Source organism: Hypomesus nipponensis, chromosome 8, assembly GCF_054491055.1.
Source record: "Hypomesus nipponensis isolate SF chromosome 8, ASM5449105v1, whole genome shotgun sequence".
Taxonomy (NCBI): domain Eukaryota; kingdom Metazoa; phylum Chordata; class Actinopteri; order Osmeriformes; family Osmeridae; genus Hypomesus; species Hypomesus nipponensis.
Genome location: NC_140368.1, coordinates 10,905,992 through 10,975,274, shown reverse-complemented (window position 1 = coordinate 10,975,274; position 69,283 = coordinate 10,905,992). Strand labels below are relative to the sequence as shown.

At 47.9% G+C, this 69,283-nt stretch overlaps 5 protein-coding genes across 11 annotated transcripts in view; 4 read left to right on the top strand and 1 right to left on the bottom strand.

Moving 5' to 3' along the window:
• The window catches only part of smpx (small muscle protein X-linked), an 8,417-nt gene extending 159 nt beyond the window's left edge, over positions 1-8,258 (bottom strand). The window contains exons 1-6 of one of the 3 annotated variants that reach the window (XM_084703188.1): positions 8,131-8,258; positions 7,609-7,734; positions 3,293-3,352; positions 2,016-2,102; positions 1,675-1,828; positions 1-396 (exon numbers count right to left, since the gene is read on the bottom strand). The exon at positions 1-396 is cut by the window's left edge and continues 159 nt beyond it. In XM_084703188.1, coding sequence (XP_084559314.1) covers positions 1,682-1,828; positions 2,016-2,102; positions 3,293-3,328 — 270 coding nt within the window. In that variant the 5' untranslated portion in view covers positions 3,329-3,352; positions 7,609-7,734; positions 8,131-8,258 and the 3' untranslated portion in view covers positions 1-396; positions 1,675-1,681. Of the gene's footprint in view, positions 529-1,674; positions 1,829-2,015; positions 2,103-3,292; positions 3,353-6,576; positions 6,706-7,608; positions 7,845-8,130 lie in introns of those variants that run through there. The other 2 variants (XM_084703185.1, XM_084703187.1) reach the window with 2 other exon arrangements.
• Positions 8,259-8,968: 710 nt separating this feature from the next.
• Positions 8,969-13,397, top strand: mbtps2 (membrane-bound transcription factor peptidase, site 2). 2 transcript variants are annotated; one of them, XM_084703883.1, is made up of 11 exons: positions 8,969-9,223; positions 9,590-9,738; positions 10,022-10,160; positions 10,276-10,379; positions 10,662-10,789; positions 11,033-11,151; positions 11,305-11,485; positions 11,632-11,732; positions 12,024-12,222; positions 12,362-12,437; positions 12,682-13,397. In XM_084703883.1, the coding sequence occupies exons 1-11, from the start codon at positions 9,149-9,151 to the stop codon at positions 12,902-12,904; spliced, it is 1,494 nt and encodes a 497-aa protein (XP_084560009.1). In that variant the 5' UTR covers positions 8,969-9,148; the 3' UTR covers positions 12,905-13,397. The 2 variants fall into 2 exon arrangements, with proteins under 2 accessions (XP_084560009.1, XP_084560010.1); XM_084703884.1 differs by lacking the exon at positions 9,590-9,738.
• Positions 13,398-16,328: 2,931 nt separating this feature from the next.
• phex (phosphate regulating endopeptidase homolog, X-linked) lies at positions 16,329-24,991 on the top strand. Of its 4 annotated transcripts, none has more exons than XM_084703485.1 (22): positions 16,329-16,612; positions 18,274-18,333; positions 18,720-18,881; positions 18,963-19,046; positions 19,430-19,656; positions 19,740-19,808; positions 19,928-20,044; positions 20,186-20,269; positions 20,653-20,789; positions 20,971-21,064; positions 21,222-21,350; positions 21,555-21,656; positions 22,192-22,269; positions 22,389-22,492; positions 22,580-22,638; positions 22,767-22,821; positions 22,981-23,048; positions 23,209-23,339; positions 23,488-23,553; positions 23,948-24,052; positions 24,144-24,220; positions 24,309-24,991. In XM_084703485.1, exons 1-22 carry the CDS (start codon positions 16,489-16,491, stop codon positions 24,409-24,411), a joined length of 2,235 nt encoding a protein of 744 aa, XP_084559611.1. In that variant the 5' UTR covers positions 16,329-16,488; the 3' UTR covers positions 24,412-24,991. The 4 variants fall into 4 exon arrangements, with proteins under 4 accessions (XP_084559611.1, XP_084559609.1, XP_084559612.1 ...); XM_084703486.1 differs by lacking the exon at positions 16,329-16,612 and adding an exon at positions 17,180-18,045; XM_084703483.1 differs by having other exon boundaries at positions 16,531-16,612; positions 18,274-18,881.
• A 4,360-nt stretch (positions 24,992-29,351) lies between these two features.
• Positions 29,352-36,847, top strand: ptchd1 (patched domain containing 1). The gene is made up of 4 exons (XM_084703169.1): positions 29,352-30,433; positions 31,821-32,520; positions 34,420-35,111; positions 35,431-36,847. Exons 1-4 carry the CDS (start codon positions 30,023-30,025, stop codon positions 36,529-36,531), a joined length of 2,904 nt encoding a protein of 967 aa, XP_084559295.1. The 5' UTR covers positions 29,352-30,022; the 3' UTR covers positions 36,532-36,847.
• Positions 36,848-39,499: 2,652 nt separating this feature from the next.
• On the top strand, positions 39,500-55,641 carry adgrg2a (adhesion G protein-coupled receptor G2a). Its single transcript, XM_084703168.1, has 34 exons — positions 39,500-39,687; positions 41,531-41,625; positions 41,984-42,309; positions 42,478-42,739; positions 43,082-43,123; positions 43,391-45,124; positions 45,288-45,335; positions 45,414-45,487; positions 45,714-45,830; positions 45,962-45,999; positions 46,128-46,252; positions 46,677-46,788; positions 46,918-46,982; positions 47,182-47,232; positions 47,408-47,475; positions 47,606-47,649; positions 47,771-47,807; positions 47,922-47,956; positions 48,135-48,265; positions 48,388-48,502; positions 48,911-50,573; positions 51,493-51,629; positions 51,758-51,914; positions 52,102-52,251; positions 52,422-52,541; positions 52,769-52,814; positions 52,902-53,005; positions 53,138-53,274; positions 53,516-53,784; positions 53,895-53,994; positions 54,159-54,442; positions 54,548-54,649; positions 54,755-54,877; positions 55,014-55,641. The coding sequence occupies exons 1-34, from the start codon at positions 39,500-39,502 to the stop codon at positions 55,136-55,138; spliced, it is 7,224 nt and encodes a 2,407-aa protein (XP_084559294.1). The 3' UTR covers positions 55,139-55,641.
• Positions 55,642-69,283: the final 13,642 nt, after the last annotated feature.

Below are 69,283 nucleotides of genomic sequence, written 5' to 3'. Positions count from 1 at the left end.
AAGAACATGAAGCGATTTCAAAAAAATAACTTTAGCTGCAAGTCAGCACTATGCCTTGGGTGATCACAATGGGACAACAGCCGGTTGTTGAGATTGACAGCCTGTTTTTTGAACTGCCTGTCTGGTCATCTCTTGTGGTGGATGACTGGGGTAGTTTGATTGTCAGATGGTTGGTGGTTGGTGGTGAGCTGAAGCACACAGCTTCGTCGGGGGGGGTTGCTTGTGTGTGGTTGTGGTAGCTTCCTCAGGTTACGTTCCTGGTGCTGTCAGTGGGATTCTGTAGGCGGTCGGCAGTTGTTGTTTCAGTTCAACGGTTGTTGGTCATCCGTTGGTTTGGTGTGTGGTCTTCAGTAGCATCTTCAGCGCTGGCTGTCTGGGTCCTGGCCCGCCCCCTCCCTGCAAGCCCCGCCCCCCCAGGGAAAGACAGGAACACAGGGCTTTTTCACACGGCAGGGTTGGACTGTGCAGACAGGATTAGCATCCTTCCTCACATGTGGTCGAGGGGAGGAGGTGAGGGGGGGGGGACCGCTGGGAGAACAAGGAGGGGGCAAGGTTATCTGTCTACTGGATCAGCAGCATACACACTGACGGCTGTCTCCCTCTTTCTCTCTCTCTCCTTCTACGCTGTCTCTTCCTAGCTGCATTCTCTCTTTGGTTCTCTCACTCTCTTCTCTCTCTCTCTTAGAGAACCTCTCTCTCCGTCTACCCACACCTCCCACTCATGCATATATCCAGATGGTTAGGGCAGGGCACAGCTCTGTGTGTTTGTTTTGTGGTTAAGTGTCCCGCTGAAAAAGTCACAGTACAGACTGCCCCTCAGCTGCATACACACACACACGCGCGCGCACACGCATATAGTATAATTAGATCCTGACTCACCCCCCCCCCCCCCTCACACACAGAGGCATGAAAATGCACTCTTTTCTGACCGCAAACAAGAGGCCTGGACAGTCAACACTGCCCCTTGTGGTGTGGCTCAGGAACTGCATGACCATAATAATACAGTATATTTTGTCTATATATATATATATCTATATATCTATATATATGTATATATATATATATATATATATATGTATATATTAGGGCTGTCAAGCGACTAAAATATGTAATCGCAATTAATAGCATTATTTAATATGATTAATCGCAATTTATTGCAAAATCTATTTAATCTGTTAAAATTTCACCCCAATAAAATGTTTGTGGAAATAACCTTACGAGTGTGTACTTAAAAACTTAACGCTGCTAACGCAACTGCTACTACTAGCTGTGTGTTCGCTTGCATGCAGTGATAGTTTAGGCTGGAAGTACTCCAGTGATAACTAAACTCAGCCTGACAATCAGTACACACAGCCTTAGTTTTGTCAACCGAGCCGTCTCGCAACTTTTTGAAATGGAACTTTCCATCTAAAAGCCCTCTCTCCATCATTCAGCTACCGTCGGCAGTCAAAGTCAAGTAATGACAGGTGATTCCCAGGGTCAAAAAGAAACCTGCGTTAACGGTACAATTTTTTTTTTGTCGCGTTAAAGTGAGATTGCGTTAACGCGTTATTAACACGTTATCTTTGACAGCCCTAATATATACACATATATACATGTAAATGAGGGTGCCTAGGGCCCCCCAGGCCACCATGTAGCAATGCTACTGGTGTGCATGTGTGTATTCCAGAGCACCTGAGTGTTAATCCTTGGTGACGTATCGTAGTTCACTCTTCACATTCTGCAGCTCTGATAGGTTGACAGTCGGGCCAGGAAGTTTCACTCCGCCCGGCAGCACTTTCTTCTCCTCTGGCGTTGAGGGCGTGGCCTCGACCGGCTCTGGGGGGGGCTGATCAATCACTCATTCAATTAATCAATCAATTAATCAACCAATCAATTGACTGGTTTAGCAATTATCCAGGCAAAAAAGGGAGCATGTGGGTGTGTGTGTGTGTGTCTCTGGTTATGTATGTATCTCTGCGTGCGTGTGTCTGTTTGTGTGTGTGTGCATGTGTGTGTCATTTATTCTGTCTTACCTCCACTGTGTCTACTGTATCCTCTCTCCTCTTGACAGGATGTCCCGCCCCCGGACGCAGAGCTCCCATTGGGATATTCAAATTAGCCTGACGGACAAGGGGAACAGTCAAACAGAAACTCAAGATGCTCCCTTTTCATTCCAGTGTGTGGCTGTTTGTGTTTGTTTGTGTGTGTGTGTGTGTCTGTGTGTGTGCGTGTGTGTCTGTGGCATTTGTCCAGGGTCTTTCCACAAAAGACTTATCAAGACCATTACTTCCCGGGTGTGCTCCTGTTCAATAAAGAGCCTTTTGTTTGTATGGAAATGAACACACACACATACACACACAAGCACACACATACACAGATGCTTGCACAGCACTTGCCCGCATGCATGCACCAAAGCAGGAAGTGCTGAAAGCCTGTCAGGTTTATTTAATGTGTATATTCTTTATGTACTGAACTGTCATGAACTGTAATATTGTATATTTCTACAGAGGGTGTTGTTTGTGTAATCAAAGAGAGCTGCAAGCAGTCTATACTGCAGTTTCACCTAATCAAGGTGATCGTCATAGAGCTATCCAGGAAATATGGCTAATTGTTGTTGAATAGATGTGAATTCCACTCTACTTTACTCTACCAATCACCCTGATCCTTACTATATGTATAGCCTTCCCTGTTAGGCAGTGACATCACAACCTGCTCGCTTTCAACAGCATATTTCCTCATATGCTTGTTTGTGAAGGTTTGGTGTTGGTTCTCAAGACTTTGGAGGCCAGCTGAAGAGGCTGCGTATTACTGGTTCCTGCTGTTTACTTCATGGTTAGATGAGTCAATGAGCACAAAGTGAGGAGAGAGAGAGAGACAGAGAACGCCCCCTACCCACCGTCTCACACACACGCATACACCAAGCAGCACACACACTGTCACACACACACACAATGACACACACCCACCATCACACACACACACACACACACACACACACACCGTCTTACACAAACACACTCATCCAGTGTGCATACAGAATCCCATCCTATCCCCTAGTCCACAGGAAATCCTATACTGCTAATGCACCATGTACATGGTCATTTCAGTTCATTCAAACACACTGCCTTTATCAATAAATACATACATGTTAACAAACTGAAGGTGTTCACGTATTCAATATGAGAATGAGAGAGAGAGAAGCATGTGTATATTAACCTTTCCAAAAAGTTACAAAACACGTGTGCTCGTTACAAAAACCCATGTGCGCACACAAACACATGCAGGTGCGCACACACAAACTCAAACACACCTGCAGGGCTTTGACGTTTGTCGACGGCTTGGACATGGTTTCCTGGAGAAGTCCACTGTCCTGCAGAGGGACAACACAGATCACAAGCATGTAGCACACGTGTCAAAGTCGAGGCCCGCGGGCCAAATGTGGCCCGCCACATCATTTTATGTGGGAGCTTAAATGATGTATTGAAATAAGTCTACGCTCCATTACAGCGTGCGTTGACCATAAACGACATCTCTCACAATGCATTTTCGATTATGTTGCGGCAAAATAATAATAAAAATAATAATGACACATTTTATTTGGAGGCGCCTTTCAAGTCACCCAAGGTCACCTTACAATAAAAGGACACAGGATAAAAGATAAAAGCATGAAAGATAGGAACAACATTAAAACAGAACATCAACATAAAAACAAGTGGAGTGCACAGGGTCCCAGTTATAGAGAGTATGCCAGTTTGAACAGGTGAGTTTTGAGTTGAGACTTGAATGATGTGATGGAGTCTGATTGTCTTATGTGTGGGGGGAGGGAGTTCCAGAGCCTGGGTGCTGAGCAGCTGAAGGCTCGGGCGCCCATGGTACTGAGGCCTGACGTGGGAATGGTTAGCAGTTCAGAAAAAGATGAGCGGAGGGTGTGGGGGTGAGTATATTCGTGAAGGAGACGAAAATGACGACATCCCGCCTCTAGAAAGCAGTGTATATACACATCAGTGTTTAACGCAAAGTTCGAAGTTCACCTGTGAGTGAAGGAGAGCATGGTTTGAATGACAGCACTCCGATGCAGCCGATTCTGCAAACGTACCCCAATGCGCATTTTCATCCAACATTTTGGTTGGACCCGTCAAATGTCACTCCAAGGTTTTTTGAAAAGTTGGCAGCCCTGTGATGTGGCCTTCGGTGAAAATGAGTTTGACACAGGGGCGGTTCTGCACGGGGGCCTACAGGGGCTAGTGCCTCTGTAAAAATGTCCCTGGCCCCCCCTGTGGCCCCGCTGAGCTGACTGAATCTTTTTTTCTTTTTTTTGTACGTTTTTCTTCTTCTAGTAGTCATCATGAAACAAGGAAGGGACATTGCAGCCTTTTTTGCCGCAGTAAATAAAAAAGTTTGAAAAACATATCAAGGTATTGAGAGAGCTGAGGAGGTGGAAGAGGGAGGGCCAGAGTCGTTTGAATGATTTTAATGTAAAACAAAATTAAAGTATTTAATGTTTAAATATCATTTGTTTCCGTTTTTTTATAGTGCCCCTCTGATTAAACACTGGCACCCCCTTGGCCCCCCCAGTAAAATTAGTCTAGAACCGCCACTAGTTTGACACCCCTGATGTAGCAGATGCTGTGTGTGTGTTTGTGTTGGGGGCATGTTGCTCTGTGGTTTTCAAGGCTTTGGATAGTATTTCAGTTGCTTAGCGACTTCTATAGAGAGCATCAGGTACAGGAACTATCACCTGAATCATTTATTACAGTGCCAGATGAAGAGGAAGAGAGATAGAAGACCGAGAGAATGGGAGAGACAGAGTGAAAGAGAGAGAGAGAGATATACAGACTGAAGTTGGAGTTGGAGAAAGGGAGAGAGAAAGCAGTAAAAAAGTGTCCTAGGCCGTAGCCATGGAGTCAACATTGGGGGGGGGGGGGGGACAAATTAAATGTTTTATGATCATTTCGGACAGCATGCCTGTCGTAGCATAGCACATTTATATTTTTATATCAATATATTGGGGGGGACATTTGGACCAGATTTGAATATTGGAGGGATGTCCCCCCCCAATATGTATTATGATTACTGCCTTGTCTTATACCACTAGATTGTTATAAGTTCTTGTCATGTAATTGAACAGTGATAGTCAGATGTCTTCCACCTATGCCTCCTGTTAATAACCCTTCGCAAAGACACAAAATAACCCCCAACAGCCCAGACCCTTTGCCGAGCCTTGTTTCAGATTCCTGGAGCCAGGGTTTGGCCTCTGGTTTCCGCAAGTGCAGTATGGAAAGCAGCTGACGTACATGAAAGCAAATAAAGTCATAAAGGCTGACTAGCCCAGCGAGCTGATGTCTGGGCTTTCCTTTTCTGTTCTACCTTTCAACTTCAACCCTTTTCTTTCTCTTTTCAGCCTCCGTTCTCTCCTCCCTCCTTCCCTAGAGAAAAGGTAGAAGCTCTGAAAGCAGTTAGAAGTGAATCATATTTAGATGTCTAGCTGGTGTATTGGCAGGTTGACTTCAGGTTGAGATTCAGACCAGAATAGTGGAGTGTGGATGTGTTAGTCTCTCTGGGTGCAACCTAGCTTCCTGGCCAGGCTTAGTTACCGTATCCAGGAGGTTGTTTGTGTGTCAATATACAGTCAGGGCTTTGCTGTTCTCGAGCACTGACCATAAACACAGACACCCCAATATTTATAAACACACACACACACAACACACACACACCACAAACCACAGGGGAGATATGCAGTACCGGTATTTGTTTGCCAAAAGAGAGATCCCTGAATGGCCAGGGCAGGACAGCTGTCCCTAACACCTCCTCTGATCCTTATCTCTCTTTCTCTCTTTCTCTCTCTCTTTCTTTCTCTCTCTCTCTCTCTCTCTCTCTCTCTCTCTCTCTCTCTCTCTCCCCCTCCCTCCCTCCCTCCCTCCCTCCCTCCCTCCCTCCCTCCCTCCCTCCCTCCCTCCCTCCCTCCCTCCCCCTCTCTCTCTCCTTCACCCTCTCTCCCTCCCTCTCTCTTTCTCCTTCTCTCTCTCTCTCTCTCTTTCTCCCTACCTCCCTCTCTCTCTTGATCTTCCTCTCTTTTCATTCCCTATTTCTCTTTTTCTCTTTCTCCCACCCTCTCTTTTTCCATCTAATTTTCCCCTCCCTATTTCTCTCCCTCCCTATTTCCCTCCCTCCCTCCATTTCTCTCTTTATTTCCCTCTCTCACAAAACCTATCAAACAGCACACTTCACACCACCTCAACTATTCAAATGAAGACAGTACATCCACATTATAAGAGGACGTAGATATCTAACAGTGAGGCCCTGTGTTTTTCATGTGTATGTGTGTGTGTGTTTTGATGTTTTTTTGTGTCATCATTAACTGATATACAGTGTGTTCTCCCTCTTATTTGGTGTGTGTTCTTAACCTTATTTGGATTCTTTGTCCAGTATGTAAGTAATGTGATGTGAATGTAACAGTTCCTAAAGTCTCTTAAGTTGGGGTCTGTTAAATAACATGTCACTTGAATCACCAAAACACACCCACAGACACACAGACAGACACACACACACACACACACAGACACACACGGTTCCTCCACAATGCATATTTCTTACCTGTTGATGGAATAGTATCCTTTGATGGTTGACTTTTGTCACACTAGTTTACCGCTCACCTCTAGCTCTCTCTCTCTCTCTCTCTCTCTCTCTCTCTCTCTCTCTGTCTCTCTCTCTCTCTCTCTCTCTCTCTGACTCTCTCTCCCGCTCTCTGACTGTCTCACTACTTCTCTCTCTCTCTGTCTCTCCCAGTCACCTCTCTCCTCCACTGCCTCTCTCTCCCGCTGTCTCTCTCTCCTCCTCTCTCCCTCCCCCATCCTCTCTCTACCTCCCCCATTCTCTCTCTCCCTCCCCCATTCTCTCCCTCCCCCTGTCTCTCTCTCCTCCTCTCTCCCTCCCTTGTCTCTAAGTGGTAGATAGATTCCTCTCATATCTGGGATTTGTTCTAACTATAAATAGCAGAGAGATACAGAGGGGACCTGCTTTCTGTCCACACCAGCCTCTCTCTCTCATCTCTCTCTCTCATACACACACACACCAACCTTCTCTCTTTATCTCTCTCACACACACACACATACACTACAATCCCCCTCCCCCATCCCATCACGCCACCCCATATACACACCCCCCCCCCCCACACACACACACACACAGGCAGGGGCCACACACCTCTCAACTCTCATTCGAACCCCTTATTCAGTCAACTTCTTAGTTATCCGGTTACAGTATACACACAGGATGTACAGTCTCTTAGAGAATAAAAGTCAGTTAAAGACTATGTCTCCGACATAAACAGAGCATGTTAAGACAGGATCCCCACTGGTTCAACCAGTAAAGAGTCTGTGACACAGTATAAACACAGCACCCTCTGCTCTAGAACTACAAGCACAGACGTTGGCAACCCCGACTCTCATCTACACGTCTCTCTTAAAACTGTGACTAAAATGGCACTGCCCTAGTTCTACTCTGACACACACAGGCAGACATATAGGCGAATGTACACACACACACACGCAGTAACACACAACCTGGGGACCTGTGATCTCAAGGGGTTAAAGGTGTGTGTCGGCGTGTGTGTGGTAGGTATCTTACCTCCTGGTTGTGTGTGGCCGCTCTGCCTTGCCTGGTCTCTCTCTGGTCGTCCTCGGCTACCTGACCTGATTCCGCTCCTCCCGATTGGCTCGGAGACAAGAAGCTCCACCCACGACGGAACTCGATCTGGGATCAGGGTATGGAGGAATGAGAGTTGATACGTCCTGTGTGGACTCCGTCCCACATAGACCTGCTGGCCGTGGTGCGATGCACTACTTCTGGCCAGAGCGCTGTGACGAAGCACAGCTGCTGTGTGGTTAAAAGTAGTGCCCTCTGGAGGACTGGACGTCATCGGGGGTTTGGTATCCCTTTCTAAACAGCTTCTCATTAAGAGACACTGGCATGGTGACACTTCTGACTGCCTGCACGTGTAGATTCACACACGTTCAGATACGGCACGGTTGGAAGTCCTTTCTCAGGTGTGTGTGTGTGTGTCCAAGTTCGACATGACTTTTCGAAGAGAAAAAGTGACACCGTGTGTCTGAACGAGGAGGTGAGGGTGGGACGGAGGATTTCACTCACCTTTTCAAACAGAACCAGGTTCCAACCGGAGGTGGGCTCTCTCTCTCTCTCCTCCTCACCTCTCCTTACCTTTGGGCTGGATCCGTTGGCTCTCTCGCCCCCAGCGGTGTCCCTCAGAGATACTGACACCTGCTTTGGGTCTGTGTGCAGGTCGACAACTGGGCTGCCTCTCTCATCTACTTGATACGCACAGCAAGGTATGCAAATACAGATCACATGCCAGCAGCATCCGCCCCCACACGCCGACCTGACAGGCTCTCTCTCCTCCTCTCAACCCCATACGACACATCGATGACAAGTGTCCTTTTCATGGCTGAAAACCTTGTATTGAATGGCAAATATCATGCTGCATTTCTTGATTGAGACGATGACTTTACTCGGAGGCTACTAGGTGTCTTCGTGTCATGGTGTTCTGGTGTGTGCAAGCTTGTGTGTGGGTGATGTGTTTGGGTGCTGCGTGCATGCAGGTGAGTGTCTCTGATCTTGGATAATTGCAGTCTATCAGCGATCAGATAGTCTTTGTGCCACTGTCTGTGTGTCTGTCGCCTGCAGCAGCTTTTGCCTGCTGACTCACTGTCAAACCACGGGAACCAGGAAGGTCACAGGCAGGTGTTTTACATAGGCCTACACAAGACCTGAACTTATTTTTATGAACTTCCTTATAGTCAGTCGTAATACGCAGATGTAGTTTCTGTCTCTATGTAGATGTGGTGTTTGGAAGGGACAACAGTGTATAAAAAAATGTACGACAGCAAAAATGTGATATTTCGCGTTTCTGAACGACAGTTACATGCTCGATCACTTTGCCTACTTGACTACTTTGGTCTAGCCCATCCCGGAAATTGCAGACTGTCGCGCTGTGCTGACGCCGCTCACTTTGTCAACAACGTCCCTCCAGTACAAGACGTTTGTTAAAGAACAATGATAGCTGTCGGTTTGACCTGTATCTTCATAAAGTGAACTTTCTTTCAGGGCAGTAATGGGGGACATTTTTATCCTGTGAACAACCCCAACAGCGATGATACCCGTCCCGTTGGTGGTGTGTGTTTTGGGGGGCTGGTGTGCTGTCTACCTTACTGACACACTGCTGAAGGTAAACCACTTCACACACGAGGACTCATTGTTAAGGCCAGTTCATAAGGAAACAGAAATGCAATTTTTGATAACGCCGGCTCAGGTAGAATGTAGTATAATATTATAGTGTGCCTGATGCTAGGATTTGCTACTAAGTCATTGAAGCTAGGAGGATATTGTACGACTCACGTCGAAAGGTAGTGTGCTAGAGCTAGCTATAATGTAGCTTCCTAGCAAGCTAGCATCATATGAACGAAGACAAGAATTAGATATACACAGGGTTAGGGTTGTATATCAGAGGAACAAAAGCAAGACGGGTGGTGAAAGGGCTGTGGTAAGTAAAGTCGATATGAAGATTTCGTGCGGTCTTAATCCTCCCACACAGTCCTCAGTGTCGCATCGTCATGGTTATGAAGCATGGTTGACAAGCAGAGGGCTGGCGTTGTCTCCTTTCCACCTGCGATGGCAAACGTCGCTCTTCAACCGCCTGTTTGCACGCTGTGCACGAATCAATCCCCATGTCCTGTACCTGTGGTAAGAATCTAACCCCAACATAACTCTTAACTAAACCTTTAACTTCTACGTAACCCCACCGTAATGTACATTTACCCCCCCCTCTCTCTCTACCCTCCCTCCCTACCTCTGTCTCTCTCTCCTCATCCCTTTGTGTTCTGAGTATGTCAGTTTACTCGTGGGCCAGTAAGGTGCTGTGTTGTCCCAGTCATTGGATCAAAGGTGTCTGATTGTTAAGCAGCAGTTCTGTTGTGTGGACTTTGTGTTGTGATGCTGTGTGGGCGTTGTGTAACGTTGTGTACAGGTTCAGCAGTGGTCTGGTGTTCGGGGTGGTGGCCATGGTGGGCTCGGTGGTGTTGCTAGGCAGAACTCTGCAGCAGACACTCGCTCAGATGACCTCGGACAACCCTCAGGGAGCCAATCAGCAAACACTACAGGTGGTGGTGAGTAAAAACCCGATGTCTGGTGTGTGCGGCGGTGGGGGGAGGCTGGGGGGTTGTTGGTGGTGGTGGTGGTATGTTCTCTCCTTGTGGTAGTGACTGTGTGTGGTAACTGTAGGTACCAGGAGTGAACCTGCCGGTCAGCCAGCTTGCTTACTTCTTCTCTGCTCTGCTGCTCAGTGGAATCATACATGAGCTCGGCCACGCCGTGGCTGCTCTGAGGTGAGACACAAACACACACACACACCACACCGACACCCTCGACACACACGCATGGACTCACCACACACACCCTTGCACACACACACACACACACACTCACAACCCTGACTCACAAAGACCTACACACACCCACAACCATGCACTTACTCACACACACACACACGCGCGCGCACACAGACACACTCTCACCATGCACATGCACACACACACTTTGAAAGGTGAACATATCAGAGTTGCAGTTTGCGGTGTGTGTACAGCGTATGTGTGTGTGTGTGTCTGCAGGGAGCAGGTGAGGGTGAACGGGTTCGGGATGTTTGTGTTTGTGGTGTACCCTGGAGCGTTCGTGGATCTCTTCACCACCCACCTCAACCTCATCTCTCCCGCCCAGCAGCTCCGCATCTTCTGTGCAGGTGAGGGCGCCTGTGCTGGACCTCAGGCTGGGCATGCGGTGCCAGGTTGACTTCAGGTCAATACCGTGTGGACCAGTCGTGTGTCTGAGTGGTGTGCTGCAGTGCTTTGTTATGTCCAGTAGAGAGCAGCAGAGCGCTACTGGGAAAGTAATGTATTAATGCAATCCCATTTCTATTTTTGTTTTGTTTCTCTCTCTCTCTCTCTCTCTCTCTCTCTCTCTCTCTCTCTCTCTCTCTCTCTAGGAGTATGGCATAACTTTGTTCTCTGCTTGGTGGCGTTGTTTTTCCTCTTCCTGTTGCCTCTGTTACTGTTTCCTGTCTACACCACTGGAATGGGAGCCCTGGTCACAGAGGTGGTTCAGGTTAGTGTGTGTTCATATTAAGTGTGTGTGTTTTCATTCTTGTTTAATGCTTGGGGTTAGGGTGTGTCTCCGTTATAGACCTTGGCGTGTACGTTCTGACCTATGGCTGTGCATTCTTTATTGTTTGATGTATTGTGTGTGTGTGTGTGTCAGGGCTCCTCAGCCGACGGCCCCAGAGGCCTGTGTGTGGGGGACCTGGTGACGGGGCTGGAGGACTGTCCTGTCAGAGGGGTGGAGGACTGGGCCTCCTGTCTGACACACCTCTCACACACCCCCCAGACCGGCTACTGTGTCCCCAGGGCCGGCCTGCAGCCCAGCTGGGCCCACGGACGAGGTACTCACTCACTCACTCACGCTCGTAGCTAAACACACACACACACGGTTCACATGTTCACGCGCACACACCCAGAAACCCTCCCAGGTCGGCACAAAGACGCGCCCCCACTCAGACAGGCGTGTGTGGCTCCTGTCTGCCCCCAGCCTTCAAGCGCCTGGACGGCTCCATGGAGTGCTGCAGCAACAACAGCCTGACAGACCTCTGCTTCTCCTTCAGCAACCAGCGAGACAAGGAGGTCAGAGAGGTGAGACGCGCCCACGCAGACACACGCACCTACCGTGGACACACGCATGCACTCGAGAGGGAAACCGATACACACACGCGCGCTCGTACAGAGACGCGCACATACATAGACACATACACGTCATGTCTACAGACACACAGGCGCACACAGAGACCTACACGCGACACACACAGGCAGACCCACACCCAAATACACACGGACGCCCGCATCAAGCCACACGCTCAGGTACACAGACACGGTCCCCTGAGTGTCGAGGTGCCAGGTCAGTCATGCTGTTGTGGCCCCGCCCAGTACTCGTGTCTGCCGGTGCGGAAGATGGTGACGGGCACCCGGGCGTGCCACAGCGACGCCGACTGCCTCGCTCACTCCTCGGAGGCCAGCGTGTGTGTCACCCCCGCTCTGGAGAACCAGACCCGCTTCATCCGCGTCACACACCCTCCCAATACACACATGCTGTTCGTGGGCTACCCTCCGCACCTCCAGTACGCAGGTAAGAGACTTCCTGGAGCCTGTGTGGGGTGTGTGTGTGTGTGTGTGTGTGTGTGTCTGGAGTACGTGGGTGTTTGGTTTGTGTGTGTGTGTATATGTGTATGCTGGTTTGTTGGACCTGTGTTTTCTCTCCTCCTCAGTGAGTCTGACCAACTTTGTTCCTCGGTTCACCTTCATGCACCTGGACCTGCCTGTGGTTCTGGAAACCTTCTGCAAGTATCCTTCTGTGTGTGTGTGTGTGTGTGTGTTGACCTGGGTGTGTGTGTTCATCTGCGTGTGTGAATCTGTCTGGGCAAAGTGTGTGTGTGTGTGTGTGTGGGTACTCTCCTTGACCCAGCCCCAGGTATGTGATCTCTGTTTAACTGTGTGTTTGTGTTACCGTGTGTGTGTGTGTGTGTGTTACAATGTGTGTGTGTGTGTGTTACCATGTGTATGTGTGTGGTCCTTGACCCAGCCTCAGGTATGTGATCTCTCTGTCCGGGGCATTAGCTGTGGTCAATTCCGTCCCCTGCTTTGCTCTGGACGGCCAATGGATGCTGTCCGCTCTCCTGGAGGCTACCCTGGTCACCGTAGTAACGGACCGCCAGCGGAGGGAGCTGATTGGCTTCTTCCTGCTGCTGGGGGGCAGCGCCCTGCTGGCAGCCAATGTGGCGCTGGGACTGTGGATGGTCACCGCCCGGTAGCCATGGCAACAAAAGCCATGGCAACAGATGTCACGGCTGTTTTGAGATGAGAGACTACGTCTCCCAGGGTACCTTGCTCCTTGTCCATGCCAAAGAGCATTGTGGGTTTTTCCTGTGTGGAACGCCAACCTCTGGACGAAGCTGTTTCCTCATTCGGGAGGAGACTCCAATAACCTCCTGATGTGTGTGGTGGTCCGGAAGATTGTGGGAAATGTATTTTGCAGCCCTGCAAAATCTTACTGGAACTGAAGACTGAGGGAAGAGCATGGTTCTTCCAGACAAACACACATCTTTTGCCAGTGCACACACACATGCACAACACCCACATTGACTAGCAACCCGTAGGACTCACATATTCCTCTTTAGCATCTTGTCAAGTCTGTTGAAGTCTCTGTCGTGTAAGGGGTATGTGTCGCGTCTTTCTTCCTTGTAATTCTCTGCTGCTGTTCACTACTCTCCGTCCATCATGTTGAATAAAATGGTTCAGTGTGTAGTCTCCTCCCTTTGTTTGTTAATAAGCTGATAAGAACAGTCACAGTTACTAGGTATGTGTCCTGGACATGAATGAAGAGATTCTTTCTGTACAGTCCAAGCATCCTCTCTTCCTATAACACAGAGGATTACACCCAAACCGTATTGACGTGAGAGATGGTGGCGCCACCTGATGGCTAGCGGCCGGCCGGCCGGCCCTGTCTGGTCCTGAGGAGCAGTGTGAGGCTGCTGATCTGACGTCACCTGGTGCTGTGATCCAGTCTGAGGTCCACAGAACAGGCTCGCACACACCAACAACAACACGCACACCGTGGGATTGTGACAACCCTGTGAAGAGCTGCTATTTTTAGAGTTTTCAGGGAGTACAATTGCGCTTCCTCCCTCGTGCGTGTGTGTGAGAGAGAGAGAGAGAGAGAGGTACACTATAATTTAGGAGGGTGTTTTCTGCAGACACATTGGAGCTGGGTCTACCTCAGTTCCATCACGGAGGTGTGTCATGTGACCACAGATTAGCAAAGACACTCGTCAGCAGCTCCTGTGTTTCTCATAATTATTGTGCGCGTGTGTGTATTTATTGTGTGTGTGTGTGTGAATGTATGCTCTTGTGTGTCTGTATGTGTGTGTGTATATGGGTTTGTGTGTATCACGTTTGAATATTTTTTATTTGACACTTTTTTATATGTTTTCTGACAACATCCACTGTTCCTCACTGTGTCCTAAGAATGCCATTGTTCAGATCAGACTGACCTTGTGTGTGGCACCAACCACTCTGAGAGAGGCCTAGAAGAGCGAGTGAATGCTATGGAATGTGTAGTGGGAGGGTATGCATTGACGCCTCGGTCGTTAACGAGGGAACTGAACTATTTGTGTGCGCGTGTGTGAAGATCCTGCCACACACTGTAATGAAGTGCGCGGGATGTAGCATGTACAGACGACGTGTGTTTGTCTTTGTGCGGTTGGCAGTGCATAGGAAGGCTGTGTGTGTATTTCCGTGCTTATCTCCTGGTAATGATAGCCTGCCGAAAACGTCCTGTAAACACACGGAGGAGGAGAGGAGGGATGGAGGGAGGGAAGAGGAGGAGGTGTAAGACGGCCCTCGTCTACAGATGATGTATTCTCTGAGAGAGTGGGTACTTCATCAGTACACCTCCTGAATCAGGGCCGTCTTTCTTATCGTGTATCTCAAAGGAATGGGAACCGGGCATGGCCGAGACAAAACTCTATTTTTTTTTACAGGGTTTCAGATTCATTTGAAAAGAATTGTGATGGACCCAACAGTGCAGCACGAGGAATCCTAGGTAGAATCCCTTTATTCCCTATGTCATCCCTTTGTTGTTTTTCAGAACAGACACATGCCTGAGCGTACAACCAAACTGAATACACCCCCCTCTGAGACATGGAGAATATACAAAAGGGTCAAACCAGTACAGACACGGGGGGAATTGAAATGTCCAAAGTTTAACCCCCCCCCCCCCATAACCCCCCCCCCCTGCTTTTCTTCGGGACCTGGTACATTCCCATCCACTCTTCCGGTGGGGATAAAACATAATGAACAGGAAGTAACATTTGGGAAAGGTCATAGAAGTGTGAGGGTCATCGATGTCCAAGCTGCTGTGCGGCATGTGGTGCGGCCGTCACAAGAAAACAGGAGGCGGATCTTCTGTTTTGTTTCTAAATGATTTACAGTGTGTGCAGCGAAGTGTTCATCTCTCACCAGACCAACAGACGTCTCACAAAACAAACAAAGTCCTCAAATAAACCATTGGCTAAATAAAACAGGTACAGCGCACAACAAGACATGTGTTCAAACCATCACTTTCGAAGACTGCAGGAGAAGGGTGAAGGGCATCTATTTTCTGAACAATAGAATCTGAATGTTATATGAGGACTTTAGGCTTCACAGGAAGCACAGTCTATATAAGGAAGACATGGCCGCCACCCAAACCGTAATGAGCACGTGCAGAATGGCCCCTGGCCACAGCTGGGAGATCACAACCTATCACAGAGTGTTGGTGCGACAGTCTTTACCTCCCCCTATCTCTCTTGCTTTGTTGCTTGCTGGCTTTGTTGCTCTCTTTTCTTTGCTTCTTCTCTCTCTCTCTCTCTCTCTCTCTCTCTCTCTCTCTCTCTCTCTCTCTCTCTCTCTCTCTCTCTCTCTCTCTCTCTCTCTGTCTCTCTCTCTCTCTCTGTCTCTCTCTCTCTCTCTCTGCATCACACTCCTCTGCTCTCTCCCCCCCTACACTCTCTTTGTGATTTACTTCCTGTTTTCTGTTGTGGTTGTGATTTCTATTGTGGAGGTCCACGTGTGTGTCTGTGCCTGTGTTCCACTAATTCGGTTCTGCTCTGTCAGATTTGATAAAGGCCAAGAACAGGACACACTGGGGTTCTGGACATGAGATTAGACACACACACACACACACACACACACACACTCACACACACGGTTGCAGTCACACAGGCTCACACAGCAAGATATCCCCATAATAAGGTCTGTTAACGATGTGTTTTGGTCCGACACTACACAGAGCTGTATCCAGACAGAAAACGCACACGCAAACAAGCACACACACAGATACACAACAGTGTCTGGTTGAAATCACAGTTTACAGCTTAATAGATGACACTCGCACAGACAGGACTGTTTGCGAATAAGTATAGAAGTCTGTCCTTGCTGAAAGGGGACCGAGGGAGGGATGAGGGAGGGAGAGAGCAGGGACAGGTTGAGAGAAGGAGAGAGGGAGGAGCAGCTTGAAAAGGGGGATCGTTAGAAAAGTTGGCGGGGCCACGGTTGGTTGAAGAGAGAGAGTAATGATCAAGAGACAGAGTTAACTACTGGCTCAAGTACAGAGAGAGTAAGAGAGAGAGAGAGAGTAAGAGAGAAAGAGAGAGAGAGGGAGAGGGAGGGAAAAGGAAAGACAAGCAGTTCTTTTGAGAGTGCTTCAGTGAGGAGTTGAGAAGACTCAGGCAGGATTAGGAGGGGTGTAGGCAGAGGTCGTGCGCACAGGTGTTCCACTTACATTACATCTGTGTGTGTGTGAGAGATATCACATTAGTGCCATCAGTAAAGTGTGTGTGTGTGTGTGTCGATCATCATGGAGCTTGAGCGTCTTGGGGGGGGGGGGGTCAAGCCTGAGGGGGCAAACAGCCGTCTTCTGAAACCAGCTCTGGCTGTGTGTGTGTGTCTCTGCGCCGCGCTGCTCCTCGCTGTCATCCTGGGTGAGTACACACACACACGCATGTGCACTTCCAAACATTCACAGATTAACCTTTGGACTCTCATGTCTGTACAGAGTTATGAACGATGGACATGGTATTTAGAGTGTCAGGTCATAACCCGTATGAAATACGCGATTCATATAGAGCATCAGGTTCACAGGAATGATCACACTGTGTTTTAACACAGATTTTCTATCCCGTACCATGTGTGTGTGTGTGTTCTATTTTGGTCTCAGATAGTGTTACAGACATTAGTTCATACTCATAAACAGGGTCCCCTAATCTACATTAGGTTTGGGAGTTTTTCCTTGTCTTCCTTGAGGCATTAGGTTGGTTTAGGTGCAGTTCCATGAGTGTATGTGAAGCCCATTGCTTAAAATCACCTAAAAAGAGCTATACAAATACATTTTGATTTGATTTGGAGTCAGTTTGAGGAGAGTGTGCATTCTGAATCTGTGTAGTGTGGATGTGTGTGTTTCCAGGCCTGTATGTGTGAGTTGGGGGTGGCATGTCTGTTCCTCTATTCCACGAAGAACAGGCTGGGACTGTATTGTTTTGGAGGGAAGCGAACATTTTTGTGGTATTATTGAAGTGTAATTACGTTTTTCTGTATATTTGCTGACAGACAGACAGACACACGCACACACACACACATACACACACACACACACAAGCACACACACACAAGCACACACATGCTTCCAGTATTCTCTCTAACCATGAGGAACCAACTGAAGAATTTCAAGTGGTTTCTCTGATTGCCTTTGTATTTTTACCAAGCTGTGTGTGTTTGTGTTTTTACGAGACTGTAAGTGATCTAAAGTGTGTGTGTGTGTAAGAGAGAGCTTATATTTGTAGCCTGTTCGGTATGTGTGGTAGGTCAGCATTCTCAATGACACTGGAACGTCAGACAGCTGAAGGGTGTGTGTGTGTGCATGTTGGTGTGTGTGTGTGTATGAGTGAGAAAGAGAGAGAGACATTAAGCTTGGGTCACGGACTATGAGGGGTTGTTCTCGGTCAGACGTCACAGCAGCACAGGAACAGTGGTGTTTCTAGGAGGGGGAATAAACACACACACACACATGCAGACACACACACACACACACATGCAGACACACACACAGGCACACACACATGCAGACACACACAGACACACACACAGGCACACAGACACGCCTGTTGAAGCTTCCACTCCTCATTCACCGTGACCTCCAAGACCTCTGCAAGCAGAATCAACACTTTATTCTGAATTTGAGATGGTAGAACTGGTTCTTTGGAGACCGAGGATGATGTGACAAAAAGTAGTATAATTCTGGCTGACTGGATCCCTGGAGATTAGGTTTCTGCTCTGTCGAACTCCGCCACTAAAACTAGAGGCTAGCTGTGTGTCAGCAAAGTCTCTGTATCTTTCCAGCTAAAATTAGGATGCAAAGGTACCATATTTAATGTTGTGACCTACCTTTCACCTTCACCCTATCCTTTACCCTTACTCTAACAACCCAATCCTCACCCTAACATTCACCCCATCACTGTGACACCCTAACACGCTAATACCCTTAGTCTGACACCTAACACCATAACACAATGACACAGACATGATGAGTTTCATGTGTTGCTTTATCTGTCAGTGAACCTTCATGGTGCCTCCTCCTCTTCCTTAGTCTCCCAGAGAAGCGTTGCAGACGAGGAGCTGTGTCTGACCCCACAATGCATCGAAGCAGGTGACACACACACACACTGACACACACACACACACACACTGACACATGCACTGGGCCGAGAATCACACGCTATTTCACTGTCCCACAATATATGTAAATAATCTAGGAATGCTGATATATGCTCAGTCCCTTTCATATATGTCTGTTTGTCTGTCTACCCACATACCTGTATGTTTGTCTGTCTGTCTGTCTGTCTGTCTCTCTTTCTCACTGTCTACCCATCCACCCATCCACCCACCCACCACCGACCTATCTACCTGCCTGCCTGCCTGCCTGCCTGCCTACCCACTTGTCTTTCTGTCTTTCTGTCTATCTGTCTTTCTGTCTTTCTGTCTGTCTGTCTACTTGCCTCTTTGTCTGCCTACCTGCCTACCCCCCCTCCCCAGCGGGCTCCATCCTCAGTAAGATGGACCGGTCCGTGTCCCCCTGTGAGGACTTCTATGGTTTCTCCTGTGGGGGCTGGCTCAAGGACAACCCCATCCCCGAAGACTCCTCCTCCCATGGCATCTACCCTTGGCTCCGTCAGCACGTCGACATCAGGCTCAAAGGTGTGTGTGGGTGTTTTGTAAAGATGTCCCCCTCCACCCACCCACCCACACACAGTCTGAGTGGAGCTGTGTTTGTTCCAGAGTTACTGGAGGCACCGTCAAAGGCCAGTGAGCTGGAGGCAGTGGGCAAGGCCAAGGTTCTCTACCGGTCCTGTATGAACGAGGGTGAGTCACACACACACAAACACACACACACACACACACTCTACTTTCTCTTTCTTCCTCTCTTTTTCCCATCTCTCTCTCTTCCTACCTCCATCTCTATCTCTACCCCCACCAACACACACACACACACACACACCAGTCCTGTGCAGTGAGGTCTGGTCTGGTCCAAGGTCTGGTTAGAGATTTTTCTGTTTTCTTTCTAAACCTTTCTGACGTTTGTTATCTCTGATCTGAGACAAGCAGGGCCAGGGGTGTATAACTGTCAGGACCATTCTGCCTAATGTATTACATTTAGGTCGACCCTGTGTGTGTGTGTCTGTCTGTCTGTCTGTGTGTGGGTGCATGCGTGTGTGTGTGTATGGGTTTTATGTGTGTGCATGCAGCCGAGTTAGAGCAGGTTGATGCCACTCCTCTGCTGAAGGAACTTCAAATCCCAGAGTTCCGCTGGCCAGTTGTGGGGGACGGGCTAGGGGGGGAGTGGCAGTGGTTACCAGAGCAATGGGACCTCCTGAAGACGTTGGCCGAGATCAGAAACCAGCACAGCAAGAGTATTTTAATTCGCCTGTACGTCGCCCCCGACGACAAAAACTCCTCCTACTACATCATCAAGGTGAGTGTGTGTGTCTGCGTTTCTGTCCGTGTGTGTGTGTGACTCCCTCTCACCCCTCACCTTTCCATCTCTCTCTTGTGCAGTTGGACCAGGCCTCTCTGTCTCTCTCCTCCAGAGAGGACTACATCACCAACTCCTCCTCGGCACAGGAAGTAGGTCTCTCTCTCTCTCTCTTTGATTAAGAGTTGCAAATTTAGACTATGAATATATACAAAGCTGTTTGTGTGCATCAAAGCTGTGTGTGTGTGTGTGTGTGTGTGTGCGTGTGCAGTACCGTGCTGCCTTGCTGAGCCTGATGGTAGATGTAGCTGTGATGCTGGGAGCCAGACAGCAGACAGCAAAGGCCCAGATGAGAGATGCTCTTGCCTTTGAGGTCAAACTCGCTCAGGTGTGTGTGTGTTTCAGTTACTAGAATGTGTGTGTGAGTTTCAAAAAGATTAATGTACTGCAAAACCTCCCCGTCTCCGATAACTCTAACTTTGTTGGAGACGTGGAAGGTTTTTTGGTTCCAATGTTTTGTTCTGTGCAGATTCTGATTCCCTATGAAAACCGCACCAGTGAGAACATGTACAACAGATACTCACTCTCCCGCCTGCAACGCAGCGTCCCTCAGGTAACACACACTCACACACTCACTGACACACACACGATTCATGCCATACAAACAACTCCTCTCCTTCTCACCCGCTCTCACTCTCTTTTTCTCTCCCTCACTCCCCCACCCTCTCCCTTTCTCTCTCACTATCCACACTTTTCTTCCCTCACACCCTCCTCCCTCCCCCCCCTCTCTCTCCCCCCTCTCTCTCTCTCTCTCTTTCTCTCTCTTTCTCTCTCTCTCTCTCTCTCCATCTCTCTTTCTCTCTCTCTCTCTCTCTCTCTCTCTCTCTCTTCTCTCTCTCTCTCTCTCTCCATCTCTCTTTCTCTCTCTCTCCATCTCTCTTCCTCTCTCTCTCTCTCCATCTCTCTTCCTCTCTCTCTCTCTCCCTCCCTCTCTAGTTTTCCTGGCTGTCCTTCATCACGGCCGTGACAAAGTCCAAGGCAGATCTGTCAGTGTCGTCATCTGAGCCTGTCATTGTCCGCGCCCCTCTCTACCTGAAGGAGCTGTTCAAACTGATCAATACCAGCGAGCCCAGGTACACACACACACACACACGTAGAAACACACGTAGACACACACACACATAGATACACACACACAGAAAGACACGCACACACTTGCAACTCTCACACTTACAATGGGGGATTGTATCTAATTATAAAAGCGTTATTAATTCATGACCCCATCTCCTCACCTCTCTCTCTCTCTCTTTCCAGGACTGTAGCTAATTACGTCATTTGGAGAACAGTTTTTTCTAGGATCACCACTCTCAGCCGACGCTTTCTCTATCGCTACCTGGACTTTGCAAGGGTTTGTACACTCACAGACACACACAGACACACACACACTCACAACCAAACAAACACACACACGTACCCTCCCACACACACACACACCCAAACCACAAGCACACAGACACTGTACACACACATACAGAAACACAACCTCCTCTCTCTCCCTCCTCCAGGTCACCACAGGAACAACCTCTCTGACGCCGCGCTGGGACAAGTGTGTGAATTACGTAGAGAACACTCTTGTTTACTCCACGGGCCGCCTCTTTGTCAACACACACTTCCAGGAGGACAAGAAACACATGGTGTGTGACTGCAGACCGAAAAAGAAAAACAAGACGAGAAAAGAATGCAGTCTTTTTACTGGTGGTTAGTGTCTTCAGAATAAACTAACTGAAATGGGTTTGTGAGTGTGTGTGTCTGCGTGTGTGTGTGGTGTGTGCGTGTGTGCGGTCTGCGTGTGTGTGTGGTGTGTGCGGTCTGTGTGTGTGTGTGTGTGTGTGGGTCAGATGGAGGAGCTGATTGATGGGATTCGCTGGGCCTTCATTGACATGCTGGAGAAAGAGAATGACTGGATGGACGCAAAGACAAAGAAGAGAGCTACTGAGAAGGTACCTGATTTGTCCATCCCTCCATCCATCCATCCCTCCATCCATCCCTCCATCCATCCATCCATCCATCTATCCCTCCATCCATCTATCCCTCCATCCATCCATCTATCCCTCCATCCATCCATCTATCCCTCCATCCATCCATCCCTCCATCCATCCATCCCTCCATCATCCATCCCTCCATCCATCCATCCATCCATCTATCTATCCCTCCATCCATCCATCCCTCCATCCATCCATCCATCCATCCCTCCATCATCCATCCCTCCATCCATCCATCCATCCATCCATCTATCCCTCCATCCATCCATCCATCCCTCCATCCATCCATCTATCCCTCCATCCATCCATCCATCCATCTATCTATCCAGGCTTCTTTCCCTCCATTCATTTGTCCATTCATCCATCCACACATCTATCTTCTAAAATCCTTTACTTCAAAATGATCCCCTTGTGTCTTTATCTCTGTGTCTCTCTTTTTGTCTCTGTCCTCTCACCTCTCTCTCTCTCTCTCTCTTTCTCTCTCTGTCTCCAGGCTCATTCAGTGCTGGCCAAAGTGGGCTATCCTGAGTTTATTTTGAATGACACCTACCTGAATGAGGACATTAAAGATGTAGGTCTGGAATGTCTTTTTATCTTAATGGGTCATGCCAATAAAGACTGCTTTTCACATGTTGATGAACATGTGTGTGTGTGTATGTGTGTGCGTGCTCGTGTGTGTTTGGCATCCAGCTCCACTTTCACGAAAACGACTACTTTGGAAACGTCATGCAGACGCTCAAGTTCATCGCCCAATCAGATCTGGGCTGGCTTCGGAAGCCCGTTCCTCGTACTGAGTGAGTTACCACGGCAACCCACCCAGACCTCAGCCCTTGGCTTCTTTTTGTGTTGATTTCCTGTTTTATGCCCTGTGTGCGTTTAAGGTGGTTCACCAATCCCACGACAGTCAACGCCTTCTACAGCTCCTCAACCAATCAGATCAGTAAGACTTGTGACTAACAGCCAATGAGACGGCCAGATGGCTGACTAAGACAAAGAGCTACAGTTCAGATTTCAGGATCCGTGACCTCTGACCCCTTCAGGGTTTTGTGTTTTGTCTGTTCTTCCCAGGGTTCCCTGCTGGTGAACTGCAGAAACCTTTCTTCTGGGGGCAAGAATATCCTCGGTGAGAGGAACATACACTACCAACACACACACACTGCATCAAGCAGTGTGTGTGTTGGATTTTCAACCGATGTAGTGTATTTGAACACAACTGAATACAAGTTGGGATTAAGATACCCGTAAAGTGTGTTTGATTGTGTGTGTGTGTGTGTGTGTCCAGGTCTCTGAGCTATGGGGCCATTGGGGTCATAGTAGGTCATGAGCTGACACATGGCTTTGACAACAATGGTGAGTTATTACAGTTGCCGCTCCAAAGGAAATCAGTCACACTCTGGTTATGGGATTGATCTTTCACTGTCCCATGCTGTGTCTGTGAGTATGAGTGCGTATTTGTGCGTTCATACGTGTGTTGGTCTATTCATATGTGTCTGTGTGTGTGTATGTGCAGGCCGTAAGTATGATAAAGATGGTAACCTGGACCAGTGGTGGACCAACTCCTCCATAGCAGCATTCAATGAGAAGACCCAGTGTATGATCGACCAATATAACGGCTACCACTGGGAGGAGGCGGGGCTAAACGTAAGGACACACCCACTGGGTGTAGCCACATGTGTGTGTACAGTTGGATAGCACTGCAAGTCCACACAGTTTGTGTGTGTCTGTGTGCATGGTTGGAAACCCGGCTTGTTCACAGTCACAATGAGGCTCCATTGTGATGTGCCTGCAGGTGCGGGGGAAGAGGACTCTGGCAGAGAACATTGCTGACAATGGAGGGATGAGAGAGGCTTTCAGGGTATCTCTCCATCTCTCTCGTCATCCCTCTCTCTTCACCTCTTTCTCTCGCCATCTCTCTCCCCACTTCTCTCTCTCTCCATCTCTCTCATCATCTCTCTCTCTGTCCATCTCTCTCATCATCTCTCTCTCTCTCTCTCCATCTCTCTCATCATCTCTCTCTACCCCTCTCTCTCTGTCTTTCCCCATCTCTCTCTTTGTCTATCTCACTCTTTATCTCTTTCTTTGTCTCTCTCTCTCTGTATCTCTGTCTCCATCTCTTCATCTCTGTCTCCGTCTCTCTCTCTCTCCACCTCTCTCCCGTCATCTCTCTCTCCATCTCTCGGGAGAGCTCAGCACGGTCACCCTGTCTCTAAAAGGATGCTAAAATGACGTGTGTGTGTGTGTGTGTACAGGCCTACAGGAAGTGGGTAAAAGAGAGCAGGGGAGGCATGGAGGAGCCTTTGTTGCCAGGAGTCGGTCTGAACAACAACCAACTGTTTTTCTTGAGCTACTCACATGTAGGCTACAACAACAAGTATTTATATTAACGATTCAAATGAGTTTGCTGTTTTAAATAGCATCTGTTTGTGTGTGTTTATGTGTGTGTAGGTGCGCTGTAACTCATACAGACCTGAAGCTGCTAGGGACCAGATACAGAGTGGAGCCCATAGCCCTCCCAAATACAGGTGACACACACACATTCACACACATACATGCACACGCCAACACAAACACACCTGACATGGTTTCTCACCATGACCTTCTCTGTCGCAGGGTCGTCGGGGCGATGAGTAACTACGAGGAGTTCCGCCGAGCGTTCAACTGCCCTGATTCGTCAGCCATGAGTCGAGGGGCGAAGTCTTGTCGGGTGTGGTAGCTCAGCGGTCGCCCCCTGACTGACCAGGGGGAACACAACCAGACCATGAACCACAGTAGGACCAGCTATCAGAACTCTAGTATTCTAGCTGTGGTCAACCTCACACAACTGACCCTCCAGCTATACAATCACTGACTCCTCTTTCGTACAGCTGTCTATGTTTTAATTTAGACTATTGAATGAGTCTGTCTAGTGTGTGTGTGTGTGTGTGTGTGTGTTTGTGTGTGTGTGTGTGTATGTGTGGTTGTGTGTGTTCGCTTGCTTGTTAACAAGATTTCCTGCTTCCTGCTACTCTTAAGTGACTGTCAGTTGGCTCCAGTTCTGCGTTGATTCTGTGTTTTCTTGGTCTTATTCCTTAATTACCTTTTGTATTGGTTATAATTTGATGAATTGGTTATAATTTGATGATGATTTTGATTTGTTGCTGTTATAATGGTTATCTACTGTATGATGATGCTTGTTTACAGTGTGGCTGTGTGTCTGTGTGAGTGTGCGAGTGTCAGAGAGAGAAAGAGAGAGAGGGGGGAAAGGGAAGAGAAAACTGTTGTGTGTTGGTAATAAAATATATCTGATTCAGAAAGGCTGTCACAGTTACTGTTAACTTGCATGAATATCATGGATATTATGATCTATTATCCTGAGAGAGAGAGAGAGAGAGAGAGAGAGAGAGAGAGAGAGAGAGAGAGAGAGAGAGAGAGAGAGAGAGAGAAAATGAGACAGAGAGGGAGGGAGAGAGGAGAGAAAGAGATAAAGAAAGAGAGCGAAAATGAGACAGAGAGGGAGGTAGAGAGAGAAGGAAAGAGAGAGAGCTGGAGAGAGAAAGAAAATGAGGGAGGGAGGGAGGGAGAGAGAGAGAAAGAGAGCAAGAGACAGAGAGAAAATGAGACAGAGGGAGGGAGAGAGAAAGAGAGAGCAAGAGAGAGAGAACTATTCGACGTTCCTGTGTGAGTGCAATGTTATTTGTTTGATCTTCCTAAGAAGTCACAAAATGAGACAACCTATTACCCCCCTACCACACACACACACGCACACACACACACACTCTCTCTCTCCTACTCCCCCCTCGCCTGCATGTCTCTCTCTAAGTACCAGTGGAGTAACAACCTGAGGTTCACATTCAGTTATGTCTGCAGTTCCCATGGCAACTTACAGTGTGTCTAGAAAAAGCATTTAAATCTGACACTGTGTTGGTGCAAAGAGTGAGTGTGGCTCTGTGTGTGTATGTGTGTGTGTTTAACAGGGGCTGTGTATGTATGTGTTTGACTAAGATTAAACACATGTGTGTTTGTTTGTGTGTGTCTGCGTGACAGAGATTCAGCTTATGTGCGATTGTGTGTGTTTTCTCTCTGTGTGTGTTATGTGTCATGTGTACGTGTATGTGTGTGTCTTAGTAAGTGTGTGTGTGTGTGTGTAATGCAGACAGGCAGGGGGTAGGGTTAATGACTAATGACTCAAAGCTCCTTGGGATACTGTGGTCATCAATACACAGCAATTAGAACCAAAACACAGCAGTCTATTAAAGACAGGAGGGGGGAGATAGAGGGAGAGATAGAGAGAGAGATAGGGAGAGAGACAGTAGGAGACAAGAGGATCTGACCCCAACAACCACTCAGTTGCACACTGTCTTCTATGGCAACCCTGACCTTGTACCCACCTGTAACAGGAGCTTGAAGGTATTTAAGTTTAACTTGCCCATTTCACGGCGTGAGGATCAATAAAGTGTTATCCATTTTACAGGACTGTTGTGCTCATAGAATCCTAGTTGTATGTGCAGTCCCTCAAGCTACTTTTTCCATTAGCCAGGCTGCCACTGTAAATACGAATTTGTCATAAGACTTGCCTGGTTAAATGAAAAAGACAAATACATTCTGTTTATCAGGTCAACTGTGGCTTGGTTGGCAGTACAGACTATGTCCAGTAGAGGGGGATTGTGTCCACTCCAGAGAGGAATTAGAGTTCCTCCTCAACCAAACTGCAGAGACACAGGAACGAGAGAAGTGTTGACTCACTCAGAGGGCATCATGGAGCTCTCTTCAGGTGTCGACCCTGGAAAGCACTCGGGGAATGGAAAATAAACGTTTTTCTCACATTCGACAGGGAGAAGTGCATCTACTTTCCTCCGCCCAGCTCTGCCTCGTCTCAACAACAATTCATGTGTGTGTGTGTGTGTGTGTGTCTAACTTGGGCCTGGGTTATGGGCTCTGTCTGTGCTCTCTGTCTCTGGCCTGTTAGTGTAATCTAATCTATTTGTCCCTAAGAGGAGGAAAACGACTTTAGCCCATCTCTCTATCCTTCTATTGGTCTCCCTTGTCCTCTCACTCCTTCTCTCCCTCAGACAGAACAAACTGCCTTCCTGACTCAGACAGGCGGTCATCTTAAATGACATTTCGAAATCATGAACATTGACCTATACTATCAGAGAGAGAGAGAGAGAGGTAGAGAGAGATAGGTAGAGAGAGAAAGAGGTAGACAAGGAGAAGGAGAGAAGGAAGAGAGGGAGTGGGTGGCCAACGAGGGAAAGTTGAGAGAGAGAAAAACAATGAGAGTAGAGAGAGAGAGAGACAGAGAGAGAGAGAGAGAGAGAGAGAGAGAGAGAGAGAGAGAGAGAGAGAGAGAGAGAGAGAGAGAGAGAGAGAGAGAGAGAGAGAGAGAGAGAGAGAGAGAGAGAGAGAGAGAGAGAGAGAGAGAGAGAGAGAGAGAGAGAGCAGTGGATGCCCAAAGAGGGAGAGTTGAGAGAGAGAATGAGAGGGCAGAGACTGAGAGGAGGGAGAAGGAGAGAGGGCACACATAGAGATCGACAGGAGGGAGAAGGAGGGGGGAGAGCGCAATCTGGTGCAAACTTTCGAAGAGCCTCCCTGGTCTCTGTCCAGGGGGATCTGCTTCCTGATCTGGCAACCCACCAGCCATAACGAGGGATGAATAAATAAAGAGAAGGAGAAACAGAAATGAGAGGACGGAGTCTTTATTTATGGATGGACTACCAAAAGAGCAAAAAAGAGAGAAAGAGAGAGAGATGAGGAGGGGGGGTTGCCTTTATGAATATCTGGCCTTTGGTGCTTTCAGGGTGGCTGAATGGCCAGAAAATACCCATTAATTATGTAGACACTCGTACACACATACGTACACACACACACACACAGGGGACAGAAGACTGACAACATGTCCTCACTAGTTACATAAGTGCTCATCTCTGCCTTTACCTGTCATCTAATCTGCCAATCGTGTGTGTGTGTGTGTGTGTGTGTGTGTGTGTGCGCGTATGTGAACTGTGCTTGTGTGTGTGTACGTGCCTGTGTGTGTGTGTGTGTCTTATGATGAATGATGGCCAGCAACCTCAGGAGGATTCTATAGCTTCCTCTTTAGATGCTGGAAATAGTCTGGAGTACAAGAGGGGTTTGGAAGACTTGACTGTCTGTCTCTACCTCCTCCTGACCTCCCCTTCATCCCTCCTTTTCATACTCTCTCTCTCTCTCTCTCTCTCTCTCTCTCTCTCTCTCTCTCTCTCTCTCTCTCTCTCTCTCTCTCTCTCTCTCTCTCTCTCTCTCTCTCTCTCTCTCTCTCTCTCTCTCTCTCTTACACACAGAGATCGACAACGCAGGTTCTCCACACCCCCAAGTGTAAGATGTATTTGATGAACACATGAATTATCCATGATTTCAGTAATAGTCCATTTAATTATTTTGGTCAAAGTGATCCCTTTTCTCTCTCGCACCCCCCTCTGTCTCTCTGGGGTACAGGGAGTGATTCTAGACGACCACATTCACTCCCTGAGGAGCAGCAGGGATTACACACCAAATGAGGCTCAATTAAATGAAGGATGACAAATACACACACACACACACACAGTTTCAGAGAATGGTTTTGGTCTTTTTTCCTCCACCCACCCATTTACTTCTCTCTCCCTCTCTTGCTGTCTCTCTCCATCCCTCCAGTTCTCTCTCTCTCTTTCTTGCTTCCTCTCTCTCTTTCTCTCTCTCTCTGACTTGTTCTCCATCTCTCCCTTTCAATCTCTCTCCCTCCCTTTCTCTATCTCTCTCTCCCCCCCTCTCCCTCTCTTTCTCTCATTCTGTGTTTTGTTTCTGTGACAGACACCTCTGCCCCATTGCCAGATTGAAGACAGCAGGAATGTGCGTGTGTTTTCACGTGTGTGTTTTTGCGTGTTGCATCGGCACAGCACCATCAGCCCATCACCATGGGAACCGAGATTTGTTGGAGAGAAAGTGATTTGTCTGGTTACTATAGCAACTAAATTCACGATATACACCGTATAGCCTGATTGTGGTTTACAGTACCTTGATATATGTCTTTACACAAGACCACAAGGGCAGATAAAACGCCCATTGATCTGGTCTGTTTGGACTGCTCACCCCTCCCCTCTCCTCCCTTTCCCTCCCCTCTCCTCTCCTTCCCTGACCTCCTCTCCCCTCCTTCCCTCCCCTCTCCTCTTCTCTCCTCTCCTCTCCTCCCCTCTCCTCTCATGACCTCCCCTCCCCTCTCCTTCCCTGACCTCCCCTCTCCTCCTTTTTTTGCCTTCCTCACCTCACCTCCCACACATTATCTGTTGCACTTTTGTCCTTCTGACTGGAATGATCAAGTTTTAGGGGACAGGGTGCTCTATGTGGACTCACACAAACCCACACAAACAGGCACGCACACACACATACACGCACGCACGCACACACTACATACACACACACACACACACACACACACAAACACACACACACACACACAGGGCTGCAGGGCGCTCCCAGTCGCGCTAGAATGATACCCGGAGCTGAGTTTCTCTGCATTACCGGCGCGAAAGGCAAAAGAGGCGGGGCGCGCAAGCTCTGACACACCGGCAAAGAGCAGTTTAACGGCTGTGTTAACGGACGCCTGCTTACTAGCATGTAATTTGTGACGTCGGTTGTAATGCAAAGACTACCGAAGCTTGCGGCTGGTGTAAGAGTGTCGCGTGGATGAACAGAACTCCGCCAGCCACCCAGGCATAGGGGTAGTGGCGCGCGAGGAGATAATGACAAAGACTCCGCAGCAGCGCGAGCAGGATAGAATCTTGTTGACTCAAACCTGGGTCTCTCAACACCAGCTTGCCGGTAGGTTAGCGGACAAACGGATAACCGGACTAACCGACCAAGTAAACGGAAAAACAGACAGGGCGAAATCAGGCTGACTGTCGATCTGATCCACAGAAGATGAACATCGTGACAAGACCGAGATAGTCTCATCTGATCGTTGTGCTGTCAGTTCTGATCTCTTTTTCTCTACGCTCCCCCTCCCAACAGCGACAACCTGTCCGATTCCTAATTGCGCGCATGCATGGGCTACACCAGAGTCTTCAGTAACATGGGTTAGTCTCACAGGACCACACTCCGTCGAGAACATCATACCTGCCGTTTCCCTCTGAATCCTGTTGCTCATCTGCAGACTTCTGTCTACGCTATCTGCGCTGCGCCCTGCAACCGAGTCTGATGACAGAAGCCCTGGAGAAGGAGCACTCTGAGCGGGGAGACCTGGTTTCTCCCCCGCGTTTCTCTAACTGTCTGCCCGGGGACAGCTTCGAGCACCGGCCCAGAAAGAGTGACGGTGCTCCCGATGCCGCGAGCGCCTGATGGTCGGCGGTCCCGGAGTTTCCGGTCGGTGGGAGAGGCTCGAGCCGCGGCCGCGCGCTAGGATGCTGCGCCAGGTGTTGCATGCGGGCCTGAGAAGCTCTTTTCACATGCTGGGTCGGTTTATCGCGAGCCACCCTGTATTCTTCGCTTCAGCTCCCGTTCTCCTCTCCATCCTTTTGGGCGCAAGCTTCAGTAGGTACCGCGTGGAGGAAAACGTGGAATATTTATTTGCGCCCAAACACAGCCTGGCTAAGATCGAGGGGAACCTAGTGGACAGCTTGTTTCCGGTGAACCGGTCCAAGCACGCGCTCTACTCTGATCTGCAGACACCGGGCCGGTATGGGCGCGTCATCATCACCACCCGCAGGGGTAGTGTACTGGACCCGGTTCACTTGGACTTAATCCTAAAGGTAGGCGTATGACACACACACACACACACACACACACACACAAACACACAGAGTTACAGTAACACACAGTTGACAAAGTACAACTGGATTACTACACTTCGAGCATGACAGGATTCTAGCATTCAAAATATCAATTTAATTTAATTTAGAGAATTTTAAATGAATCCATTAGCAAAACAATTAATTAAGAAATTTGTCACTAATCCGGTTAGAACTGCCTACCCTCCACATGGCTCAACGGTTTTCATCCTATTCATTACACACCTGCATTGCAATCAGGTAAGTGATTGCTCCTCAGCATGATGTCATAGCTGGTTCTATCAAGGTTTTTGGGTGCTGTGGCACACAGACTCTATATCTTGTGTAGTCTATGAGTATGGGTGTGTGTTGGACAGACGGGGATAGTGACCTACTTAAAGACAGGTCCCTGAAAACGGTCCCAGTCTAAATAAGCATTCTCTCAAAGAGTCTTCTAAGAGTGATCTGTCAGCATCAACAGCTGGCTCCACGCTCCAGATTCATCATTAACATACTTCAGCTCTGGCAAAGTTTCACCAACAACCCGCACGATTATCACACATGAATACGCTCATGCAAACACCCCCCCCCCCACACACACACACACACACAGAGGAGTGTGGCATCTGCCTACCCATACCGTGGCGGGCCAGACTGGCATCATCACTGTTGCTTAGTAACCGTACCAGTGTGGATGCTGCCACTGTGATCACCCTAGAAACAGTGGAGGGTTAGTGTGAAGCTGTGGTTTGCCTTTGTGATACTCAGACAACGACCACCACCCCCACACACAGACTGTAATGTGGAGGCCTTCACTGCCAGTATGGTTGAGTTGCCAGTTTGTGTTTAATAGCGCTGACTCGTTCCTGCCTAGCGCACTTATCACAGTGGGAACCCCATCCAGCATCCACAGGGCTGTGTGGGCAGAGAACACTGTCAGAAAGGTGCTTCTCATAACAGGGGTTTGGCTGTTGTTTATGGTTGCTCATCTGTGGTGCTACCGTGTTATTTTTAGGCGAGGATAAATAAAATAATTGAAATAATCCTCTTCTCCTCTCCTCCCCCCCCCTCTGTCTCTCTCTCTCTCTTTCACACACTTTTTTTCCTCTCTCTCTCTCTCTCTCTCTCTCTCTCTCTCTCTCTCTCTCTCTCTCTCTCTCTCTCTCTCTCTCTCTCTCTCTCTCTCTCTCTCTCTCTCTCTCTCTCTCTCTCTCTCTCTCTCTCTCTCTCTCTCTCTCTCTCTCTCTCTCTCTCTCTCTCTCTCTCTCTCTCTCTCTCTCTCTCTCTCTCTGTCTCTCTCTCTCTCTCTCCCTCTCTCTCTCTCTCTCTCTCCCCATTTCTCTCTCTCTCTTCCCCCATTTCTCTCCAGCTCCACAGGTTAATTTACCAGATACAGGTGCCAGTGCTGGGCTTCAACTACTCCTTCTCTCACCTGTGTCTCCTTGACGTCAAAGACTCCTGCATCATCGATGACATCATACGCGCCATGGAGGACATCCAATCAGCTCGCTCCTCCAACCGCTCCGCCTCAGCCTTGCGATACCCAATCACGAGGCTCGCCGACGGACGGCAAGCCTACATTGGTCACCAGCTGGGAGGCGTGCAGGGCTGGGGAGCTGGGACAGGGGCCAGGGCTCCTGGGGGAGGAGCTAAAGGAGAGGGTGTGCGTTCCGCCAGGGCTCTCCAGCTGACCTATTACCTGCAGGCTCGCGGGGCTCTGATGGACAGGGTGGCGGGTCAATGGGAGAAGGCGTTCTGCGCCGAGCTGCAGCAGTTTGGGGCGGGACATCCTGAGCTGGGTCTGTATCCATTCACCTCCTCGTCGCTGAGGACGGACTTCCAGTTTTCCACGGTGCTGTCGCGCCGCCCCCTGCTGGCCAGCCTGGGGGTGTGCAGCGTGCTGGCGGTGCTGTGTGGCTCCATGAGGGACTGCGTCCGGTCCAAGCCCTGGCTGGGCCTGCTGGCTCTGGTCTCCATCACCCTGTCAGGGCTGACAGCAGCCGGCATCCTCAACCTGACTGGAGCCACCTACAACTCTACTTACCTGGGGATTCCCTTCATCATGCTGGGTTAGTACGCACGCACACAAGCACACACCTCTCCTCTCCTCTCCTCTTCTTTCCTCTCCTCTTCTTTCCTCGCCTCTCCTCTCCTCTTCTTTCCTCTCCTCTTCTTTCCTCTCCTCTTCTTTCCTCTCCTCTCCTCTTCTTTCCTCTCCTCTTCTTTCCTCTCCTCTCCTCTTCTTTCCTCTCCTCTTCTTTCCTCGCCTCTCCTCTTCTTTCCTCTCCTCTTCTTTCCTCTCCTCTTCTTTCCTCTCCTCTCCTCTCCTCTCCTCTCCTCTCCTCTCCTCTCCTCTCCTCTCCTCTCCTCTCCTCTTCTTTCTTCTTCTCTCCTCTTCTCTTTCTTCTATTCTCGTCTTGTCTCTTCTCTTCAGAAGTCAAACAGTCAAACACTGCAAGACATAGTTCCATGCATTTTTCAGAAGAGTAGTGGCTGTTCATGCATTGTACATGTCGACACGGACACCCTCTCTCTCTGAGCTGTAATTACTGTCGTGTGTGGGAGGGGAATCTGCTGCTGGGCCAAATATAACTGACTGGAGAAGGAGAGACACACTTGGTAAAAACAAAAGCTCAACTGTTGTCTGGCAGAAGGATGACACAAAAACAGAGAGAGACAGACAGAAATAGGGTGAGAGTTTGTTCGGTTTCCACTTGTTTTACTGTAATATTGATATATTGTTTGTACTGACTGCGTTTCAATTTTAGTTTGTATTGCTCCTTTCTCTATTATATGTGCCTTGTCAGTGACGATTTCTTATTGTTTCTATCAGTTTGTCAGTCTCTGTTTTTGTGAAAGCAACGAAACACCCTGAAGTGAAGTAGAGAAAGAGGTGACAGAGAAGTAAGCACAGACAAGGAGTGAGAGAGTGGAAGAGAGAGAGAGGTGTGATGATGGGGTAAGGACTCGGGAGGAGAGAGAAAAAGAGAGAGAAGTAGAGAGAGACGGACAGAGAGAGATAGGAGGTTTTTATCTGTGTCTAATGCAGTGAGAACACACAGAGGATGACAGATGAACAATTAGTGGGGAGTGTTCTATTCATCTCAGGCCTCGAGCACCGCCCACAAGCCTACGCACTTAACACTTCACTCTGCATCAGGATACAGTGTGTGTGTGTGTGTGTGTGTGTGTGTGTGTGTGTGTGTGTGTGTGAGAGAATGTGTGTTTTAGCACAGCCTTGTATGTCACTCTGCTGTGCTACTGGCTCAGACTCAGTAGACTAGACCAATTTTAGATCGGATTCATCATGAAAGAATGGTATAGTGGGCTAACAAGTGTGTGTCTGTGTGTGTGTGTGTGTGTGTGTCAGAGAGAGGGACAGAGAGAGAGAGAGAGAGTGAAAAAGAGAAAGAGGGTTGGGAGTCTAGACTTTGCCTTGGGACCTGGATTCACTGGAGCCTAAGTTGAAGAGACACACACACACACTCTCAAGGAGATGTCTCCTTTCACTGTTACAGTGTAACAGTAGGTCACAGTAGCCGGGAGGAGATATCTCTGTCACTGGTGACTCACAGGTGTCATGGCAACCATGGAGGTGAATGCCATCTGCCACACATGCATGTGCACACACACAGAATATAAACACATGCACACACACACACACACACACACACTTGGAATATAAACACATGCACACACATTCAGAATATAAATACATTCACATACATGTCAAAAAGTCCCCCACAAAAACAGACATAGCACATGTATTTATTACTCTGGATGTAACAACTTTGTGTGTGTGGTATGTGTCTGTCTGCATGTCTATGTGGTGTGTGTGTGGTGTGTGTAAGTGCATGTGTGGTGGTGTATGTGGGTGGTGTTTGTGTACGTGTGCATGTGTGTGGTGTGCAAAACGTGCCCGCGCGCGCGTATTGACCCCTGGCGCCGTGTGATCTGCTCCTTCCCAGGTCACGGGCTGTTCGGGTCGTTCGAGATGCTGTCGTCATGGAGACGCACGCGGGAAGACCAGCATGTGAAGGAGCGCGTGGCGGGCGTGTTCGGCGACGTGATGCTGCGTTTCTCCGGCAACACCATGCTGCACCTGACGACCCTCGGCCTGGCCGCCTCCCCCCTCACCAACATGGAGGCTGTGAGGCTCTTCTGTCGGACTGGCGCCCTGGCGGTGTTCGTCGGTTACCTCTACACGCTGTCCTTCTACACTTCCTGTTTAGTGTTCACCGGTTACCTGGAGACGGGGTATCGTCACGGCTGCTTCTGCAGGCGGGTGCCCAAGCCCGAGCGTCTGGAGTCCAAACCTGCCTGGTACCGCTGCCTCATGTACACACGCTACCAGGACGACACACACGCACACTCTCAGACACACACGCCCAGCGTGCCACACGCGCCCACCCCCAGTCTCACACACCCTCATGGCCACGCGGCGAACCCGGCTCACGCACACCCTACGAACCCTCCGCACGCACACGCGCTCGCACATCCCCCGACAGTCATCCCCGAGCCGTACCCACAAGACTCCCACCTGTTGCTGGGGTGCGTTCGTCGTTGCTACGGAGACTGGATCACGAACACGTACGTGAAGCCGTTTGTGGTGCTGCTCTACCTGGTGTACATCTCCTTTGGTCTGATGGGGGTACTGCAGGTGAGGCACACACACACACACACACATAAACACACTCACACACTCTCGAATGTACACACATAAATGAACATAATCACACACGTGCATACCCTCTCATGCACCCACACTTTCTCTGTGTCTCTCACAAGCACACCCACACCCACACTTTCCCTATCTCTCTCTCTCCCTCTCTCTTTCTCTCCCTTCTCTCTCTCTCTCTCTCTCTCTCTCTCTCTCTCTCTCTCTCTCTCTCTCTCTCTCTCTCTCTCTCCCTCTCTCTCTCTCTCTCACCCACCCACACTACTCTATGTCTCTAACAGTGGTCTTCTGGTTTCTTCAGGTGACCCAGGGTTCAGACCCCAGTACCCTGGTTGCCATGGACACAGCGACTGTGCTGTATGCCCGTGCGCAGCAGCGCTACTTCAGTTCCTACTCTCCTGTGATTGGTTTCTACGTGTACGAGAGCGCACCCTACTGGAATGCCTCGGTGCAGCGGGACTTGTTGGAATACGCCAAAGGCTTCCAGCGAATCAGTTGGCTGGAATCCTACCTGGACTACCTCTCCGAGCAGAACCTGTCCACCAGCCAATCCCGAGACAGCTTCACTCGCACGCTCCGCCTCTCCTTCCTCCGCGAGCAGCGCTACGCCCACTTCGCCGACGACATCATCTTCGCCGAGCGCGGCCAGGGCGAGGAGCCGGAGGTGGCCGCGTCGCGCGTCTTCCTGGTCGCCAAGACGACGGAGAACAAGCGCGAGGAGATGTCGGTGCTTCTGGACACGCTGCGGCGCCTGTCTCTCACCTCCCGCGTCCGCTTCCTCATCTTCAACCCCTCCTTCGTCTACCTGGACCGCTATGCCGCCGCCGTCAGCTACCCGCTGAGACACTCCCTGCTGGCCGTGCTCTTCCTGTTGGGCCTGTCGTCGCTGGCTGTGGTGGAGCCTCTGGTGGCGGTGTGGCTGGGCCTGACCCTGGTGTCGGTCCAGTTTGGCGTGGTGGGTTTCATGACCCTGTGGGGGGTGGAACTGGACTGCGTGTCGGTGCTGTGTCTGATCTCGGCGCTGGGCCACGCGGCCGACTGCTGCGGACCCCTGCTGTGCGGCTTTGCGGCGGGCCGGGGCGACAGCCGGACTCGCTGGGTGCGCGTGGCGCTGGAGAGGCACGGCGTGCCCTCGCTTCAGACGCTGGTGTGCTACGGCGCCGCCCTGGTGCCCGTGGCGTGCGTGCGCTCCAACCTCACGCACACGCTGTTCCGCTGCCTGGCGCTGGCGGCTGGCTGCTCCGCCCTGCACACGCTTGCCTTCCTGCCCACCCTCCTCACCTTCCTCCCGCCCTCCAAGAGCCGGGAACGCCGCCCCGGGGGGGAGGGGCATAGGCAGGAAGTGGAGTGCGTGGAGATGAACGACAGCACTCGCGTGGTCGACCAGATAACCACCGTCTGACGGGACGGGATGACGTGGCGGCCAGGGGATCGGCGTGGTTGGGCGGTGACACGCCCCCTGTAGGGACTGCATGCTGGGGATTGGTCCGTCTGTGATGGATCGTCCAATGGGCATGTGGGGGAAATGTCCAATGAGAGGGAGGCTGGAGGTGGAGTCAACGGAAGACAGAGGTAGAGGGAAGACAGGTGGAGAAACAGATAGAGAGACAGGAAGCAAGAGAACGCCTGCAGGAAAATCAGAGAGAGAGAGAGAGAGAGAGAGAGAGAGAGAGAGAGAGAGAGAGAGAGAGAGAGAGAAAGGAAGACAGAGAAAAAAAGAAAAAAAAACAGTGGATGAGAAAGAGAGAGAGAGTGAAAGAGCGAGAGCGAAAGAGAGAGTGGTGCAATGTCTCCATGGTTACCGTCTTGTTGCTAGCGCTGTATTGCATATTGATGCGCTCTGCTCCGATGGGCCAATCAGATGCTGAGGGTGGGTTCCGGACTGGACATTATATTGCAGGCCAAAGTAGAGACATATCACACTAGAGCCCTGTCTTTGCTAACAGGTGTCTCCAGGGCTCCCCTGCAGTCTAGTATCACCCAGAACAGAATGATGGGCAAGAACAGGAAATTACAATGGTAATTTGGAAAAATGAATTAGTCATTTTAGGGATATTCCTGAATACTCTCTTTCTTTCTTTTTTCTCTTTCTTTTTTTTTCCTTTTTCTTCTCTCTCTCTCTCTCTCTCTCTCTCTCTCTCTCTCTCTCTCTCTCCTTCCGTCCCCTTCTCACTCTCTTTCTCGGTGTCTTCTCTCTCTCAGTCTGAGGTTAGTCATGTCTTTATGCATCTCCCCCGGGCTACCAGAGCCCAGTCAGAGAGAGCAAACACGGTCAAGGTTATCTCCTCTGTTCTGCTGTCCAGACCTGGCCCCGGCCCTCTGCTGCCCCTGGCTGCCAGACTGGGTACCACACTGTGGACATGCGACTGTAGTAAGCAACTGTCACCTGTCAATCACACACCCGTCACTAGGGATACCTAGCCATATCTAGCATCCTGTCATCCTGTTAGCGCTTCCAGCAGCTGGGGGAACAGGGGTGTGTGTGGTGCAGTGGCAGATAGATAGGGAGGAAGAGACATAGTCACAGCTGTCCCTCTGCCCTCTCCTCCGATTCATGCTTAACTTTTCCCCAGCATCAGACCTCTATTAATACATTTGCTGCAGGCACCCCCTCTCACAGGCACTCACCCGTCTCTCTCTCTCTGTGTTAAAGTAGAGGCATATGGTTAGGACACCAGTATTCCCTTACAGGCATGCAGCTACTCAAGCCTGATCAATCAAGATGTAAATCACACACACACACACTTCCTCTGGGACACTGGTACATCTGGTAGGCCTTTCCAGATGCTCATCAACTTGGACTGGGTTATACCACTGTAGACCCCCAGGGCACTGATGAACTAACCCAATGTTTGGAACATACCGTTGTAGACCCCCAGGACGGGAGCATACCTCTGTGGACCCCCAGGTTTGGAACATACCAATGCAGACCATACTGTTTGGAACATAACATCATTGCAGACCCTAAGAGTTGGAACGTACCACTTCAGACCCCGATGTTTGGAACGTACTGCTGTAGACCCCCAGGACTGGATCGTACCATCCCTTCCAGAGAAGCACTCTCAGACTGTGCCGGTGTTTTCTCACTTCTTGACAACTGCAGATCAGAGCATGGGATCAAAACAAGAGGACCAAGCTTGTCACATGCACACACACACACACGCCAAAACAGTAATAGCCTTGTGCACAGCCCCTGTGGTTTTGTACTGTTGTGTTTCTATCAGTTAGTGAAGAATAAAGTAAGGAAGAGAAGGTGGTCTGTGAGTGTTTATGTCCTTGAATGCCACTAACAGTGCCCCCCTGTGGTCACACACACACACAGTGCATAGGTTTAGTCGGAGAAAGCCTCTGGCTATTTTCATTTCAGACTGTGCCTTTTGTTCATATTCATTTCAGACGTCAAGAGCCATTCCTTCCATTCGTAAACTAGGCAGAGTTTCTATGTGTGTGTGTGTGTGTGTGTACATGCATGTGTGTGGGTGATGTGGCATACAAAGAGTGGTTTGACCAGTTTGTTGACTTCCATCTAGCATTTCATTTTTTACACCATACGCCCTTCCAAAGTCACTCTATGCACCCCTCCCTCCTTCCCCTTCTTTTAATTCTCTCTCTCTCTGTCCCTCTCTCTCTCTTTCTTTCTCACGCACACACACACACACACCCTGGCTCATTATAGGTAATACTTTGTCCAGGATCTGTCTAGCCTCACATCCTGCATGGCCAGCTGCTGCCCTTCACACACACACACACACACACACACACACACACACACACACACACATACACATTCATCCATCACTGCTAGTCAGATTCACTCACATCAGCCATGTCAGGGCTGATGAAAAGACACATTTGCATACTTGTATCATCAAGTGTTCGTTTATAAATTATTTACTGGAAAGAGGATTTTTCTGTGCCCCATGCCTCAACGCCTATCTCAGCATCCATTACATTTTCAGACTTGACAATCTCTTCTGTATCATCCGGTTAAAACAGTAGTATCCAGATAAGTAATCTATTGTTGACAGAATCTCACACTCTGCCTTGCTCTCTCTCTCTCTGCCTTGCTCTCTCTCTCTGCCTTGCTCTCTCTCTCTGCCTTGCTCTCTCTCTCTGCCTTGCTCGATCTCTCTCGTTCTGTGTAGCAGGTGTGTCATAACATGTTCCTTGAGGCAGGAATCACATTTCGGAACTTCTGAATCTCTCACAAAGCTTTTGTCTCTCCCTACCACACACACACACACACACACACACACACACACACACACACACACACAGACAACAGGCAAACAGAAGAGGTGTCTGGGCGTGGAGGTAACAGGTGATTCACTGAGCAGTGTGAGCCGGCAGAGCGATCAGATACTGAACGGATGTCTGAAGTTGAGCAACGATTAGGTGTTTTGGAGCAAGCTGCTGGTGTGAAGCTCGAGGAGGGAAGTTTGAGGAGGTCGAGAGGGGGATGGGGGGATTCAGAGACAGGATGGACGACGCCAAGAGTAGCACTCGTCCTTCGTAGAGCGGACACACGCTCAAGACCACGGGAGCAGCGCGGCTACAGGTAGGGCTCCTGTCTGTCTTTGACACCCAGACAATCATGTCATTATAATATTTGCATCTGGTCAGATAACATAAAAAGATAATGTAACAGATTTGATTAAAGACATTGTATTTGTAAGTTAATTGTATTTTCTATCGTGTACATAGCATTACATGACAAGACAATACAATTCATTCTCAAAGAATGTTGTGCTGTAGTATTAAAGGGATAGCCTTACAGATATAACGTAACCCTAGGCATGATAATCCACCCAACTTTGTGAATTATTCCAAAGACAATGTTTTATTTAAAAATCTTTTGATTTTCAATCTAATCAAGCTGAGTTTCCATCCAATCCACATGATGGGTCTGTGATATTTAGAATGTGTGCCATCTGTGTGTGACTTTATTAATGTAGGGCGATCATTAAAATAGTTACATTTCGTCAATTACAGTAATAGAAACCTGATCTGAACCTGAGCTATATTAAGATACAGTTAATCAACAGACACTGGAGACCTTTGAAGAATTGTCTGCTGTGGTTGGCTTGATGACGGCAAACAGCAAAGATGACAGCATCTTCCTATGTCTAGCTAATCAGCATTCCTGATTTGAACACGCCTGATGACAGACAATCATTGCTTGCAACATTGTTCCATATACAGTGGGCACTCCCTCTCTCTGTTTCTCTGTTCGTATTCACTCCCTCTCTTTCTTCATCCTCTCTCTCTCTCTTAACCTTCCCTCTCTCTTCATCCTCTCTCTCTTCACACTCCCTCTCTTTCTTCACCCTCTCTCTCTCTTCACCTTCTCCCTCTCTCTTCATCCTCTCTCTCTTCACCCTCCCTCTCTTTCTTCACCCTCTCTCTCTCTTCACCTTCTCCCTCTCTCTTCATCCTCTCTCTCTTCACCCTCCCTCTCTTTCTTCACCCTCTCTCTCTTTTCACCTTCTCCCTCTCTCTTCTTCTTCTCTCTCTCTCCATCCTCTCTCTCTTCATCCTCTCTCTCTTCATCCTCTCTCTCTCTCTCTCTTCATCCCCTCGCTATCTCTCTCACTCTTCATCCTCGCTCACTCTTCACCCTCTCCCCTCTCTTTCTGTCTCTCTACAACTTCACCTGTCTGCATGATTCTGTTGTCTGCTTGGTGCCATGCAGGGAAGTTGATCAACACAAATACAGTGTGCCATGCATATGCAAATATCGAGGTATGGTAAACTTTGCCTTAGGACATGCTCACAAATGACAAATTGGCATGCAAGGACACACACGCACCAACAAGATAAAAGTCCTACGAATTATTTGAGAAGGAAGTGGTGAAGGTGGAGGTGTTTGAGGGGGAAGTGAAACACAATGTGTTTATCATAGGGACTTCTGCATGCTAACACAATGGGGAGGATCGCACAAAAAGGGCCAATGGGGACAGGTTGCTAACAGGACATGTGTCAACATACAAATATTCGGAGTCATGGATATGATGGATTCATGGTCAGTTGAGGCAGCAAACTGACAAAGACACACAGGTAGACAGGGAAGCAAACGAGTCAAGTCAGTTTATTTATAGAGCACATTTAAAATAGCCCAATACCGACCAAAGTGCTGTACAAAGTCATCAGAAGGCAAAACAACAATAAGTAGGAAAACAGACAAACAGACAGACAGACAGACACACAGAGAGAGAGAGAGAGAGAGAGAGAGAGAGAGAGAGAGAGAGAGAGAGAGAGAGAGAGAGAGAGAGAGAGAGAGAGAGAGAGAGAGAGAGAGAGAGCAGACAGACAGACAGACAGATAGATAGACAAGACAGGGAAGCAGGAAGGCAGACAGACAGAATGTGTGTCCTGTAACTTCTGTGTCTGTGTACTTTCAGAAGAATGTGCTGCCTTGACATCAAAGAGAAGAGGTCGATGCGACCCTTCTTCACAATCTTCTGGCTGTGTGTGCTGTTCAGCCCCATACCCCCAGGTAAGAACGGAGAGAGGAGCAGCAGATGGCCAGAGAGGGGGGGGGGGGGAAGAGAGACACACAGAGGGACAACAAAGGAGTAAGAGGGAGATTGGGACAGAGAGCGAAAGGTCGAGAGACTGAGGAAGATGGAGGGACAGGGAGAGAAGAAAAGGGAGAGGGAGGGAGAACGTTGTGCGTTTATTACTGTTTCAAAGTCCTGATCCCATTTAGTCTGACACTCCATCTCTTACGCCTACTCTTACGCCTACTCTTTTGTTCTCTCTCTCTTTCTCTTTCTCTCTGTCTCTCTCTCTCTCTCTCTCTCTCTCTGTGTCTCCTCTCTGTCTCTCTCTCCCCCCATGCCCTCTCCCTCCAGGGACGGGGTATTTCCTGGGGGACAGCAAAGCAGTCCTGACCTCTTGCGGTGAGTACTGGACCTTACAGGACCAGACCTTACTGCCCCTGCTGTTCCATATGACCGTGTGCGTTCACGTCCGCGTGGTCACCCCCGGGTCCTGGGTGGCCTTCTCCTACAGCTCCCCTCGGGCCCCCCGCCCTGACTTGGGCCTGGAGGGGGACGAGGGGGCCCTGTACGGCTGGCTGCTCGGCGTCCGACACCGCTTCCCCATCGCCCTCTCACCCGCACAGTGGCACAGGGTGTGTCTGAGGAGGGATGTTTTGGGGGACAGCTTCAGTCTGAAGGTGAAGAACTGACTTCCTGTTTTACAGAAACAGCTGCTGTAGGTTCACGGAACGTTATACTTTTGTGTCGGTTCCGTGTCAGTTACGCTCACGTCTTTGTGTGTGTGTCTCTGTGTGTCTGTGTGTGTTCCTGCATCTGTGTGTCTGTGACTGTATGGAACGTCCCAGGTGAACAGCAGTCTGGTGGCTGAGAGGACGGTCATTGCTCAGGCCATTCCCCCCGGTGGCTCTCTTCGATTGGGCTGTCGCTCCAGGGACCTGGTCACTGGGAACGTGATTGGCCAGGTAGAGCTGTATATGTTCCGAGTGTGGGCGGACCTTATGGACCACACGCCCTGTGAGGAGGGCTCTGTGATTGGCTGGGACTCAAGGCTGTGGGGAGTGACCAATGGGAAGGCGAGGCAAAGGGATGTCAGTCTGCTGTGTGGTGGTGAGGACATACACACAGCCACAGATACACACAGCCACAGATACACACAGCCACAGATACACACAGCCACAGATTTTGCATGGATTGCAACAACTCTAAATGACTATAGAGTTTAATGAAAATCTAATTTTCATTGATAAACTGCATGGTACTTTAGTAACCAGTGGATGTTCAATGTACTAAGTCTGCCTTACTGTGATAGGGAGTTGTCTACAGTAGTTAGTAGATGCATGCTGTACATCGGTGTTTCAGTTACACTGAGTTGTCTACAGTAGCCATAGTTTGTAGGTGCATGTTGTATGTAGCATGTTGCATGTTACCTTCTTTTGTTTGCTCTCTTAGACCACGGACGGGTGAGACGAGCTGTTGGTGACATTCTGTCTGGTGTGTTGAAGTGTACATTAAGCATGTGTGCATCTCCTGTATGTGTGTTTAGTTGTTTGTCTCGTTCTTCTACTTGTGTGTATGGTTGTGTGTCTGTGTGTCTCCTGCTTATGTGTGTGTGTCTGCTATGTATTAGTTTGCGTGTGAGTCTTCTTCGTGTGTGTGTCTCTGCTCATGTCCTCCTGTGTGAGAGTGTGTGAACATGTGCGCCCTCTACTGGGTGAGGTGGGTCAGTGCAGTCCTGAGTAAATTACTTTTCCTTTTCAGCCAGTACTCCAGGGAAGGGACGAGACTTGCCTCCAACTGGGCCCTCAACTAATCAACCGACAGATCCACCAACAGCCAGCATTCCACCAATAATAGCATTGACCAATCACAGTTCAGTTTATGACCCAACCAACACCAATTCCACACCAGTTTCTGCAACAATCACTTCAACCCTGACAGCCAATGGAATCACAGAACTAATCACAGCTAGTCCTGAAGCCACACCCCCACCTGACTCATCAACCCTGCCCCCTAAGGCCAGCTCAGCCAATATCCTATCAACTGCAATGAAAACCACCTCCCCACCAGTATCGTCAACCCTGCCCCCTATGTCTAGTTCAGCCAATCAGATCTCAGCTAGCACTGAAACCCCACACCCTTCCACATTGTCAACCCTGCCCCCTATGACCAGCTCAGCCAATAACATCTCAGTTAGCACTGAAACCCCTCCCCCACCAGTATTGTCAACCCTGCCCCCTACAACCAGATCAGCCAATCATTTTACAGCTAGCACTGAAACCCCACCTACATTGTCAACCCTGCCCCCTACAACCAAGTCAGCCAATCAGATCTCAGTTAGCACTAAAACCCCTCCCCCACCAGTATTGTCAACCCTGCCCCCTATGTCCAGTTCAGCCAATCAGATCTCAGCTAGCACTGAAACCCCACACCCTTCCACTTTGTCAACCCTGCCCCCTATGACCAGCTCAGCCAATAACATCTCAGTTAGCACTGAAACCCCTCCCCCACCAGTATTGTCAACCCTGCCCCCTACAACCAGATCAGCCAATCATTTTACAGCTAGCACTGAAATCCCACCTACATTGTCAACCCTGCCCCCTACAACCAAGTCAGCCAATCAGATCTCAGTTAGCACTGAAACCCCTCCCCCACCAGTGTTGTCAACCCTGCCCCCTATGTCCAGTTCAGCCAATCAGATCTCAGCTAGCACTGAAACCCCACACCCTTCCACATTGTCAACCCTGCCCCCTATGACCAGCTCAGCCAATAACATCTCAGTTAGCACTGAAACCCCTCCCCCACCAGTATTGTCAACCCTGCCCCCTACAACCAGATCAGCCAATCATTTTACAGCTAGCACTGAAATCCCACCTACATTGTCAACCCTGCCCCCTACAACCAAGTCAGCCAATCAGATCTCAGTTAGCACTGAAACCCCTCCCCCACCAGTGTTGTCAACCCTGCCCCCTATGTCCAGTTCAGCCAATCAGATCTCAGCTAGCACTGAAACCCCACACCCTTCCACATTGTCAACCCTGCCCCCTATGACCAGCTCAGCCAATAACATCTCAGTTAGCACTGAAACCCCTCCCCCACCAGTATTGTCAACCCGGCCCCCTACAACCAGATCAGCCAATCATTTTACAGCTAGCACTGAAACCCCACCTACATTGTCAACCCTGCCCCCTATGACCAGCTCAGCCAATAACATCTCAGCTAGCACTGAAACCCCACCCCGACCAGTATTGACAACCCTGCCCCCTACAACCAGATCAGCCAATCAGATCTCAGCTAGCACTGAAACCCCTCCCCCTCCAGTATCATCAACCCTGCCCCCTATGGCCAGCTCAACCAATAACATCTCAGCTAGCACAGAAACCCCACCCCCACCCACATTGTCAACGCTGCCCCCCACAACCAGGTCAGCCACTTTAATTCAAAGTCCTTATTACTCCACCACACCTCCAACACCGATCACAACAATGTCAACAGGTGAGGAGTGTTCCTCATGTTTTATGTCTGTGCCATGCACGTCAGTTTTGTTCATACATGTATGTGATGCATGTCGATCTACAACAAAGCTACAATCATATAGTGTGTACTGCAGTCCCCTGCACAGTTTTGAGGCGTGTTTGTGACTTTTATTCAACCACAGGGTCTCCACTGGTGCACTGCAACCTCACCCAGCTCTGCTCCAATCAGAGTGAGTAACCCCCCCCCATTCAACCTATCAAAATGATTGATGCTGTTTTCCTCACAACTTCCTGTATTCACTCCACAGCTGCCTTCTATTGGGTTCTGATTGACGTCGAGGCCACAGGAGCCAATAAGAGCGAGGCAGACATCCTAAACTGGGTAGGGCTGGATGGATGCAATGGTGTGATCAGACCAACAGCCCAATGTGCCACCTGCTCTGTTTTACTGACGCTATTCTTTACCCATTACCCTGGGTCCTGGAACTGCCCCCCTGCCCCTGACTTGCCCATGCCCTAGTCTCCTGCCTCCTACCCCTGAGCGTGCCTCTGCCCCTTCACTGCTCCCCCCACCTCCTCACCCTCTCACCCATGGTTTCTCTTTCCAGGTGGCTGGTCTGTTTACAACCGGAGCCTGTGGGCTGGGCTCGGGGTCTGCCAACGGCAGCAGGACTCCTGGGTCCTCATCAGGAGAGAGTCTGCTGATGTGCCAGGGAGACGCGCAGGTTCACAACTGCTTCATCATCCCCAGTCATGAACTGGCCTCAATCTTACATGCACTGTTCCACAGTCTTCTGAAATGTAAAGTTCAACAAAGGTTGACACCGTTTTCTTTTCGCGTTCCCATCTGTTCCAGGGGATGGAGGTGACCTGTGATAAAAAACAAGACATAAGGTACTGTGTGTGCGTGCTGTGAATGTTTGCTCCAGAGGGATCAATGTAAGTTTGGTGTACTGTCTCACACCCTTCTGCTCTTGTCTGACTCTTCTCTGTGATGTGTGTGTGCGTGTGTGTGCGTGCAGGAGATCTAACTGCAGTGTGCTGCTGCAGCTCAGCCAGACGGTCTCTGTCTGCAGTGTGAAGGCAGCTCTGCAGAGGGGCGGGGCTGGGGTGCAGGTGACAGTCCTGGGGGAGGTGGAGAGAGTTGGTGAGGGGCGCTGCACACACATTCACACCCGCATTCACACACACACACGCACGCACGCATGCACACATTCACACCTACATTCTCACACACGTGTTCACACGTATACACACTTGCACACACACACACACCCATTCACACAAATGCACACATTCACGCACACACACATGCACACACATTCACACATATGCACGCATGCGCACACAACCAAAGACAAACACACACACAAACACTCCCGCACACACACACACAGGCACCGCACCCACACAAAGACAATACACACATACGGTATATGCACACAATCATGCACACATGCACACATCAGGTACCAAAACACATTTGTATGCAGTACAAACTCACCTGATAACACATTATTATAACAATCTAATAAGATCATTGCTTTCTCATTGCTGAAATGTTGTGTCAGGGCGTGGGTTGTGTATAGACACAGCTCCCTCTAACGGAGGGTTTGTGAAGTGCACCTCGTCCTCTCCTCTGGAAGACGTCTGTCAAACTGACACACACACCGACCTCACCTGGTAAGATGGGTATGAGTGTGTTTGCAGTCTCAAATGTGTGCGTATACAGATTGATGTGTGTATGTGTCAAGTTTATGTGTGTGTAAGTGTCATGTTTATGTGTGTGTCTGTGTGTGTTTGTTTCTCCAGCTCGCTGCTTGAACCAGGATCTTACCCAGAGCACTCATACGTACCGCTCTATCCGTCCTGCCAACGTGAGTGCTGACTCACACACACACTGAGCATTAGCACCCTTCAGCATTTTTTGCGTTCCGTCATTCAAAGTGTCCGCGAACTGTCGTTAACTGTGTTGGTGCGTGCGTGTGTGTTTGTCAATGTGTATGTGTTTTTGTCAATGTGTGTGTGTGTTTGTCAATGTGTGTGTTTTTGTCAATGTGTGTGTGTGGGTTTCAGGCAACATGGAAGAACAAACCTGCAACTGTTCTTCTCTCTGCAACAACTCAAGTAAGCCTCCTGTCAGAGTTGTGTCTACAGAAGAGATCTCTCGGTTAACTGTGTTGTGACGTCCGCATGATAAACAGCCGCTTCAGTGCTTAAAAACCGTACCATGAATGTCCTCTGTAGCCCTGTGAGAACTCTCCTCTCTCCCTCTCTCTCTCCCTGTATTTTCTCCACCCAGACGGCTTGTATGCCTTCAGCATCAACATCCCCAATCCCAACATCACGGCCAGTCACATAGAAACCATGGTAAGATATGTGTGTATTAGTTGTTTGTGGATGTGGTTCAGTTTTGTATTCCGTGTGTGTGTGTTGTGTATTTGTATGTGTGTGATCAGTACTGTTGTGACTCATCCTGATCTCTGTCTTTGTCTTGCAGATGTACAACCTCACACAAGTCTCACCCTGTAATATACCAAAAGAGTAAGACCACAACAATACACATTCAACCCTGTAACCCGGACACAGACCCACACATCAAGCCCTGTAACCCAGACACACACACACACACATCTAACTCAGTTCCACCCTTCTGTTTCATCAGGTCGTGTAAAGAATATTCGAGGCAGGTAGTAGTTAAGGTAGTAAACATTTCCAAGATTTTTGGAGTACATATCAGTCATGTTTAACACATGTATAATCCTTGAAGTTCTTGTTGATGATCAGTACAATAACTCATCTTGTTGTCTCTGCAGGCAGTTCACCTGGAGTGCCAAGGAACAGACATCAGGTAGGACATTGTGTGTGCGTGTTCTTTCTATTGTGTAGGGTATGCATATTATATTTCAATTTCAATTTTCTCTGTTCACTTTTCTCCCTTCCCCTCTCTCTCTGTCTCTCGCTCTCTCTCTCTCTCTCTCTCTCTCTCTCTCTCGCTCTCGCTCTCTGTCTCTCTCGCTCTCTCTCAGGTTGTACAGCTGTATGGTCTTGCTGCAGTTGTCTGAGCCTGTGCCGGATATATGTTACCTCACTGGCCTTATTAAGTCACTCCTCAACAACAGCACCAACATCATATACGATAGACCTCTGAGGCGCATGGGTCAGTGCATGCATCTGTGTTTGTGTGTGTATGTTTGTATTGTGCAGACTTTGTGTGTGACCCTTTGTGTGTGTGTTCCCAGTGCTGTATATGACTCTGTGTGTGTGTGTGTGTGTTCTCAGTGCTGTGTGGCTCCCCTGGTCTGGCTGTAGAGGCTCTACTGAAGACCAACCTGACCTGGGGCAACACCCCCCTCAGCTACGCTCAGATGTGCCAGTCACCCCCCCTGCTGCCCTGGTCAGTCTCACACACACTCACACACACACTCACACACACACACACATAGCACACGCGTGCAAACGCACACAGAAACACAAAATACACACTCTACAGTAGGTATATTAACCCGTGACCTTGACTGTCTGAAAGCACAGGGCTGATGCAACAGCAGAGCTGTGTTGGGTGTGACTGGGCTGGCTAATGTTGTGTTACTCTTCCAGCTAACAGGGCTGTGTTGGGTGTGACTGGGCTGGCTAGTGTTGTGTTACTCTTCCAGCTAACAGGGCTGTGTTGGGTGTGACTGGGCTGGCTAGTGTTGCGTTACTCTTTCTGCTAACAGGGCTGGGCTCAAACAGCCTTTGTGTTAAAAGCAAATGTTCTTTCATGCTGGGGGGTCATTGTGTATCTCTGTTGTTCTCCCCACAGTCAAAAAGGAGAGACTCTTGCTATGCTCCTGACGGACAGCTGTCTCGGCCCTCCCCCTGATCCTGTCTCAGCCAATCCCAGCCCACAGCCCACATCCACTCAGCCTAATTCTGAGACCTTGCACAACACAACTTTTACACCTGACAAAACTTCAACCACCCTTCACAACACAACTATCCATGACAACACAACACTACACTTGACAACAACTACCCCGGACAACACAACACATGACAATATAACTTCTACCCCTGGTAACACAACAACCACCCCTGACAACACAACACAACACATCACAACTTCTACCCCTGACAACTCAACACTTTCAAGCACAACTTCTACCCCTGATAACATAACTTGGACTCCTGGCAATACAACAATCACCCCTAGCAACACAACAACTACCCTTGGTAACACAACAGCTAGCCCTGACAACACAACAGCTACCCCAGGTAACACAACAATTACCCCAAACAACTCAACAGCTAGCCCTGGCAACACAACAGCTACCCCAGGCAACACAACCATTACCCCAAACAACTCAACAGCTAGCCCTGTCAACGCAACAATTATCGCAGGCAACACAACAGCTAGCCTTGACTACACAACAGCTACCCCAGGCAACACAACCATTACCCCAAACAACTCAACAGCTAGCCCTGGCAATGCAACAATTATCCCAGGAAACACAACAGCTACCCATGACAACACAACAGCTACCCCAGGCAACACAACCATTACCCCAAACAACTCAACAGCTAGCCCTGGCAACGCAACAATTATCCAAGGCAATACAACAGCTAGCCCTGACAACACAACAGCTACCCCAGGCAACATAACAATTACCCCAAACAACTCAACAGCTATCCCTAGCAACACAACAGTGACCCCAGGCAACACAACAATTACCCCAAACAACTCAACAACTAGCCTTGGTAACACAACAATTATCCCAGCCAACACAACAACTAGCCCTGGCAACACAACAGCTAACTCTGGCAACACAACAATTACCCCTGTTAACACAACACTACACAACACAACTTCTATGCCTGATAACACAACCGGATACACCACAAAAGCTCCTGACAACACAACAGACAACTCAACAATTCCACATAGTGCATCAATTTACAACACAACATTTTACCCCAGTAGTGCAACCGTAAACTACACAACTGATATCCCTGGCAATATCACTGTTAATGGAAACCACACCCCCACCAGCATATATGTGTCTGACCACAGCTCAGTGACAACAACCGCCCAAACCAGCCAAAACACAACGACAGTGACCGTTGATGTCAGCCCCATCTCCAACCCCAACACAACAGCTGTCCCGATCATTAACCCGAACACAACCAGGGAACCTGTTCACAGTGAAGAAACAACTACGTCCAAAAATGTCTCGGAACCAACCAGAACCTCAACCACAAACATGACAGCCATAATCCCTCCCACCACAGCCACACCTCCGCCCACGACAGTAACAACTCCATCCACGACAACCAAGACTCCCCCCACTATTGTCACAGCTCCACCCACCACCATCTCAGCCACACCCGCTACAGCAACTGCCCCACCCACCTCGGGCAATACAGTGCAGGAACAGGAAGCAGACCAGCTGTCTCAGATGACTGAGGGCCAGCTCAACTCCTCCCAGGTCAGAGCACACCACTTACTCTAGCTTTAGATCAATTATTATAGATTTAGTTTATTTATTATAGGTTTAGATTATTTATCAATGGTGTAGATAGGCCACTAGGAAATGTCGAGAGGAGCAGGACCACATCATTCCAATGTACCTGCCCCTGTACTTGTTACAAATGGTAATGAACTTGAAACACATTGTCACCACCTTCTCCTTTGTCACGGGTAACCAAAGGACATAAAACTGTTGGTTGGTAAAACTGTGACCGTACTGAGGTGTGTGTGGTCAGAGTACTAGGAGCTGTGTGTGTGTTCAGAGTACTGGGAGCTGTGTGTGGGGTCAGAGTACTGGGAGCTGTGTGTGTGTTCAGAGTACTGGGAGCTGTGTGTGGGGTCAGAGTACTGGGAGCTGTGTGTGTCGGGTCAGAGTACTGTGAGCTGTGTGTCGGGTCAGAGTACTGGGAGCTGTGTGTGGGGTCAGAGTACTGTGAGCTGTGTGTGGGGTCAGAGTACTGGGAGCTGTGTGTGGGGTCAGAGTACTGGGAGCTGTGTGTGTCGGGTCAGAGTACTGTGAGCTGTGTGTGTGTTCAGAGTACTGTGAGCTGTGTGTGTGGGGTCAGAGTACTGGGAGCTGTGTGTGGGGTCAGAGTACTGGGAGCTGTGTGTGGGGTCAGAGTACTGTGAGCTGTGTGTGTGGGGTCAGAGTACTGGGAGCTGTGTGTGTGGGGTCAGAGTACTGGGAGCTGTGTGTGTCGGGTCAGAGTACTGTGAGCTGTGTGTGTGTTCAGAGTACTGTGAGCTGTGTGTGTGGGGTCAGAGTACTGGGAGCTGTGTGTGTGGGGTCAGAGTACTGGGAGCTGTGTGTGTGGGGTCAGAGTACTGGGAGCTGTGTGTGGGGTCAGAGTACTGTGAGCTGTCTCTGATGACTGCAGGTGGAGCTGGTGGTGAGCAGGCTGGAGCAGCTTCTGCAGGGTCCTAATGTCTCCAAGTCGGTGGGACAGAAGGTCCTCACAGTGATCAGCAACCTAATGGCTGCCGACCCCACAGCCCTTTCAGCTTCTGCAAACAGGTTAGCATTATCGCCTTGAAAACGCACACCTGTGTGCACACACACTGAAACACACAGCCACACACTTGAACTCACACAGTTACACAATAGAACACACTCACACACACTTTCTCGATCCCTTTCCCCAGGCTGGTGAAAGCCGTGGACAGTCTGGGGCTGAAGCTGAACATTGAAGGGAACAGCGATACCCTGTCGACTGCCTCTCTGGCTCTAGCTGTCGCCAGAGTGGATGGGACCAGCTTCCAGGGAGCCTCCTCTACCATCTTCAATCCTTCTAACCTGCAGGTAACACTGCACCAGCATCACACATCACCTTTATACTTGCCCTCCTTGATACCCCATGCTCCTTGCTGTTGAGTGCAATCATGTGTGGTCATCATCAGTGGTGTCTTGCCCCTGATCTTGGGATGTTTGTGTTTGTATGTGTGTACACGTGTTTGTGTGTGTGTGTGTGTACACGTGTGTCCTCCAGGTGAGCGTGGTTGGGCGGTCCAAGAGGTCTGTGGCTCCTATGGGGTCTGTGTCTCTGCTTTCCTCCTTGACTGAAGGCCTGAGTTCTGAGGAACAGCTGCTGGCCAACAGAGTCCAGTTCACATTCTACCAGAATGCCACTCTCTTCCAGGTACTCTCTCTCTCTCTCTCTCTCTCTCTCTCTCTCTCTCTCTCTCTCTCTCTCTCTCTAACTGCTCCCCTCTCTCTTCCTCTCCCTCTCTCTGTCTTTCATGTTCTATCAAGGTGTCTTAGGGAGTTAGTAACCAGTTACACGCCTCTCTCCCCCTCTCCTGTGTGTAGGATCGAGGTCTGGGCGAGCGGAAGGTCATCAGTCCTGTTCTGGGCTCCAGTGTGGCCAACCTGTCAATCAATGGACTGAAAGAAATTATCAAGTTCACCCTGAGAAACACCGATCCCCCTGTGAGTTGCCTGTGTGTGTGTGTATGTGTAAAAGAAAGAGAGTGTGTTTGAGTGTGTGCATGTGTGTTGATGTGTATATGTTTGCATACGTGTGTGTGTGAGTGTGTGCATGTGTGTGCATGTGTATATATGTGTGTGTGTGCGTGTGCGTGGGTGCGGTTGTGTGAATGTGTACTGTGTGTTTTACTGAGGCTGATGTCTGATGTACTGACTTCCTTTTTCCTCAGGGAAACTACACGGCTTCCTGTGTGTTCTGGGACTTCACTCTGAATGGTGAGCAAGCAGGAAGTCACATCACTTCTTATCCTCCTGGTTGAGCCAGTTTTGTTGTCATGGTGACATTGTCCATGTTGTGCTCAGACTTTGCAGGGGGATGGAACCCTACTGGCTGCTCTCTGGTCAACACCACAGATGAAGACACCACCTGTAGCTGCAATCACCTCACCTCCTTTGCTATACTGCTGGTCAGTGTTCACTCACAAGTGTGAACCTGCGTGTGCTGTCGTCCTGCGTGCTTTCATACAGGCATTCATTTGTGTGTGTGTGTATGTGTGTGTGAATGTTTGTGTGTGTGTGTGTGTGGTACCTCTGTACAGGACCTGTCTCAACACACGGACCAGGGTGGTGTCAGGGACAAGCAGCAGGCTCTCATCCTGACCTTCATCACCTACATCGGCTGCGGGCTCTCAGCCATCTTCCTGTCCGTCACCCTGCTGACCTACCTCTCCTTCCAGTAAGGCTGCTCCTCTCTCTCTCTCTCTCTCTCTCTCTCTCTCTCTCTCTCTCTCTCTCTCTCTCTCTCTCTCTCTCTCTCTCTCTCATCTCTTTATGTATTTCTCTATCCTATTTCCTGTTTCCTTCTCCCTCCCTCTGTGTTCTCTCATTCTTCTATTCCTACTCTTTCTTCTTTTATTCTGTATTTGTTTTTCCTTTCTCCCTTTGTCATGTCGACAACACCTCCATCTTCCTCACAGGAAGTTGCGTCGCGATACCCCCTCCAAGATCCTGATCCAGCTGTGTCTGTCCCTCCTCCTGCTCAACCTGCTATTCCTATTGGACGGCTGGCTCGCCCTCTACCCCGCCACGGGCCTGTGCACCAGCACAGCCTTCTTCCTGCACTACTTCCTGTTGACGTCGTTCACCTGGACGGGGCTGGAGGCGCTCCACATGTACCTGAGCATCGTGAGGGTGTTTACGCCCTACCTCAGCAGATACATGCTCAAGCTCTCCCTGCTGGGCTGGGGTGAGGATGCTGGAAAAACTACAAATCCCACAACTATGCTCTCTAACCTGTGACCTTTTCGCATAGTTTTTGATGCAAGTCTGTTTTTTTTTTGTTTTTTTTCTATTCAGGACTCCCCCTCGTGGTAGTTGTCGTGGTAATAGCGGTGGACAAGGACAATTATGGTTTAGTGACTTATGGAAGATACACAGACGGTTCATCGGATGACTTGTGAGTTTTGGTGCTGCAACGTTGCTTCTGTCAACAGGGTTCTCACAGTAGAGTGGCTTAGGATGGTAACCATCTGTGTGTGTGCGTATGTGTGTGTGTGTGCGTGCATGTGTGTGTGTGTCTGCATGTGCATTTGTATGCGCGTGTGTGTGTCTCCCTCCCAGCTGCTGGATCCGGAACACCCTAGTCTTCTACGTGGGCGTGGTGGCCTACTTCCTATTGGTGTTTGTGCTGAGCGTGGTGGTGTTCATCGTGGTGATGGTGCAGCTGGCGCGGGTCAAGAAGCAGAACCCCCAGAACACCCCCAACAGGAGCCTGATATCCGACCTGCGCAGCATCGCCGGCCTCATCATCCTGCTGGGCCTCACCTGGGGCTTTGCTCTGTTCGCCTGGGGAGACCTCTACCTGCCCTTCATCTACCTCTTCACCATCTTCAACTCCCTGCAGGGTGAGATGCCCACGCACGCGGGCGCACGCACATGCTGTATTTACTGTACTGGTGCCAGTAAACTAACAACTTAACCTAACTCTCTCTCTCTCTCTCTCTCTGTAGGCTTCTTTATCTTTGTGTTCCACTGTGCTGTGAAGGACAGTGTTCGGAAGCAGTGGAGAACTTTCCTCTGCTGTGGGAGACTGCGATTGGCTGAGAACTCAGGTGTGAAGTGTTTCACCGACAGGCAGATAGATAGACAGACAGTGAGACATGGCAGACACACAGTCGGTTAGACACTCCAGTCATAACACCCTCTCTCCTCCACAGACTGGAGTCGCACAGCAACCCACCGCGTCAAGCAGCAGTCTGTAACCTCGGCAACCAACGTTCCTCTAAACTCCGCCTCTCGAAGCTCCTCCCTCATCAGTGATGCGACCACCAATAGCAGTGGTGTGTTTTACATATTTATTTCACCCTTTATTCATGTCAAAAATAGCTAGGTTCACAAGATATGATCTAAACACTTGTGTGTGTGTGTGTGTATGTGTGTGTGTGTGTGTGCACGGTTTGTCTCCTTCCACCACAGAGTCTGTATTTGCAGACAGTGGGATCTCTGAGACTTCCAACAGAGACGTTATTCTGAACAACATCCAAACGCAGGGCCAGTCCACATCACCAGGCAGCACCTACAGTAGCGCTCGCTGGATGTGAATATGCACTAATGAGTGACAGCTGGTCCTGTAGAAATATGACAACACTACCATGCCGCCTTACAGTTGCCTGGCTTACACGGGCACAATGCTTATAATGTGATGGTGTTGATCCTCACACATCTGTTGATTATAGAAAATGTATATTCAGCAACAGATGCCCTTCTTAAAGTGACAGTATCTAAAAAATATTCTGTGAAAGTGACATTTTTGAGATTAAAAAACACTCTGGAAGGTAAAGGAAAAACGATCAAGAATAGTTGTATAGTTAGATTATAGTTTTATACTCCTAAAAGATGTGGACTTCACACTGATAGCTGTGATAATGTACACTGTTTGTCAGGACCCACACAACCGGCACCGACAGTTTTGTTCTGAGAGAAAAGTATTATTTAACAAATCAGACATATAACCATTTACCAATGTACATAATGTTATATACATATATCTAGATATTTAAATATAGTTTCAAGTACTTGTATAATAAAAGGATTGTACAAAGTCTTGCAATGTTATGTATATAATCAAGTTGTTAAGAAATCCCGAGGACTGGATTGTCGACTAACACACGGAGAGTCTAAAAACCGCTTGTGCAAAAACCTGTCAAACTTGAAAACAGACGGTGTCATGTTTCAGTGAGTGGTTCGGGATTGAGCTTCTAAATCAAGCCTATGGGTAAAGCTTCAATGCCTCCTCCGATCTCATTACCTTCAGCAAGGTACCCCACACACACTCTCACATCACCCAAACCCCTGCAGACAGAGAAGCAATGGATGGCTGTTGACAGGCTGTTGAACTGGCCGATCCCCCTCCCCTTGTGAATATCAGAAAACAAGTTTGACACCCTGAAAGTGTCATTGAAGTTCACACACTTGATGAGAAAATATTGGCTCTAACAGTCATGTTGTTTCAGGACATAGCAGATGGTTGTGGAAATATGTTGAGGTTGAATGGGTTTTCCCATGCTATCCAGCAGGTGTCAGTGTTCACCCATGCATCATCAACAGCTTTTCATTGTGGGGTCCTAAGAGGATTTAGAGTAGCACAACAGGGGTCCACAATTATAAGCACATTTCAGTTTGAAACATATTCTAATTCATTGTTCAGCACATTCAAGTAAAGCCTTTTGATTACAAATTGTAAAGCTCAGTGAGAAGGTCAGAGGCCATATGATTCAAACTTTCACAGAAATGTTTTTTTTTTCCGGAAATAATACCTGTTTACCTGAGTTTGGAGAATCCTAATCTTCTTACTTCAACTACAGTGACATCAATAGCTAGCGTTAAACACGTTTTTTCGCTGTCTCACTAGAGTTGAATGAAGCTGGTTATTGGCTGGAAAATAGCCTGCTGAGATTCTATCCACCTCTGACACCAATCCCAACCGGATTCAAAGGACAGATTGTCAAGCATGAGAAAAAAAAACAACCTTGATGTCAACCTTTCCACCTCAGCAAGCTGTGCAGTCCCAGGAGACTTCCATGGTCACTGTCTCCGTCGTAAAAGAAAAGAATACAGATAACGTTTTCCTCCAAAGCTCATTAACAGGGGATTGATCTACTAACCCTGCTTTGACAGAGGGTTATTTGCTCAGGACCATGTTATCATTGGACGTCAATAATTCAGGTTACGGCGGGGGGGGTTCTGGTGTTTTTCCCAGGGTGTGTTTGGTTTGGTGATCACATTTACAGGGCCTCACCAGCATCCCTTGACTATTAAACATCCTATATAGTATACAGGATGGTATACGGTATGTTAAAAAGAATGCCTTTGTGTAGCCAATGGTAACTGTCCTACTTTTTAAGCCTTCTATTTGAGTTGGATAGTCAGAGACATGAACGTTTCATAGTAATATTTATGAGTGCAGGATTCGTGATCCCTTTAAAGCAGTCCAGCCAATGTCTTGAACAAGACTACTGGTAATTTTTAAGCATTTCTTTTTTTAACGTCTGCCAGAAATAAATATTTTTTGATTCAGTTCCGTAAGTGTTTCATATGGTGCTATAGTTGACATGCAGCATGCAAAATGGTTACAATAAAACAGGTGTTGAACAATACATCTTATAATCATACAATTTACCATAATGCCAGCCAGTTTCCTTCTTCTCTCCCCTCAATATCTCATTTTTCTGTCTCTCATGTGACCGGACGGTCTCATGACTTTGTCAGCATTCTCAGTCTTCACCATGGACTTTTGTTCATTCACATTTGACCTGGTTGATCTCTACAGGGCTTTGAGGATAGCTGAACTCAGGTAAGGCTTCTGTGATTAACCGGCTGAAGGAAGTGCCAAAGACACCAGCACCTTCAGAGTGATCCCAACTCGCTTCTCCAGAGAGACAGCCCAGCTCAGATCCTGATCCAGATGTGTCACCTGTCATCTGGATCTCAGCTCTGTGACTGAGGCCAGGCGGGTGTGTGGCCTTGGTTTGAAACCTCAGATTCACAATAGACAGCCTTCAACTGAGGCTTCTCATGAAAGACTCAGCCTGAACTTCTTTCCCCGGGCACTTTTAGCTTCTTATCCAAGGGGGAGACCGTTGTTACCTTCACCAACACCAGACAATATCTCTCACAGCTCGTGCGAGACAGCCTCCTCGAGGAAAGATTCTTGTGAAAAATCGGAATTGTGTGTGACGTTCCTCTCTCCGCGTCAGGGGTCGTTCAGGATCCTGTTCATCTGCAGCCGGATCTCTGCTTTCACGACAACACTCTCTCACCTTCGGGCGCCTCCAGGGCCCCTAACAGAAAGACCTAATCATCAATGATTGTTTCTTTCTTTGCCAAGCAGCTTAGCTGTGTCTTCTGCTTCCCAGGCTGGGCTCAGCTTGGCTCCCTGGTGGAGGTGTGGAGACAAAGGTCCAGAGGGAGCCATTACCGAGCAGTACTGTGCCTTCCTGCATGTCACCCCCAGGGCTGGAGGGCAATTCTAATGAGAGGGAACTGACATTGTACAGCCCATGAACACACGCTTGGTTCGTTTCAGCAGGGTGTCGACCTAACTCAGACTCAGGGCACGGGGGTTTAGCAGGTGTCAAATACAACAGGGCTTCTTTACAGACATGTCAAATTGCTTTGTGTTTCACAATGCTGCTTGATTGGAAAGCAATAGCAAAGGTAGCTCCTGGAAAGATTTGAAAATATCATTGAAAGTATTGGTTAGAAAAAGACTGGTCCAAAGAGGGAATGCAATTAGTGTCTCAATAATGCAACAGTGTACATGTGTGTACCGTGTAGCATGTAGCCTATATGTGATGCGATCATGCAACCTGTCTTTGGCCATTAGTCACCCCAGCTCTGGTGATTACATTTTGCACAGAATCTGTGGCATCAGCAGAATGCTTGTTGGTGTTCTGCTGGCTGTGGACAGGGACAGTGTCCTCAGGGAATCATTAGATCAATGAACCAAATGTTTGAATCAAATGTTTGTTGAAGAGGAAATCGGGCTTTTGAAAAATCCACCGTTCATCCACAAGAATATCCTCAGATTCTCAGAAAAACAAACTGACAGCAGTCTTTCCAGGATTTCTGTCAGAACGTAATCAAGACCTACAGTACATATTCAACACATTTTCTTTAAATGAAGCAATGCAATGTTGTCCTTCAGTATTCTTTATCCACTACTTAAGTACATTCTTGGCATGTTACACAAGTAGAACAGAAAACAAAATCTCCACGTTTGTGTAAATTGTGCCACAGAAACCCAATTCACCCGTGTCACAATTTCAGGATTGTATTAATAACACCAATAATGCCTAATGATTTTTGCTGTACATGAACTGAGAATTTTTTTTGTATGTACCTGTTCAAGAAGTAGGCTCCTTTTTAAAAGCAATCACAAAAAAACTCCAACGTTTACATCAATCCTACACCAAATGTGTCCCAGATTGTGAGAGAGCATCACAAAAGAAACTGTGCCAGTTCCCTAGTTTGTTGACAATCTTTCTTAGGGAAAGGTGGCCCAAAGTAGATGGCTGTAGTGTTCTGAAATATTATTCATGTATTCTTATGCAGGGGAAAGCAATGTTAGCAATCAGGACAAAATGCACAGTGCTGAATAGACTACTCAACTTCAAGAATCCAAATCTTTTTCCCCTGTCAATGGTTTAACAACCATAGCACCATACTGTATGCACTCATTACTGAGTCAGTTTGAGATTCGTAAGATGTGGGCTTGGAAATTCTTCAAACTTTGATCAGAAAACTGTGAAAAAAGTATTTTAGAGTGATTGGAAATGGTTCAAATACTGAAGAACCGTCATCAAAACGTAAACTCATCAAACAAATTCAGATTTTTTCTGACAAACGTGAACTTTGGTTTGAGGCAACAACAAATTAATTCTGCTCAGCGCTAAGCTGTCAGTAGTGTCAGACAGAGGCGGTGTGGGCGATCCACTCATGGCACACTGATAAAGACACATTTGAATTGCAGATACTGGAGGAGCATCAGTCGAGAGCCAGGCTGTTTGATTGCGTGGCAGCGCATTGATCAGGTTGGGAGATCTATGGCCTTGGAGGGCACGCTGACACTGCCGGTTACAAGCAGTTGGGCTGAAATCCTCTTCCTCATTTAACCAGACTGGCTCCTCTGTAAGCAGGCACAGCGTTAAAAAACTTTTACGTTAAAGGTCATTGTGTCAGACAGGCTCTGTTGTGAAACAGAAATAACAAATCTAGGCCAACGATGACAACAAAAGGCACTGAAATTCTGAATGTTTCCTCTTCCGTATACCTGATTAAAACTGTATATTCAAATTCTGTGATTTTTGGGGGGAGGGACAAAGTCATGTGTGAATGCCCATCTTATATACGTGCAAACTTGTCAATAGGCTACTGCATGCTCACCATCTCCTTCTCGATAGAAGAATTTGACTTTGTCCACGAGGGCCTTGAAGAATGCTTTAGGAGGCATTTTAACACAACGTGCTGCCTGTCATCTGAGTGTGAATCTGTGTTTTCCTCTTCATCCATCACACCCGAGTCAGAAAACATCACTTGAGGGACATGGCCATTGAGAGTATAAATCTGCCTCGAGGCCTTCCACAGTTATTTAGATTCCAGCTTTCTGCCCTTCATCCACAAAGGAAAGCTTACTCCATTACTACCTACCTGACACCCCAAACCAGGGGCAGTTTTTGCACCCGGACACTTACTGTTAGAATGCCCTTTGTCCGCTAAAAGCTTTAGCGGACAAATAAGAGAAACCACCTTGACTCATTGAACGTAGCTTTAAAGAATGTTTTAAATACTGTTAAAAGGCATTTTCGCGTGCACTAAAGGAAAATAAAATAGTTGGGAGTTGAGTCTGCTGTAGCAAGGGTGACGAGTTCAAGCACACAAATCCTGATTTTGCAACAAAAAGCTGGATGCCTTAAATCCAACAGTACTGTTGCACTGTGAATTGTAAAAACCAAGCATCAGCATTCTGAATAAATCGCTTTCTCTTCAGACTGATATTATATGCTCTGTAAAAGCACATAACCTCCCCAAAAAAATATTTTTTAAAGAGCTGGTCAGTCCTCTTGGGCTTTGCTTTCATGTTGAAATAACCCATCGACTTGATTCATTTCCAATATTTGGGAGAACTGGCCTTGTAAATAAACATACCTGGACAGTTTGAACCCTAAACTTGACATTGCAGTGCAGACAGTACACACATTCTCTAAGCCAGTGCAAGAAATGCCGAGCTGAAAGTTGGTATTGCTGTCTGGTTAATGGGTTAAAAACCTTTAGATTCAAAAACGTAGTGAAACCTCTTGGTAAAGTACATGAAAAAAAGATCGATTTGCCTTGGAACAGATTCCAAAACACAGTGCAACCATTTTTGAGGTGCCAAGTCTCAAATGCATTTCCCTCGACTGGACTTCTACAAAGCTCCGTGACAGACTTGTCGAATGCAAATGTGAAGATGCTCTTCCCAGGATATCAATATGGTGAGTAGTTTGAAGGAACATTTCACTAAGCTGTCATTTGATGTTTACTCACATTAAGGAGAAAATGAATAATTTGTCATGACGAAATCACCAGACACTGTGTGTAATGGATGTACAACCATTTCAAATAAAGAGCAATCATTTTTTGATGATAATCAGTGGTTTAATATTCCTGTTGCTTGGTTAATTTGAGTAGTAATGAAGGTGATACACAGAATACACCATTACAGCTTAGTACAACTCACATGTGATAACAAGTGAGGGCCCCTTGATCAATGTGACATCAAGTCATGAATATCAGATAAGCAAGTACTCGATTAATTTGAGCATATTTAATTAATGCTCACATTCATTTCTTGTTTTCTATTAAATGTGAATCTCATGATTGTAAGTTGCATGCGTGTGAATATTTGGTTCAAATGAAGTTCATAAGCAGTCATGATGCAACTCTTGCAACAGCGTTAACAGTATTCCTCATTTAATGAATTCCATGAATCTCTTACAATCAGTCTTGGCTCAAAAGGGCCCTCTTATCCTTGTGTATCACCTGCATTAACACCCATCCATGGTCAATGACAATAGCACCTTCTTGGTAACTAGACTATGTACTTACAGACTTGCACTCATCCAGACTGACAAGACTAAGTGGTTCTGATGTTTGAATAGGAGAATCCTTTCTGACTCAGATGTCTGTCACTGTGGCTTTCTGTCTGCTGCTGTCTTAAGGGCGCCTCTCAGTGCTCTCACTTATTATTGATGGGGGTTATGCTTTATCAGTGGGCTGAAAATCTGTACCATCAACAGGAGAAGGCAGAAAAGAAAGAAAGAAAGAAAATAAATAAATATGTACTTTATCCTACAGCCACCATGGCCGCTTCCACCCACCTTTTATATCACAGCATCTGGTAACAAAACACAAAACACCATTTAGGAATAGTTTGTGTGTTGTGGCCTTCACTTAAAGAGTGTTGTAGCAGTCTGGAGGCTGGGCCCGTGTGACCGCTGAAATAGAGCCCTGGAGGGCCTCCTTATAACTGGGGTTAGAACAGAGAGAGAGAGAGAGAGAGAGAGAGAGAGAGAGAGAGAGAGAGAGAGACAGAGAGAGAGACAGAGAGAGAGAGAGAGAGAGAGAGAGAGAGAGAGAGAGAGAGAGAGAGAGAGAGAGAGAGATAGAGATAGAGAGAGAGTGAAAGTGAAAGTGAAAGTGAAAGTGAGGGTCTGCAGATGAGACCCTTTAGTGTCTCTTTGTGTTACTGAAGCAGTAGCTTTGTCCTTCCTGGACGTCACCATGGTCCCCAGGGGTGATGATGGTCCAACAGGATCCCAGAAGCAAAGTACTCAAATATTTAACATGTCACTTTCCTGGCGCTTCGATGTTTCATTCCTTGAGAATGTTGGGTAACAGGCTGCTTATGTTTTGGTTCGCGACCAGCAGAAACAGATGGGAGGAAGATAGGGGCACCTGTTGGTGTTGAGATAAGCAACTCGTCAGCTAGAACATGGGCCATTTCACAAGATCCTATCTACAGCTAGAACATGGACCATTTCACAAGTTCCTGTCTCCCAGCCAGAGCCATTGGAGCGTTGTCTTGGTAAATGAGAAGTGTTAGGGCTGTGTGGGCGGGTTTCTCCCTCACCGTTAAATTGGGTCATGGGCCGTCTAATTTAGAGGAAGCAATTATCTCATTGCTTGCTTGATTATGGCACCTTCTTGTTTGTTGTTTGGCTGTCTTAGACTCTATTAGTGTCTAATTAGCATTATGTCCTTATTCAGACAGCCTTTCAAGTGGGAAATGCACTTCGGGACTCGAGACACTTAATCAGGCCAACGTGTTTGAATCTTTCCATGGCAAAACAGTGAGCCTTATTGTATTGAACTTCTAATTTTGTGGTGTCGCAAAGCTTATTAGGATGAAACATGATGTGACACAGCCTCTGTGGTGTGTTGCTTGTTGGGGTGCAATGTGAATAGGTAATGCTAACTTTTTCTTATCAAACAGACCATTCATTTTGTTGATGTGTGATTTAAATCTAGGACATCGCCTCCAACAGGCGGTCTCCAGTGATGCCTATCCCCAGTGAAACACACTAGCAGATAACCCCTAAGGACCCTGACTCTTTGAACACGGTCCCTGTTGACAAACCCCTGTGTGGACTTGCTCATTGTAATTCCCAGTTGAGCCCAAATCATCCTTAAAAGTTCCTCCTCGAACGCACACCATCCACTTAGCTCTGTGTGCCCAAACTAATGTTCTCACTCGGTTAAGAGAGATATTGGATTGCATGGCTAACAAAGAAAATCCCTCTTTTTTCTCTCTCTCTTATGCTCATTGCCATTGATTTGTTACTGACAAGTCAAGGTCACCCCTTCAGTTTCTTTGTTTCTGAAGTTCAAAGTTTCTTTGATAAAGAGGAAGGCTGCAGAACAGGATCTATATGAAACAGACACTCTGATCACACACGATGTTCAAAGAAACGGCACGCCTTTATTCCATGAAACGTCCGTCGAAACTGCAGAGACGAAAGGCGTACATTCAAATAACGACTCACGCCAAGGTCACACGTCCATCCCCATGTTCTTGGTCATCGCTATCAGACCCACTCAAGATAATCGTTGCATTTGAAATAAAATCACGCTGTAGATCACACTTACTGGAAAACATGGCAAACAAATTGGTCTCGCTTTTTAGCTGGCTCGCGGTTCTTTCCATGTCTCGCGATGCCCCCCCTCCCCACACACACACATACGCACTGGCGTGGAAGTTTTTGAGAGATTCAATCGTTTAAGCTGAAGTGGGGTGAAGTACAGAGTCAATGTTTATTTGACGTAGATGTAAACATAATAATGTTACCAACATAACATCATCAGCACACAAACATGAGACAATAACACAAAAACTATACCATACAGCTACATGTAGCATTCTAGAATGGAACCGGGAGAATCCAGCCCACCAGCACTACTCAGCTGATGGCCCTAAACCCCCGAGAACATTCTTCAACAGACCATTTTATAGATACAACAGTTCTCAAAAGTCATCCTACAGACATGAAGCTATACCAAATCTCTTCTGTCATTGGTTAAATCCTTAGAACAATACAGTTTAATCCACATTGTCTTCAGACCAACTGTCTCTTCCCCCCAGGTGACAAGAACTCTCCCAGGTCACCCAGACTTCCAGTCTCTTAGACTTCACGTCTCCTAGTTAGGTGTTATAAAACTACAGGTAGCATCTCTACCAAATGAGATGATTCAACATTCATTGTATCAAGCTTCTTGACCTACTTTAAACTTCTCTTAAAACACATTCATTGTACATAGGCCCAACATTTCTTTCACAGCACTCACTCACACAGACACACAGACACACAGACACACAGACACACAGACACACAGACACACAGACACACAGACACACAGACACACAGACACAGCCCTCTCGGCCCCCCCTTCAGTTTGGCCCATACGGCAGACACGGCTCATGGTTGGACACAAACACATGTTACATCACAGACAGAGCCAGATCTCCAGAGATGAAGCCTTATGGTTTGCTTTTGGAAACAGGCCCACAGTGTGTCTCTGTGTGGACACATTATCTGTCTGTGTGTGTGTGTGAGTGTGTGTCTGTGTGTGCGTGCCTCTTTCTGCAGGTTCAACAGAGCTTTAATTTATGGGAATTCTGTAACAATTACCAGACCCAAATTGATCAACTTGAGCTTTAAAACCTCAGGGCAATTTTTTTTATATTCAGACATAAAGATTTTTGGGACCCCAAAACCATATTCAGTATTATGCATATTAACTCTCCGGGTGAACCTAATGCACACCACATTCAACATTTCAGTATGCTAACATAAACATAGCAGAATGCTATGCCATTAAACTGGTACACCATAAAGGACAAACCCACATGCCATCAAACCCAAGTCAAGGTAATAGAATAAGCATTCTGTGGTTTCCATTAGTGATTAATGAAACCATGGAGCTATGCCTGAAATCCTGATGATAGACAACTTCTATTTCACACATGATGAAGCACAAAGCACACCCAGTACTCAGGCAGCATAGTCCTAAAGTGCTTGTGTTCTCAGCAAATTTTTATAGACCGCATCTGCTCACAGTTGAGTAATAAAACAGTGGACTGGACTGTGTTCTTGTATTCATTGTCTTGAAAGTGTTGCTTCCCCCACACATTGAGATGTAGCTCAGCAGCCGGTAACAGGTCCACGACGTGACAGGTCTGAATACAGGTGGAAAACATTTCTATTACAGGAGATGTACACACATTGGCCCTAGCCCAGCCAAAAGAAGTGAAAAGCTATTACAGTACTTTTTTACTGACAAAAGAACGCCCTGTACAGGCAGATTAATTGCCCATGGTAGTATGACATCAGAAGTTAACCTAATCCTGTTCTATACAAAAGGTTAAAAGTTATCTAAAAAGTATTGATGCAGTCGACCTTGCCTTGGGGAGTGAATTGAACATGGTTTTGATAAACAGACATAATGAGGATTGTGTCCTTTGTGCTTTCATAAAAAAATGTGTGGGAGAGTTGGGCTTTCTGTATCACTGTATTCTCCAAAGTAAAAGTGGAACAAAGGTAAACTTTTACTGCTGTGTGTATTTGTGTTTGTGTGTTTGCACATGTGGGATCCTTGAGGCTATTTGCAATAACAGTGCGCCAAGCTACATCTAGATATTATAGATAAATATAGAGATAAATATCCTTACATCATGTACACTCTGTTTCTACAGCTCCCACTGTGGTGCAGAATCCTATTCTGGTCGCCAGATTGGGAGGATTATGTTCCAACCTATAGTAAATAAAAAATCTATAAAACAAAAAAGCCCAGGGAAAAAATATGGCCTATCCTCCAAACTAACAGAGGGACGCAGGGCTGCTGTCAACCTTCTTCCTGGGGCCAGAAGGGGCGGTTACTCAGGGTAAATAACGACAGAACGAGAGAGAGGGGGGCAGGGTGGGGTGGGGGAGGTGTGGTAAGTGGACATCTATCTGCCATGCAGCAGCTATGACAGTTTCTAATCGGGTTTGGGTGCTTTCAGCTCCTCGCCCAAGGTTCTCAAAGTAACACTTGTACACCCGAACCCTCTGGTCACCCTGCCTCTCAGCTGTCTGGATAATCTGTTTTATGTAGGATGATTTCTGGCTTTTTTCCCCCCGTTAAAGCTGTAAAATAATGGCGTTCTGAAAATGGAATGGTATTTTAGTGGAGCTTCAGGTCCCCAGTGTACCCGGAATTAGCCCTGATAGTGTGGTGGTAACTTTAGCCCAGAGAAACAATTTGATATGCCTCCCCACACTCCTCCTCTCTCCATCTCTCTCTACTTCTCTCTCTCTTTTCATTCTGCCTTTTATCACCTGACTTCATAGGATCTCTCTCCTCTGTGTAAAACGGGCTGTGGATGGGGGCTGGCAGATACTGGATCTCATGACTTTCTAGTGTATGTGTGTGTGTGTGTGTGTGTGTGTGTGTGGTGTGTGTGTGTGTGTGTGTGTGTGTGTGTGTGTGAGAGAGAGAGAGAGAGAGAGAGAGAGACAGAGAGAGAGACAGAGAGAGAGAGACAGAGAGAGAGAGACAGAGAGAGAGAGACAGAGAGAGAGACAGAGAGAGAGAGAGACAGAGAGAGAGAGACAGAGAGAGAGACAGAGAGAGAGACAGAGAGAGACACACAGAGAGTGTGTAGGTGGCGGTGTCCATACAATCAGCTACTGTTTTTCCATGTGGTATGTGAGGGAAGGGTTACAGTCCCTCCCAGAGGAGCACTGTATTGTACAAAAGAGAAATTGAAAGAAATAAAGGCTCGACTATGAATACAGTACATACATGGTGTAGAGGTGGTGATGTGTAAATACTAATATAATCTAGTGTCATGTTGTGGATATTATTTGACTTTGTTCAAAGAAAATATCCTGCTGCTTCTCTTCAGACCTGAAGACAAATTCTGTAGTGTCCATGTTTCACAGCACATGCTCACATGCCTTCATGCATATTGTGTGTACATACGCATACCAACCCAACCCTGTCTTTCTTGAGAACGACCATCACGGTTCAATGGTTACATTCTGTCAACTCAGCAAGCCTGAAGCCAGTGACAGGCGATAAGACTGTTTGAAATCGTCACACATCAGACCTCTCATCTCTACTGAGAAGAGAACACACAAACCATGAATACCAAAAGATGTTATTCCTTTACAATTTCCGATGGTGTTTCTTGTGTGCGCGCTGCGTATCGGCACGGACATGTGTTTGCGTTGGAATTCTATTCTAGTTTTAACCTCTGTTATTGTGCCCCAGCTAATGGAAAGGGGGTGTCATGTTGAGACATGTTATTTCTGATCTAATATACAATCAATGGCAGGAAGATGGATGATGCTGTGTACGCAGCGACGGAGAAGGTCTTTCGGGGCTTCCTGGACTCAGTTGAAAGCTTCCTGGACCCAATAATAATGACAATGAACATTCTCTGTTGTTTACATTGTTAGCCTGCATCTTTGTTAAAGCTCTCAGGCTCGTGGTATTTGGACAAAGGGGAAAACTGGGATGATTCACGACACACTTGGACCATGGAAGCCTTTCCATAAAGTATTTATTTTACTGTAATGACTCTTGGTTTCAGTGGCGGTTCTAGACCGGTTTAACTGGGGGGGCCAAGAAGGGGCCAGTTGTACTGTTAAAGGGGCACATTCAACATTGTTGCTGTCATATCGTTTTCTACACTGCATTGAGGGATTTAACAGGCAAAATACATGCTTATAATTATTCAGACTGTATATCGGGGGGACACAAGGGAGTCCAAGCTTGTTTTCACTGGGGTACCCGCCCCTTCTGGCCCCCCTTGAACCGTCCCTGCTTGGATTATTTTGTACATCTTGTATATCGGTGGAAAGTGTGTTCAACAAACCAGTTTTTGGATTGTCAGAGTGATGTTGGGTGATTTGTGATTATTGGGTCCAGGAAAAATCTTTTTTCTTTTTATCTTGCTGCACAAATATCAGACCATGCCAGACAATTCTTTGAAAGTGATTTGTCCGGCCTCAATAACTTAACTCCCAACATCTTCTTCTGGGAACCCTGTGTGACTTTTACAATTGTATGGCTTGACTTTCTGTCTAAACGGTCCACTTAGTACTGACCTTCAAGCTTTCCATCTTGCTGTTTTCCTACTGTGCAGTGGTGCCTTGGTAATGTGTAAAAGTGCACGACATCTAGATCATTAATGTTTCATCCCACATCTCCACATCTCTTCAGTCGTTCTTAATGTTCCTTCTATGGCAGTGCTCTAAAGCCTCTTGAGAACAAAAAGTACAGTAGACTTCAAGCCTCATTACCAAGACAACTTCAAAATGTTTCCCTCTTCCAATAGATCGCGTGTGTTTAACAAGCCGGCCATCATGTCTGCCTCATATTTGTAGGCATTATCATGAAAGGTTTTCTCTCATGGAGATTCAAATGCTGTGTGAAGTAATGCGAGTGCCTGATTCCCACTTCTAATGAGCTGCAAAGGTCAGACCCATATCTGAGAAAGGCTTCAGCTTTTATCCTTTAAACGAACCATTTGCATTTGTTCTCTGGAAGGACACAGCACATAGTGCTGAGGAACCTTCACAACCTTCATCAGTGGAATTGAAATTCTTGGGTTCTCGACAACCTTGTGAACCTGCGTTTTACGACAATCTTATGTACTCGACGTAAAACACTTGAAGCCTGTGTTATAATGAAGTGTAGGCTCTCGCTCTTCCTTCGATACTGTGATGTAACAAATGAGCTCTGGTCAGAAACCCAAGAAAATGGCTGTAATGCTCAATACAGTAATTGACAGTGGGCCAGGATTTACTGGCCATTAGAAATAATCTCCAAGCCAGTGAAGACAGGGTATTCTACAAGACTAGCACATTAGTTCAGGCTTCGCTGCTCTGTTCTCTGCTAATGAGTGGAGTACAGACTTGATTAAGCTTTAATACAGTCATTGGCTGATTGAACACCAAAGGTTGGTTGGAGCATTAACTTTCCAATCGATTGCGAGGTCTTGCAAAGTGGGTTCGAAAGGCAACTTATTGGCCTTCAATTGAAAACATGGGTTGATTTATTCGAGAATGTTACTGATTTCGATCTTTAGTCAGATATTTGGACTTTCAAGCCTAATGATAAGTTAACAAAAAGAGTAAACAAATGTGTATCGAATTATAAAT

Bases quoted from the DNA above. Each gene is read 5' to 3' on its own strand.
- ptchd1 (XM_084703169.1), top strand. From the start codon at position 30,023: ATGGTCGGCGGTCCCGGAGTTTCCGGTCGGTGGGAGAGGCTCGAGCCG. The intron at 30,434-31,820 runs GTAGGCGTATGA...ATTTCTCTCCAG, and splicing joins ACTTGGACTTAATCCTAAAG to CTCCACAGGTTAATTTACCA. The intron at 35,112-35,430 runs GTGAGGCACACA...TGGTTTCTTCAG, and splicing joins GTCTGATGGGGGTACTGCAG to GTGACCCAGGGTTCAGACCC.
- phex (XM_084703483.1), top strand. From the start codon at position 18,452: ATGCTCAGTCCCTTTCATATATGTCTGTTTGTCTGTCTACCCACATAC. The intron at 20,045-20,185 runs GTGTGTGTGTGT...TGTTCTGTGCAG, and splicing joins TTGAGGTCAAACTCGCTCAG to ATTCTGATTCCCTATGAAAA. The intron at 20,790-20,970 runs GTACACACACAC...CTCTCTTTCCAG, and splicing joins ATCAATACCAGCGAGCCCAG to GACTGTAGCTAATTACGTCA.
- adgrg2a (XM_084703168.1), top strand. From the start codon at position 39,500: ATGTCTGAAGTTGAGCAACGATTAGGTGTTTTGGAGCAAGCTGCTGGT. The intron at 47,808-47,921 runs GTAGTAAACATT...TTGTCTCTGCAG, and splicing joins CGAGGCAGGTAGTAGTTAAG to GCAGTTCACCTGGAGTGCCA. The intron at 51,915-52,101 runs GTAACACTGCAC...TGTGTCCTCCAG, and splicing joins TCAATCCTTCTAACCTGCAG to GTGAGCGTGGTTGGGCGGTC.
- mbtps2 (XM_084703883.1), top strand. From the start codon at position 9,149: ATGATACCCGTCCCGTTGGTGGTGTGTGTTTTGGGGGGCTGGTGTGCT. The intron at 9,739-10,021 runs GTAAGAATCTAA...CGTTGTGTACAG, and splicing joins CCCCATGTCCTGTACCTGTG to GTTCAGCAGTGGTCTGGTGT. The intron at 11,486-11,631 runs GTACTCACTCAC...GTCTGCCCCCAG, and splicing joins CAGCTGGGCCCACGGACGAG to CCTTCAAGCGCCTGGACGGC.